This window comes from Oncorhynchus mykiss, chromosome 11 (assembly GCF_057628025.1).
Source record: "Oncorhynchus mykiss isolate SJ-2025 chromosome 11, ASM5762802v1, whole genome shotgun sequence".
NCBI classification, from domain to species: domain Eukaryota; kingdom Metazoa; phylum Chordata; class Actinopteri; order Salmoniformes; family Salmonidae; genus Oncorhynchus; species Oncorhynchus mykiss.
In genome coordinates this window covers 57,962,645-58,034,733 of record NC_143032.1, presented here as the reverse complement: position 1 = coordinate 58,034,733, position 72,089 = coordinate 57,962,645, and the positions used below count along the sequence as shown (strand labels likewise).

The following is a 72,089-nucleotide window of genomic DNA, read 5'->3' as shown; positions in this document are numbered from 1 at the left end:
CTCCAGGTCAGCATAGCGCAGGTCCAGCTGGCAGCCCACCAAGATGACTGGAGCCCGGGGGCAGAAGTGCTTGATCTCAGGGTACCACATGGTCTTCACATGGTACAGGGAGTTGGGGTTGGCGATGGAGAAACATAGAACCACCACATCCGACCTGCAAGTGATGAGTGGTGTTACGGGAGGGACAGAGAGGAAATGTCCACTAGGTTTACACTGCACCAGTTCCATGATTCGTATGAGTGAACAACGAGGTCAGCTGATCTCACCTTCCATATGCAAAGCGTCGGTCCTTGTGATGGTCCCCGAACGTGTCCCAGAGTCGCAACGACACGCTGACCTCATCCACCACATCCCTAGATCGCTCCAGAACCTGACCAGAGAGACACACCCATGACATCCATGTACATTACCACCAGCAGGGTGTGAAACTAACACCTGATCACCAGTCTAATGCGCTAAGTCCAAGGTAAACATTGTGTGTTGCAGGTTAATCAAAGTGCAACAAGGTTTTACACAACTGTAGCACTTAAAATAGAGGATTTCAGTATTATTTTCCTTCACTGTCAAGTTGGCTGGTGGATCAAACACTTAATTTCAGACTCTATGCAGCTGCACCTTTCCTCAGCAAGTTCATTATCTAAAACATAGACATGTTATAAAAAACAGACAAATAGATAAAGATTTTCATTAAATAACAATCAAAAAATATTACTCCACTACTCACTTCCTGGCAAACTCTGTACTGGTCTATGGCCCAGACAGTGGGTACATGCGTAGCAAGCAATTGGTACTGAGTCAGTGTTGCATTACAGGCCCGGGCACAGATAAGGCGGGTCTTCCCAACAGCGTTGTCCCCTACCACCACACACTTGATAGTCTCAACGTTTGGCCTCTCATAGTCCATGTCAGAATCCATCAACTGGGGCCTGTCAGGGCAGAGAAAAGCAGAGTTTGATCAAATGCCAAAGGATGAAGTTCAAGTTTGTTTATTAGTTATATACAGATGATATACGTGTAGTACACAGTGCATTGAAATGCTTACTTACAGGTTAACCTCTCGACAATGCAAAAACAATCAAACTGGATATCAAATATCAAATGTACTGAGGAGCTTGTTCAAAACACTACACTTCCTCACGACCCCTCTGACCCCATCAATGAATTCTTCCTTCTGATCAATATTGATCAATATTGCAATAAGCCCGGACTCTGCTTCATCTGCATTGCTCACACTGTATACAGTGCTATCGATGGTCTGTCAAGTGACTGCATTCAAAATGTTGCTGCCTGGCTGAGTGCCTGTGCCAATTCAGAAGGTCCCTGACATTCCTTACTCTTCTATTTTAACAGACGTCCTGGGGATTTCAGAGTTCTGGAAGTCAAGTAGGGTGTGTTCCTGAAATTAAGCACAGACTGCTAACCCAATTTGTCCTTCATTTTGGTTACACTCAGGCAGGATCTGAGTCTTGTCATTTTATACAGATTAAAATATCAAGTTTTACTGACAGGAAAGGACATTACATTTACCTGGACAAGGTGTAATAGCATCACAATCTCTCTCCAACATAAGCCATTTTCAACATAACAAAATTGTATATGATTCATATTGTTACCCCATAAGATACATCTTTGATCAAATAAAACAGACCGCAAGGAGTGCCATTATGCAAGGATCCAGCTGAAATCACAGTCCTGTATAAAACGCTTGAAACCAAAGCATGTCATTCAGTAAATTCAACCATGGACTTACCAATAGGCTTGGCAATGCACAATAATTGTTTTTTAAACAAAAATACTCACACCAACATCTGTCTTCTGATTAATGTACACCATCAGTCATATATAAGCATTCCTCCCTTGCAGTGTCTAAGAGCTTCTTAGCAAGCCTAGAAAACGATCTAACCATAGGTCAGTGTAGGATCCAATAAAATGGTGGTGTAGAACGTAAGTTGACAGACAGACATCTTCCATCTACAAATAAGGCTGCACTGACTAAATAAAATTGAGAGAATTTGTAAACATAGGAAATTGTTATTTTTCCTCACCTCACGTCTCGAAAATGGTGGTTGCTGATCTCGTTATTCAGTTTCCAAGGGAACCAGATTTGCTTCTATGTCATACCCTGCTACCACCCATGCAATGGGCAATAGATTGACAGAACATAGACCTATCGTAATGGCAACTGAATAAGCTTTACCAGGGGTCCCCAATTACATTCAGCCGTGGGCCGATTTTTCCTTGAGCGGATGTTCGGGGGCCGGAACATCGTTATAATTTGTAGGCTACTAGACTGCAAGAATCCCAAATAGGTAGCCTATAGTATTTGACAAAAACAGAATACTTTCGAACTTTGATTTACATTGGGATACGATCACATATGCCTATCTATTAATGTGTGGGAATAATTTTTAAATATATATATTTAGTAGGCTATACATTATTTTTTATGGTCAGAAAACCGAATTTGGTCCGCAGGCTACCGATTGGGGAACCCTAGTAGACTGACAGCCACGCGCAAAAATGTAAACAATGTGTCAAGACTCAGCCAGACTGCACCAAAATAGCATAGCATACCAAGCCAGCCCCTATACCGTGGGAAATTAGAATTTCACATGTGAATGAAAGCCAATTATTAAAACATACCAGTTGTCCTTTCTATCTGCCTCTTGATATTCATTTATAAAAAGGCACACCCAGTCAACCTCCGGAACGATGAGTTGCAACAATGTTACTCTTTTTCACAATGAGCACGCGAAACTGATGACATTTGAGTTTCGACCAAATTCGAGTGTATACTGCTGTGTAGGTATTTTTGGTCTCTGTGGGTTGAGTTCCAATATAGGGCTATAATTGGATCGTCTCACAGTGGCTATCTCAAAATGCACGCCAATTCATATGAAATAGCTCCAATATTAAGTTACAGAATGGGAGAAGGCGGGGATCTTGGACGTCGGCGAACACTGAAGTCAGGGGTGGATTGCCAGTTTACCGGATCACTGAAGATCATGCTACTGTTTTGGCAGAATATATTCCTTAGTCCAATGCCATTCTCTCTCGTTTGGCATGTTGGCCACGGTCTGAAGCAGACTGCGTTTAGCAAATACCGATAGTCCCGTTGTCTAATGCCGGGGCCACCAACTGTCCGTCAGTCAGGCTATGGCATACAATATGCAAGTCTAGCACTAGCCTATCTTATCTGCAGGGAAGAATGCCGTATTTATTTAGTTATACTATGCATGTAGTATATTTGAGCCTATGACCATTTAGTTAAGTAGCTTTAGATGCAAACCAGACTGTCATAACTAGTAGCCTAAGTTTGATAGATCATAGCCCCAAATCCACATTATTTCAGAGGATGCCGTTCAATGGATAACATAGCCATATAGATCATATGATAGCGTCTTTACAATAGGATATAGCCGCTCCAAGAGCGTTCAATTTAAGAAGGATTTAGCTAATAACATTCACCCAGGTTGCTACGAAAGCGTTTTCCACCAAGCCGAGTCACTGGTCATTCAGATCCACTGCATTACGTTATGTAACACCCAGAGATTCCTTATTGTGCCATTTTGTGTTATTGAGGTGCATGCCAAAGTATTCGATAATTACAGCCTATAATTATAGGTTACTAACCCATTGGCCTATCCTTACCGCAACATAAGGAAGTGGTGCATCGGATTGACCGATGTTTGAGACCGAGAAGAAGAGGGCTCCATGGGATGAAGCTTGAACCTGACCGTAGCCTCCCTGACCGTAGCCTGGTTTGAACTTCATCTTCGCAGCAATGTTAAATGTAGTGGATTAAATATAGGCGACCAGCCGCTCAAGACACCAGAAAAATCCACTTGGTAAAAATAATAAACGTATCATCACTGTGTGTCGGAAGACACTGGTGGGCTTTGAGTCTGTCTGTACCGTTAACAGCAGCTCCAGCCTCCGCCACGCAGCGTCAAATAACTGCCTCCAGTCACCTACGTAGCTTTTTATAGAGGCACGCGCACAAACAAAAAACCCATTCATTACAAAACCGTGGTCCACCCCAAATCTCCAGAAAATCCCATTCCAAACCTAGGCTAGTCGATTTAACTGCTGTAACTTTTGGCTCACATTCTACTGTAAAGACAGACTCAGCTAGGCTACTGTAGGCCTATGTGACATATAATGATTAAGGTTATGCCCAAACTTCAAAGATGATGTCTAAAATAAGCAATCAACTAGTATAACTACCTCATAAAACTGTAGACTATTTCAAACGTAATGTGACGACTGGACTTACCAGTTACACGTTGCTATGACTGCCATGGTGTGGCACTGTGAGTCCATATGGTTCTGGTCCTGGAATTTGAATTCGATTTTATGATCACTCGCTGCAACCTGGACTCAGGGATCGACCAAACACGGAGCTCACTGTATGGAATTACTTTTGTGCCTTTAATACAAACATTTTGAAATTGAGAACAACATTCTTAGTATTGCAAACAAAAAAAATGATGTTGAAAGCAAAACATGAATAACCTCAAACCATTGAGAGCTAAATAAATAATATCACAAGGAAATCATTTTGAAAGAAATTAGTCAATAGCTATTGAACCAAGCGTACCATGACTATAAAGATGGTATATTCTGAATTAGATAGAGACAAATCGGTCTAAGGCACTGCATCTCGTGCAAGAGGCGTCACTGCAGTCCCATAGGGCGGCGCACAATTGGCCCAGCATCGTCCGGGTTTGGCCGGGGTAGACCGTTCATTGTAAATACGAATTTGTTTTTAACTGACTTGCCTAGTTAAACAGGTTAAATAAACATTTATTTTTCTCCATCCACCCCTGATTCAGAACATACCATATTCATAGTTATGGCATTCTTGGTTCAATAGCTACTGGCGAAAGAATATATACAGAATATCCAATATAAAACAAAATTGACCTCGGTATGAAACATAAATGAATGCACTATTTTTTTTAATGAAACCTTTTCAAAAGTGCTTCCCTCTTAATCAATAATTTTGTTCTATCTATGGTTATGTTACTCTGACCTTTGCTTTCGCTGCTTTCAGAGAGAAAGAAAATATACAGTGCCTTGCGAAAGTATTCGGCCCCCTTGAACTTTGCGACCTTTTGCCACATTTCAGGCCTCAAACATAAAGATATAAAACTGTATTTTTTGTGAAGAATCAACAACAAGTGGGACACAATCATGAAGTGGAACGACATTTATTGGATATTTCAAACTTTTTTAACAAATCAAAAACTGAATAATTGGGCGTGCAAAATTATTCAGCCCATTTACTTTCAGTGCAGCAAACTCTCTCCAGAAGTTCAGTGAGGATCTCTGAATGATCCAATGTTGACCTAAATGACTAATGATGATAAATACAATCCACCTGTGTGTAATCAAGTCTCCGTATAAATGCACCTGCACTGTGATAGTCTCAGAGGTCCGTTAAAAGCGCAGAGAGCATCATGAAGAACAAGAAACACACCAGGCAGGTCCGAGATACTGTTGTGAAGAAGTTTAAAGCCGGATTTGGATACAAAAAGATTTCCCAAGCTTTAAACATCCCAAGGAGCACTGTGCAAGCGATAATATTGAAATGGAAGGAGTATCAGACCACTGCAAATCTACCAAGACCTGGCCGTCCCTCTAAACGTTCAGCTCATACAAGGAGAAGACTGATCAGAGATGCAGCCAAGAGGCCCATGATCACTCTTGATGAACTGCAGAGATCTACAGCTGAGGTGGGAGACTCTGTCCATAGGACAACAATCAGTCAGATATTGCACAAATCTGGCCTTTATGGAAGAGTGGCAAGAAGAAAGCCATTTCTTAAAGATATCCATAAAAAGTGTTGTTTAAAGTTTGCCACAAGCCACCTGGGAGACACACCAAACATGTGGAAGAAGGTGCTCTGGTCAGATGAAACCAAAATTGAACTTTTTGGCAACAATGCAAAACGTTATGTTTGGCGTAAAAGCAACACAGCTGAACACACTGAACACACCATCCCCACTGTCAAACATGGTGGTGGCAGCATCATGGTTTGGGCCTGCTTTTCTTCAGCAGGGACAGGGAAGATGGTTAAAATTGATGGGAAGATGGATGGAGCCAAATACAGGACCATTCTGGAAGAAAACCTGATGGAGTCTGCAAAAGACCTGAGACTGGGACAGAGATTTGTCTTCCAAGAAGACAATGATCCAAAACATAAAGCAAAATCTACAATGGAATGGTTCAAAAATAAACATATCCAGGTGTTAGAATGGCCAAGTCAAAGTCCAGACCTGAATCCAATCGAGAATCTGTGGAAAGAACTGAAAACTGCTGTTCACAAATGCTCTCCATCCAACCTCACTGAGCTCGAGCTGTTTTGCAAGGAGGAATGGGAAAAAATGTCAGTCTCTTGATGTGCAAAACTGATAGAGACATACCCCAAGCGACTTACAGCTGTAATCGCAGCAAAAGGTGGCGCTACAAAGTATTAACTTAAGGGGGCTGAATAATTTTGCACGCCCAATTTTTCAGTTTTTGATTTGTTAAAAAAGTTTGAAATATCCAATAAATGTCGTTCCACTTCATGATTGTGTCCCACTTGTTGTTGATTCTTCACAAAAAAATACAGTTTTATATCTTTATGTTTGAGGCCTGAAATGTGGCAAAAGGTCGCAAAGTTCAAGGGGGCCGAATACTTTCGCAAGGCACTGTAAATATTAGAAAAGTAATAACACGTAATAATAAATACACAATGAGTAAGGATAACTTGGCTTTATACACGGGGTACCAGTACCGAGTCATTGTGCAGGGGTACAAGGTAATTGAGGTAAATATGTACATATAACTAGTGACTAGGCAACAGGATAGATAATAAACAGTTGCAACTGCGTATTGTATGTGATGAGTCAAATAAGCTAGTGCACAAAGGGTAAATGCAGATAGTCCGGGTAGCTATTTGGTTAACTATTTAACTAACTATTTAGCAGTCTTATGGCTTGGGTTTTAGAAGCTGTTTAGCGTCTTGTTGATTCCCAACTTGGAGCATCGGTAATGCTTGCCATGCGGTAGCAGAGAGAACAGTCTATGACTTGGGTGGATGGAGTCTTTGACAATTTTTAGGGCCTTCCTCTGACACCGCCTGGTATAGAGGTCCTGGATGGCAGGGAGCTTAGCCCCAGGGATGTACTAGGCAGTACGCACTACCCTATGTAGCGCCTTGTAGTTGGGTGCCAAGCATTTGCCATACCAAGTGGTGATGCAGCCAGTCAAGATGCTCTCAATGGTGCAGCTGTAGAACGTTTTGAGGATCTGAGGGCTTGTCATGACAAATAGTGTCCCTCGGCCAAACAGTGTCCCCCTCCACGTCACAATGGAATTCGATGAACTATTAGCGTCCTTTGCTATATCAACAGTGTGATGACCTAAGGATTAGAATTTTGGAGATCATAACAGCCAAAATGACGTTTTTTTCATCATCGCTACGCAAACCTTGCTGGTTTCCGCTACAATTTCGCTGTTTTACCAAAGTTTTGTTTAGGTAATAAAATGAAAACATAAATTTGAACTACTTTTGGGTACCTTGTTAACATTACAACATGAAATCCATGTCTTGAGCATTGCTACGTTTTGGAAATGGCAAAGATCTGCTTGACACATTAAAGTTACTTACCTTACAGATCACGAAGTCAGTTAATTTCCAACTCATTCATATGCAAATAAGTTTGATTCATACACTGGCTCGTCTGGCTGTCATGTTTGTATTTTAACCTGCCTTTCCCTTGTCCTGTCCTGTTATGATTTTTTGTTTTATCTCATTAGTACACCCTTGTGGTTGAATATATATACATGTATATATTGCAGGTCCCAGGATACAACAATGAATAATAATGTGGAGCAAATAAATACCATCAAAGGATACCGTACAATAATGAACACCTTGTGAAACAGCTGTGAAAACCAACCTGCCGATATTTAAGATTTGAATACATGAACTTGGATTGTTTTTTGGTACAATTGTGTAATTCATTTATTTTCACAGATTTGTTTTGTACACTCACATGGCAATCATAGACTAAAATACTGAATTCTGGTGTTTGGAATATAGAGGAGGTGAATGTGAGGTACTGCCTGTCACTTGTTCTCAAAGTCCTCTGCAAAGTCCAGTCACAGCTGCTCTCTTTGTTCTGAGTGTTTGCAGTGCTAGTGTTTTTAGTTCTGTGGATCTCATATATTATGAGCCCGGTATGATAGAGCAAGAAAACTTTCTTAGCGGGTAATGACAACAACAGTAGTTGTAGATGGTCGCTGAGGGCAAATTCATGAAAGAATGTTTAGTTGACTATGCAGCAATACTTTGCCCTGACAAGGAAGAGCTGTTTGAAAATGTTTCCCTGTGAAGACGAACAGTGACACGGGCGTGTTGAGGACATTGCAGAGAATATGGATCAACAGTTGAAAGACAAGGTAAAGGATTTCACCTATTACTCCTTGGCCCTGGATGAGAGCAGTGATGCACGCGACACATCGCAGTTGTTGATATTCTTATGAGGTATAACCCCAGACTTTGAAATGACAGAGGAGCTTGCTTCAGTGCAGTCAATGAAGAGCACAACCACAGGGAAATATTTATTGGAGGAGGTTAATAAATGTGTGGCAAAGCTGGGACTAGGTTTTTAAAAGTTATCCAGTGTGACCACTGATGGGTGCCCAAACTTAACAGGAAAAAACATTGGCCTTTTGAAAAAGATACAAGATCAAGTAGCTGAGCTGAACCCAGATCAGAAAATTATTTCCTGCATTGCATTATTCATCAGAAGGTGCTATTTTCATTTTTGAAAAAAAAAAAACATTCCAGTAATAAACGGGATATTTTGTCAGGACAAGATGCTAGAACATGCATATAATTGACAGCTTAGGATAGAAAACACTCTAACGTTTCCAAAACTGTAAAAATATTGTCTGTGAGTATAACAGAACTGATATTGCCAGCGAAAGCCTGAGAAAAATCCAATCCGGCAGTGCCCCATGTTTTGAAAGCGCTGCGTTCCAATGAGTCCCTATTGAGCAGTCAATGGTCTATCAACCAGATTACTCTTTCTCCATATTCCCGAAGGTGTAAGCGGCTACATTGCGCAAGTGGTCACCTGATGCTGCCAGAGAGATTCTTGCGTAAAATACAGAGGTAGTCATTACACCAATCGGTCCTACTGAAAAACTAATTGTCCTGATGGATGTATTATCGAATAGATATTTGAAAAACATCTTGAGGATTGATTATAAACAATGTTTGCCATGTTTCTGTCCATATTATGGAGCTAATTTTGAATATTTTTCGCAGTTTTCGTGACTGCAATTTCCGGGGGATTTCTCAGCCAAAAGTGAAGAACAAACAGAGCTATTTCGCCTACAAAAATAATATCCGTTGCGTTATGCTAATTAGTGTCAGGCGATGATTTACGCTCCCGCATGCGGGATGGGGAGTCACTAGAGTGTGGGACCTGAAGTTGGTGATTGCTGAGTTTTTGCAAATGAATGTAAAATATGTGGATTTCCCTCAACTGCAAGATAAAGAATAGTTGGCTGATTTTGCCTTCAACGTGGACATCATGGTCCTTATGATTGAACTGGATTATATTCCCCTACAAGGGAAGGGCCTTTTTGCACGTCAGATGTACAGCCTTGTCAAAGCCTTCAAGGGTAAATTACTCCTCCTGACCCACCAAGTAGAAGCCAACAATCTCACCCACCTTCTGACACTACTAATCTGTTCCCTATCAGACGACCAGTGGGAGAAGTAGACATCGCTGGTGCGTGCTTTGAACGGTGAGTTTTCTCATCGTTTTGAGGATTTCTAAGTGTTGGAAAATGACATGTTGTTGGTTTCCTCTTCTTTCACCTTCAATGTGGATAACGCTCTCACTGACCTGCAACTTGAGCGTATCGATCTTCAGTCTGCAGTGATTGGAGAACTATTCAAAACAATGTCACTGATGAGGTTCTATGCATCTCTCGATGAACAAAACTTTCCAAAGATTAGGAGTCATGCTCAGAAGATGTTTGTACTGTTTGGGGAACAGACATTTTCAGTGATGAAATATAACAAGTCAAGGCACAGATCATCTCTTCCTGACTCTCACCTCTCAGCAATCCTGCGCATAGCGACATCAGAAACTATACTTGACTTCACTGCTGTAGTCAATGCCCATCAGACTTCAGTCCTCACATTGATTGAGTAGTTTAAATGTCATGTTGAGCTCTCTATTTTTCTTGTTTTTGTGCATACCCTTTAACAAGAGTTCTGTCCGTGGTGTTGAATGCATCTGTCCGTGGTGTTGAATGCACAGTGTACTTTTCCTTCCGTGTAGTTCTTTGAAAGTTTAATAATGAAAATACCTACCAAAAGGAGAACATGGATGTGGTTTATTTTTGTGCAAGTTAAAACAGTAAAATAAGTAGGGTGTCTGGACGTGATTTACAGCATATACAGTGGGGAGAACAAGTATTTGATACACTGCCGATTTTGCAGGTTTTCCTACTTACAAAGCATGTAGAGGTCTGCAATTGTTATCATAGGTACACTTCAACTGTGAGAGACGGAATCTAAAACAAAAATACAGAACATCACATTGTATGATTTTTAAGAAATTTATTTGCATTTTATTGCATGACATAGTATTTGATACATCAGAAAAGCAGAACTTAAAATTTGGTACAGAAACCTTTGTTTGCAGTTACAGAGATCATACGTTTCCTGTAGTTCTTGACCAGTTTTGCACACACTGCAGCAGTGATTTTGGCCCACTCCTCCATACAGACCTCCTCCAGATCCTTCAGGTTTCGGGGCTGTAGCTGGGCAATACGGACTTTCAGCTCCCTCCAAAGATTCTCTATTGGGTTCAGATTTGGAGACTGGATAGGCCACTCCAGGACCTTGAGATGCTTCTTACGGAGCCACTCCTTAGTTGCCCTGGCTGTGTGTTTCGGGTCGTTGTCATGCTGGAAGACACAGCCACGACCCATCTTCAATGTTCTTACTGAGGGAAGGAGGTTGTTGGCCAAGGTCTCGCGATACATGACCCCATCCATCCTCCCCTCAATACAGTGCAGTCGTCCTGTCCCCTTTGCAGAAAAGCATCCCCAAAGAATTATGTTTCCACCTCCATGCTTCACGTTTGGGATGGTGTTCTTGGGGTTGTACTCATCCTTCTTCTTCCTCCAAACACGGCAAGTGGAGTTTAGACCAAAAAGCTCTATTTCTGTCTCATCAGACCACATGACCTTCTCCCATTCCTCCTCTGGATCATCCAGATGGTCATTGGCAAACTTCAGACGGGCCTGGACATGCGCTGGCTTGAGCAGGGGGACCTTGCGTGCGCTGCAGGATTTTAATCCATGACGGCATAGTGTGTTACTAATGGTTTTCTTTGAAACTGTGGTCCCAGCTCTCTTCAGGTCATTGACCAGGTCCTGCCGTGTAGTTCTGGGCTGAGCCCTCACCTTCCTCATGATCATTGATGCCCCACGAGGTGAGATCTTGCATGGAGCCCCAGACCGAGGGTGATTGACCGTCATCTTGAACTTCTTCCATTTTCTAATAATTGCGCCAACTGTTGTTGCCTTCTCACCAAGCTGCTTGCCTATTGTCCTGTAGCCCATCCCAGCCTTGTGCAGTTCAACAGTTTTATCCCTGATGTCCTTACACAGCTCTCTGGTCTTGGCCATTGTGGAGAGGTTGGAGTCTGTTTGATTGAGTGTGTGGACAGGTGTCTTTTATAGAGGTAACGAGTTCAAGCAGGTGCAGTTAATACAGGTAATGAGTGGAGAACAAGAGGGCTTCTTAAAGAAAAACTAACAGGTCTGTGAGAGCCAGAACTCTTACTGGTTGGTAGGTGATCAAATACTTATGTCATGCAATAAAATGCAAATTAATTCCTTAAAAATCATACAATGTGATTTTCTGGATTTTTATTTTAGATTCCGTCTCTCACAGTTGAAGTGTACCTATGATAACAATTACATACCTCTACATGCTTTGTATGTAGGAAAACCTGCAAAACCTGCAAAATCGGCAGTGTATCAAATACTTGTTCTCCCCACTTGTATATACAGTTGAAGTCGGAAGTTTGCATACACCTTAGCGAAGTACATTTAAACTCAGTTTTTCACAATTCCTGACATTTAATTCTAGTAAAAAACCCTGTCGTAGGTCAGTTAGGATCACCACTTATTTTAAGAATGTGAAATGTCAGAATAATAGTAGAGAATTATTTATTCCAGCTTTTATTTATTTCATCACATTCCCAGTGGGTCAGAAATGTACATACACTCAATTAGTATTTGGTAGCATTGCCTATAAATTGTTTCACTTTGGTCAAACATTTCGGGTAGCCTTCCACAAGCTTCCCACAATAAGTTGTGTGAATTTTGGCCCATTCCTCCTGACAGAGCTGGTGTAACTGAGTCAGGTTTGTAGGCCTCCTTGCTCGCACACACTTTTTCAGTTCTGCCCACAAATCTTCTATAGGATTGAGGTTAGGGCTTTGTGATGGCCACTCCAATACCATGACTGTGTTGTCCTTAAGCCATTTTGCCACAACTTTGGAAGTATGCTTGGGGTCATTGTCCATTTGGAAGACCCATTTGCGACCAAGCTTTAACTTCCTGACTGATGTCTAGAAATGTTGCTTCAATATATACACATAATTTTCCTTCCTCATCGTGCCATCTATTTTGTGAAGTGCACCAGTCCCTCCTGCAGCAAAGCGCCCCCACCACATGATGCTGCCACCCCTGTGCTTCACGGTTGGGATGGTGTTCTTCGGCTTGCAAGCATCCTCCCTTTTCCTCCAAACATAACGATGGTCATTATAGCCAAACAGTTCTATTTTTCTTTCATCAGCCCAGAGGACATTTCTCCAAAAAGTATGATCTTTGTCCCCATGTGCAGTTGCAAACCGTAGTCTGTTTTTTCATGATGGTTTTGGAGCAGTCGCTTCTTCCTTGCTGAGCGGCCTTTCAGGTTATGTCGATATAGGACTCGTTCTACTGTGGATAAAGATACTTTTGTACCTGTTTCCACCAGCATCTTCACAAGGTTCATTTGCACTTTTCGCACTGAAGTACATTCATTTCTAGGAGACAGAACGCATCACCTTCCTGAGCGGTATGACAGCTGCGTGGTGTTTATACTTGCGTACTATGTTTGTACAGATGAACGTGGTACCTTCAAGCGTTTGGAAATTGCTCCCAAGGATGACCTAGACTTGTGGAGGTCTACAATTGTTTTTCTGAGGTCTTGGCTGATTTCTTTTAATTTTCAGATGATGTCAAGCAAAGTGGCACTGAGTTTGAAGGTAGGCCTTGAAATACATCCATAGGTACACCTTCAATTGACTCAAATGATGTCAATTAGGCTATCAGAAGCTTCTAAAGCCATGACATCATTTTCTGGAATTTTCCAAGGTGTTGCAGTTCGTTTTGGAATGGGTGGCCAGTAATAAACTATTTTGAACAAATACTTCCCTAAACTCTAGACCTCAGCTGAATCTGGTAATGAATTGCGTGACTGTTGAACAGGTTGAGGAGACTAAATTAATTGGTGTTACCTTAGACTGTAAACTGTCATGGTCCAAACATATAGATGCTATGGTTGTAAAGATGGGTAGATAATAATAAGAGAGGTGCTCTGCTTTTTTGACACCACACTCCAAAAAGCAAGTCCTGCAGGCTCCAGTTATGTCTTGTCTTGATTATTGTCCAGTCATGTTAGTGCTGCAAAGAAAAACCTAGTTAAAACTAACCTCTCTCATGACGGTCTAAACTCAACTCAACTCCCTATTAGAGTTCTAATATAAATACTATGCATGCCAGTCTGTCTTCACTAAGAGTTTAGGAGAGATTAACTGCATCACTAGTTTTTATAAGAAAAATTCATGTGCAGAAAATGCAATGTTTTTTGCATAGTCAATTTACACACAGCTTTGACACACACTTACCTCATCTGACTGGACACCAGAGGTCTTTTCACAGTCCTCAAATCCAGAACAAATTCAAGAAAGTGTACAGTATATATAGAGCCCTTATTGCATGGAACTCCTGTCGATCTCATATTGCTCAAATTAATGTTAAAAGCACATACTGTTTTGATGAGTTTGATGTGATTTTTGATTGCATTTGCATTGATATCAGAGTTGTTAGAGGGACTATAGAGCCCTGAGCACCAGGCCATTAGGACCTGATGGAGGGACAATAAAGCCATGATAACCAAGCCATTGGGATCTGATAGAGGGACAATAGAGCCCTGAGTACCAGGTCATTAGTGGCCTGATGAGTTAGAGAGTTGGGTACACCTAAAATATGTCCAGGGTGCATAAAATGAGATTACTGTGGTTCATTGGTCACGTAGAATTTTGACTCATGACTGCCAGTCTGGCAGTAATAATGTCACAGCAACAGCCCTAGTCACAGGATTAACACACACACAAATACAGGTCAATAACTCCACCACCACCCAAGTCTCTCATAGCTGGTACTTCTCTCACAGCTGGTATCTCAGCCCTCCACATTTCCACCACACACACACAGTTTGCACAGACTCACCAATGCCGAGGACTTAACGGGTCCAGTCGAGCTCCCAGTTCATCTGGTGTTGCGCCTGGTGAAGGGTATGTGGTCGTCAATCACATCTGCTTCTCATCTGCGTCTGACAATGCTGGCTTGCTGAGTCAGTGGCTAGATGGTTGGGGTGAAGACGGGCTACTCATTCTAGGATCTGGCTACTCATTCTACGATCTGGCTACTCATTCTAGGATCTGGATACTCATTCTAGGATCTGGCTACTCATTCTAGGATCTGACTACTCATTCTAGGATCTGGCTACTCATTCTAGGATCTGACTTGTGACGACCCTCCTTATTAGGATGCTGGTGGGCGGAGTTGGGAGGGTCGTCAGCTACATGGGAAACACCTGGGCCCGGTGTCTCCCAGGATAAATACACCACTTCCCCATTCATGGAGGAGACTCTCTCCATGCAGACACCTTTATAGACTTTGTTGTGTTTCTTGGTGTTTTTTTGTTGTTGTTTGCTTTAGCATCTTTCAACACCCTGCATTATCACATTCATGCATGCAAAACACTCACTTACACTACTGATTACTGATTACACACACCATTGTATATTATACTTAGTTACTGTACTTATTTAATAAATATATATTTTGTTACTCCTTATCTCCACGTTGTCTCCCTTTTGTTACTGGCTTTGAGCCGGTTCGTGACAGACTACTCATTCTAGGATCTGGCTACTCATTCTAGGATCTGGCTACTCATTCTAGGATCTGACTACTCATTCTAGGATCTGACTACTCATTCTAGTATCTGGCTACTCATTCTAGGATCTGACTACTCATTCTAGGATCTGGCTACTCATTCTAGGATCTGCCTACTCATTCTAGGATCTAGCTACTCATTCTAGGATCTAGCTACTCATTCTAGGATCTGGCTACTCATTCTAGGATCTGGCTACTCATTCTAGAATGCAAGAGGTGTCAGGGAGAGGCTCATGTTGGCTGTCCTCTTATAAAAGGAATGCAACCTGCCAGGCAATACAAATAATATAAAATATGTTGTGTCTTTATATATACCCAATACCCACAGGTGTTCCCACTTCTGCAATCAAAAGAGTCCAGCTCAAAACAAGCAGAAAGGAGTGTGACAGGGCAGACTTTAAGCATACAACAAAATACACTTTTCACTCATATGACCACGCAATTCAGAGTAAGAGGTACTAAAACTCATACATTGAACAAGACTTAGTCTTGTCAACAAATTACAAGTTGAGGGCTTGAAAGGCAAGTTTGCCTACATCAATGATATTTAATGAATGCAACAGATTGAAAGTGGACCTCTGCTATGGAGATAGAATGTTGCATGAAGGTTGGCTAAACACACTGTCACTGTAGAAAGTCATGCACACAAGATTCTACAACCTGGGCTTGCCTATTCTTCCGGTGAAGCTTCACATTCTAGTGACTCGTAAAAAATACAGGCAGCAGCTGGCAGGACTTCCATCCCTCATACTGGCTGTGGCTCTGCCTGGTATGTGTGTTCCAAGGATCATCAGCTGAAATTATAAAGGATGGCAGAAACAATATTTACAATACACTTCTAATTAGTTTTTCAACCAAATGCCCTATCATCACTTTTGGTATAAAGCAGTACGCTGGGGTTAGGAAACCCCTCTAAAAGGCAGACAGACTGCAAGAGAGACAGTAAAAGATTTTTTGAAAATACCTGAGAGTTTGAGCCACATCAGTGAGGTGATGTGTAATCTAGAGGTGGCCAGGGCCACATTGTGAACACATTTCTGCCCAGTGTGGAATACAATTTGAAAAAAGAAAAACCTGCACAGTGTGGATGCACTGAAAGCACATACATTAACTTAAGTTAATATGAATAGCAATAAAATACAGTGGACCCAATGTAGACAGAAGAGTCACATCCAGCTCACATGTAAGTATTATGTGTAAATGCACTTATTGGGATCCGAGAGTTTTCTCATCGGTATATTCTAAATGAAGTAAGAAATGTAGACATAATACATAGCCTAAGCATACCTGTAGACAGCTGTTGGTCAGTTGATATACCGGCATGAATGCAGACAGTCACTCACTGGCCTCCTTGTTGTAAAGTGTATTGAAAACTTTGTTTTCTGTTAGGCTGGTCCTGAGACTGCCATCTTCGCTACACTTTGTGCTGGATTGTACACACACACGCACACGCACACACACACACGTTTTGGTATATTTGAACTTTGTTCAGAGGACAGGAGGATCATTTGACCTTTAGATTTCAAAGTTTCTATGAACTTGCCCAGTGCAGTATTTTATCATGCCCTTGTGTGGAAAGACAAGTCAGAGTAGGCCTACTTGATTAGCCAAAATTGTGTAATTCTGTAAAGGCAGTTAGTAATGTATTTTCTATACATTCCTTAGTTGCATTGACACAAGGTTTGTAAATAACAATAGTGTGCCAGAGGCTGCATCACACACATCTGTGCACACTCTATAAATAATCTATAAATAAGCTTAGCTATTGTTAACAGTAAACCCCCTTGGGAAGGACTAATTAGTTATTGACTTTCATGAGCACATTGTTGTTACTGTGTGTTTTTGGCTACTGTAACCCTAAGCATAACATTGCTTAAAACAATGGTATTGCATATGTTAATTGACAATGCTTAAGTGAATAAGTACAGAGATGATGGTAATCTAAATCACCTGAAATCATGTGATTCTAACCATTGTAATGTGTTATCTATTCCACTAGATGAGGCTGCTGTGTTACTATTTTCTCCACTGCTATATAAGCTGCTATTTTGTTATCAAAATAACAATGTGTAATTTACTGTAACACGTTTCTTGCATAAACATGTTAATAGACTGATAACAGTACAAGTCAAACTAGGTCAAGTCAAACTCGACCCTATAACTACTAACTCATGATGTGATGAGACCATTGTGCAATAGTGTGGTTAAAGGTAAAAAGAAAAGTTGTGTAAGCAGATCTTTGTTGACAGGATTTTCAAGTGAACTCTGTGCTGGGGTCCAGACAGTTTGAGGTCTGGCTGGACTCACTTTGCATACTTACCAGATCATTCAAACTGCCTGACAATCATAGGGATCCTCTTTCAGCCCCCATGGCCACTACTCTCACAGACTCACAGAAGCCTTTCTCTCTGGACCCCTACCATGTCTCTGATGTGTTTGGCTTCATTCTCCCTGCACCCCTGGTAGGTACAGCCTCCATATCTTATGGGATACCCATTGCATTTGTAATCATTGTCAGTCATTAGTGGACATTTGTTGTTTCCCATTACAACTGTTGCTTATTAGTTGTTTGTTAAATCAAAGTAAGTGGAAAGTAAGTAGTATTGATATATTTGTAAATGTTGTAAGCAGGTTGTAACTTTCTCAGCCTCAGACAGTGACATTAGTTTCCCTGAGACCCCCCAAATCAAGCTGTGGTTAAGACTTAGTGTTTTTGAATTTGGAGTGCAGGGTACAAATGAGAGCATTCCAATCCAGGCAAGGTTGATACATGCTATACTTTGTTGAGACAGAATTGGGATGAGCTGTTGCCACTTCTCAAGGGTTATGTTATTGTTCTGTGCTGGACTTTGCTGTTGTGCATTTCATAGACTCCTGTTAAGGCCATTGTGTTCTGGAACTGTTGTTTCAGTAAAATAACTGTTGTGTAACAATTTGATTGTATTATCACCTCCCACTATATAAGGGACATGTAATCATTTACTTTTGGAGCGCCTTCCCTGACTGCGATCACAGACGGATCTACCTTGCCGCTGCTCGTATGCATTAAAATATGCACTATTATACCACAAAATTAGTCTCTGCTTAATCTTTGGATCTAGTTTCCACAACAACTGGCAATTGGCGTCCTTTGTGTTTGTCCTGTTTGTGAACTTTATCCTTTATCCTTGGTAAAGCAAAGCATTGATGTAATGAGGAAACAGCAAGATTGCTTTTCTAACTACTGATATGTCCAGTGCATCATTTGGAATACATAAAATAAGTGGAATAGATTTTAGAACTGTAATTTCATAAGCTTGTTTGACACTTTCCACAGTTGCTTGTGGTCTACTCTGCATAACCTGTCCTGATACGAGACAGAGCATCCAACAATAGTATTAATTGAGGGACAGTACATTGACACTTTCAATATGACTCAATACCCTAAAGACAGAGTTGCCGCCATACTACCAGCCCTGGATGGACATTGCCCAGCATGTTACAGAGCTCATCTACTCTCACACGCTGCGCTCCCACATTCTCAAGGTAAGTCTATGCTGTCAAACTCAGCGGATCAGTAAACGGTTCAAATAGGGGGGAATGGATTGGAATTTCAATTCTACCACCTGGTTGAATTCCACAAACTTGGGTTGGAACACATTATACAGTGGAAATTAAATAGGTTTATATATTCAACCGTTTTTGGTGACAGTTCCACATAAAAAATATTAAAAAATGTTGAATAACAATGCGTGACTTCACCTGTGCAGAGATGACAAAATATAAATCCAATTTGATAAAAGATATTTAATTTAATCGATTAATTACATAACCTGAAGCATTTATATACAAAAACATTTTTTGAAATGGGTAATTTGCAATGTGTCAAGCAGAGTGTATTCATAATTACTCACAATTGTACGTGATATAGTGTCAGCTCCATTCTTCCATTTACTCACTCAGATGCCCTTGCTGAACACCCGATTCCTGGAGAGCCACAGAGAGCTGCGTCTGGCCCATTTGGCCCTGAGTGTGATGACCATGGGCTACGTGTGGCAGGAGGGGGAGAATGACACAGTCAAGGTTTTTCAACAACCCTTCTTATTATGTGCAGTTGAAGTTGGAAGTTAACATACTTAGGTTGGAGTCATTAAAACTTGGTTTTCAACCACTCCACATATTTCTTGTTAAAACTATAGTTTTTGCAAGTCTGTTAGGACATCTAATTTGTGCATGATACAAGTCATTTTTCCAACAATTGTTTACAGACAGATTATTTCACTGTATCACAATTCCAGTGGGTCAGAAGTTTACATACACTAAGTTGACTGTGCCTTTAAACAAAATTCCAGAAAATTATGTCATGTTTTTAGAAGCTTCTGATAGGCTAATTGACATCATTTGAGACAATTGGAGGTGTTCCTGTGGATGTATTTAGAGGCTTAACTTCTAACTCAGTGCCTCTTTACTTGACATAGGAAAATCAAAAGACCTCAGAAAAATATTTGTAGACCTCCACAAGTCTGGTTCACCCTTGGGAGCAATTTCCAAATGCCTGAAGGTACCACGTTAATCTGTACAAACAATAGTAAGCAAGTATAAACACCATGGGACCACGCAGCTGTCATACCGCTCAGGAAGGAGACGCGTTCTGTCTCCTAGAAATTAACGTACTTTGGTGCGAAAATTGCAAATCATTCCCAGAACAACGGCAAAGGACCTTGTGAAGATGCTGGAGGAAATGGGTACAAGAGTATCTATATCCACAGTTAAACGAGTCCTATATTGACATAACCTGAAAGGCCGCTCAGAAGTCACTGCTCCAAAACCACCATGATAACCACCATGATAATCTGTCTGTAAACTATTGTTGGAAAAGTTACTTGTGTCATGCACGAAGTAGATGTCCAAACTGACTTGCCAAAACTATAGTTTGTTAACAAGAAACTTGTGGAGTGGTTGAAAAATGAGTTTTAATGACTCCAACCTAAGTGTATGTAAACTTCTAACTTCAACTGTATATAAACTCAGCCAAAAAAGAAACGTCCCTTTTTCAGGACCCTGTCTTTCAAAGATAATTTGTAAAAATCCAAATTACATCACAGATCTTCATTGTAAGGGGTTTAAGCACTGTTTTCCATGCTTGTTCAATGAACAATAAACAATTAATGAACATGCACCTGTGGAACGGCTGTTAAGACACCAACAACTTACAGACTGTAGGCAATTAAGGTCACAGTTATGAAAACTTAGGACAGTAAAAGAGGCCTTTCTACTGACTCTGAAAAACACCAAAAGAAAGATGCCCAGGGTCCCTGCTCATCTGCGTGAACGTGCCTTAGACATGCTGCAAGGAGGCATAAGTACTGCAGATGTGGCCAGGGAAATAAATTGCAATGTCCGTACTGTGAGATGCTTAAAACAGCGCTACAGGGAGACAGGACAGACAGCTGATCGTTCTCGCAGTGGCAGACCACGTGTAACACCTGCACAGGATCAGTACATCCGAACATCACACCTGCGGGACAGGTACAGAATGACAACAGCAACTGTCCGAGTTACACCAGGAAAGCACAATCCCTCCATCAGTGCTCAAACTGTCTGCATAAGGCTGAGAGAGGCTGGACTGAGGGCTTGGAGGCCTGTTGTAGTAAGGCATGTCCTCACCAGATATCACTGGCAACAACGTCGCCTATGGGCACAAACCCACCGTCACTGGACCAGACAGGACTGGGAAAAATGCTCTTCACTGATGTGTTCCGGTTTTGTCTCACCATGGGTGATGGTCTTATTTACGTTTATCGTTGAAGGAATGAGTGTTACACTGAGGCCTGTACTCTGGAGCTGGATCAATTTGGAGGTGGAGGGTCCTTTATGGTCTTGGACGGTGTGTCACAGCATCATCGGACTGAGCTTGTTGTCATTGCAGGCAATCTCAATGATGTGTGTTACAGGGAAGACATCCTCCTCCCTCATGTGGTACCCTTCCTGCAGGCTCATCCTGACATGACCCTCCAGCATGACAGTGCCACCAGCCATACTGCTCATTCTGTGTGTGATTTCCTGCAAGACAGGAATGTCAGTGTTCTGCCATGGCCAGCGAAGAGCCCAGATCTTAATCCCATTGAGCATGTCTGGGACCTGTTGGATCGGAGGCTGAGGACTAGGGCCATTCCCCCCAGAAATGTCAGAGAACTTGGTGGAAGAGTGGGGTAACATCTCACAGCAAGAACTGGCAAATCTGGTGCAGTCCATGAGGAGGAGATGCACTGCAGTACCTAATGCAGCTGGTGGCCACACCAGATACTGCTTGTTACTTTTGACCCCCCTTTGTTCAGGGACACATTATTCCATTTCAGTTAGTCACATGTCTGTGGAACTTGTTCAGTTTATGTCTCAGTTGTTGAATCTTGTCATGTTCATACAAATATTTACACGTTAAGTTTCCTGAAAATAAACACAGTTGACAGTGAGAGGATGTTTCTTTTTTTGCTGGGTTTCACATGTACTCTAGTTGTTACCATCATGGGATCCCCACATTGTAGCCTGTACATTGAATATATTCACTGATTATGTACTCTTCTTTGGCAAATAAAGGTGCAGTTCAGGTATGAATCTATGTGAGACATTCTTTTTCAGTCATATCCAATAACAGGTGTATCAAACTCCCTTCTTTGAATGATGCTGTATCTGTATGTATGTATTACAATTATACACTTCAACAGTGTTTACCACTCCTGCTCCTAGGACATCAATGATTACACATTGTAACTATGAAATAGACTAGAACCATGATTTAAGTAAAGGCTGAGTTGTAATTCATATATACAGAAAAAAACAGTAAACAATACTTCCTATGCATATCTAATTCCCTTCATTTGCATTAATCTGAGGACACAGGATAGGTGTAGTTTTCAATGAGATACTTAATTTCAACCAATGGAGAATGTGAAACTCTTTATTGAAAGTTCATTATCCAGGTGTTATAAATACATAATACATGCATTATAAATATTAAAATTGTAATATTATATTATAAATACAAGTTCAATCTGTACTTCAATGCACATATGGTGTGCATTATAAAACAGAGGAAGAAAGAGGAGGTGGGGAGAGAGGTGTAGAAGACCGAGGTAAAACAGAGGAACAGGGAAGACAGCATATGATTAATGAATTACAGTGCTACCCTAATATTCTCTCAGTCCATCACAATTACATAGTGTCTCTAGCGGTGTCTCCTAACCAGCCTTGGGCTCCCAGTCGGCCCGAAGGTTATCTTAAGAGCGGGTGAGGTGGCGATGACGGGACTGGCTTCCTCTCTCACATCAAAACATAGATGCAGATGAGAGACAGATGGATGCTCATGCTCAGAGAGCATGTTACGTTTTATTTTATTTTATTCTAACACTGTCAGTCATCATAATCATCTGGAGGTGAAATGCAAAACTGACCTTGGATCATTAACTCTGGGACTACTACATCTCTATCTGTATTTCAATGTAAAGCATCTCTTTAATAATACTTCTTGTTGACTCGACCAAGTGACCTCTCACCTATGATCATGCTGTGCCCACTGTGTCAGCCAGTTCAGATGCGAGAGGGGTTCACCAACACAGCTGATATAACCTAGAGGATTTAGGGAGAAGGGGGAGAGGGATGAAGTGAAGGAGAGAGACTGTTATTGAGAAAATAAGGTAGTTAAAGAGACTGTGTTCAACAGGAATCTGTGTGTGTAGTCTCACCTGGTGTCCACACTAAGTGGCTACAGAGTACTTTATGCTGAAAAACAGACACGAGGACAAACAATAGAAGATAATGTCATTATTAGACTTTTACATTACCAGATCACAACTGAATACATAAATACCACTTGAAGCTTGATGATGACTTGATCATTTGAATCAGTTGAGTTAAGGCAACAGCTGGTGAGGTGTCAGGTTCGCCTCTGTACTTAAAGGGGGATTATTCCAACTCTCTGTGAAATGCTGCAGACCTGCCTGCAGATGAGGTAGGAACACATATCCAACACAGTGGATAGAATTTTACAGGTCAAGGTAGCCTTCTTCCTCCAAATTGTGCAGCAAGTTGTAGTACTGACATGTCACAGCACTCCAAACATCTCTCTATAAGCGTTCCACTCTAACAGAGAGAAAGAAAAGGTTTTGTGGGAGGAAGGAACCTAATCTCCGTGTTCCTGTGTTCTTCCTCTATGAATAGGGAACACTGAGGTGGGTCCGAGGTTATAGAAATACAAGTTGTGTGTGTGCCTCTGTGAGTGGTTACTGACTGTAAGTGATGCAGGCACCTATCTGAGTGTACCTGAAACACTTAAACATAGAGGGCTATGTGTTTCACCACTTGGTTATTGCAAGGCTAACCCCCAGGTAAATCATGACTTGGCAGCAACAGGGGCTTGATAGTCAAGTGAAAATGGCTGGTTGTTCATTAGGTGGTGGGAAATATGCAATATGCATACAAAATAAATACTTACCTTCCCTGAAAATCCATCTATACCGCCAAAGATAACAATGTTATATCTTGAAAACATGCATTGGAATTAAAAGGGAAATGTTTAAACTATTAACCTGCTTCATTATTTATGTATTACCAGTTGATGAAGAACAGCTCCAATTTCATATATCATTGAACATTTGTCTACGAATAAGTAAGAATAAAAGGTTAAAATAACTTCTTAGATTTGATGGAGACATTATACATCTTAGTACCTTATCAATTTATGATTTGTATCAATGTGGACGAGAGACAAGGGAGCAGGAACAGAGAATTTGTCACGGATCCCTCTGGAACTTTCATTACACACACCTGTCCCCTATTACCACCTATTAGTACTTGTACAAGTGTACCCTTTGGTTTCCATTGGGCTGTTGATTATTGTTTCAATGGCCGTTGGTCGTGTGAGTACCTGTGCTGTGTTTTGGCTTTCGTGCCACGTATATTGCGCAGATGATTACCGGTCTCGTTCCTTGTGGTATCATTGTGCGCTTGTGTTATTTATTCAAGGTACTCCTCGCTCTTTTGTTTGGGTTTCAATCCTGTGTTTTTTTTACATGTTTGTTTGGTCTTCGTCCCCGTGCCTTTACACAGCACGCTGTAATTTGGGTAAAGAAATAAAAAAAACTATTACGCATTTCAGCGTCTGTCTCCCGATCACTTCATACCAACGTGACAGAATAATCGACCATTAAGGGAGACAGTGGGAATGGCCCGTCCGACGCAACTTTGGCAGCTGCAACTGGGCCGTCCGACGTCTCCACAATGGTCCGTCCGGCGACGCCACTTCCGGTCCGTCCAACGTCACTGCTACTGGTCCGTCCGACACCGCCGCAACTTTGGCAGTGGCAAGTGGCCCATCCGACGACGCAACTTCGGCAGCTGCATCGGGTCCTGATCAACCCGCACTGCGTTCCTGTGATCGTGCTCGAGGCCGGTGTCATTGTGCTGCTGGTGCAGCGCGTCAAGGCGGGGGGGGTGGAGGTACTGTCACGGATCCCTCCGGAACTTTCATTACGCACACCTGTCCCCTATTCTCACAGATTAGTACTTGTAGAAGTGTACTCTTTGGTTTCCATTGGGCTGTCAGTTATTGTTCCAATGGCCGTTGGTCGTGTGAGTACCTGTGCTGTGTTGTTTTGGCTTTCATGCCAAGTGAATTGCGCAGATGATTACGGGTCTTGTCCCGTGTGGTATCATTGTGTGCTTGTGTTATTTATTCGAGGTACTCCTCGCTCTTTGTTTGGGTTTCAACCCTGTGTTTTTTTGACGTGATTGTTTGGTCTTCGCCCCCGTGCTTATGAGTTGCCATGAAAGAAAGTTAGATGAATTCAACTGAAAATGGCGAGAACAGGCGTTCGTAGCTAAATGCTTTTGGTTTGCTTGAGAATAATAATTGCATGATTTATCATTCTACGGTATGTACACTACCGTAGATCTTTGTTTCTGGCCATTTGGTTTGTGACCATTTTGAGCCTGTAATCAAATCCACAAATGGACCTCCTGGCAAGAACATATCTGCCATGCTGACCTTCAACATGGGGGCCCCTCAGGGGTGCGTGCTTAGTCTTCTCCTCTACTCCCTATTCCCCCACAACCGTGTGGCCACGCACGACTCCAACACCATCATTAAGTATGCCGACTACACGACGGTGGTAGGCCTGATCATACGATGATGAGACAGCCTATAGGGAGGAGGTCTGTGACCTGTAAATGTGCTGCCAGGACAACAATCTCTGCCTCAAAGTCAGCAAGACATAGCAGATGATCATGGACAAAAGGAAATAGAGGGCCGAGCGCACCCCCATTCATATCGACGGGGCTGTAGTACAGCAGGTCGAGAGCGTCAAGTTCCTTGGTGTCCACAACACTAAGGAACTATCATGGTCCAAACACACCAACGCAGTTGTGAAGAGGACACTACAATGTCTCTTCCCCCTCAGGAGGCTGAAAAGATTTGGCATGGGCCCTCAGATCCTCAAAAAGTTCTACAGCTGCAGCATTGAGAGAATCTTGACTGGCTGCTTCCCTGCTTGGTTTGGCAACTGCTTGGCATCTGACTATAAGGTGCTACAGAGGGTAATGCGTACGGCCCAGTACATCACTGGGACCGAACTCCCTGCCATGCATTTACATACAGTGCCTTGCGAAAGTATTCGGCCCCCTTGAACTTTGCGACCTTTTGCCACATTTCAGGCTTCAAACATAAAGATATAAAACTGTATTTTTTTGTGAAGAATCAACAACAAGTGGGACACAATCATGAAGTGGAACGACATTTATTGGATATTTCAAACTTTTTTAACAAATCAAAAACTGAAAAATTGGGCGTGCAAAATTATTCAGCCCATTTACTTTCAGTGCAGCAAACTCTCTCCAGAAGTTCAGTGAGGATCTCTGAATGATCCAATGTTGACCTAAATGACGAATGATGATAAATACAATCCACCTGTGTGTAATCAAGTCTCCGTATAAATGCACCTGCACTGTGATAGTCTCAGAGGTCCGTCAAAAGCGCAGAGAGCATCATGAAGAACAAGGAACACACCAGGCAGGTCCGAGATACTGTTGTGAAGAAGTTTAAAGCCGGATTTGGATACAAAAAGATTTCCCAAGCTTTAAACATCCCGAGGAGCACTGTGCAAGCGATAATATTGAAATGGAAGGAGTATCAGACCACTGCAAATCTACCAAGACCTGGCCGTCCCTCTAAACTTTCAGCTCATACAAGGAGAAGACTGATCAGAGATGCAGCCAAGAGGCCCATGATCACTCTGGATGAACTGCAGAGATCTACAGCTGAGGTGGGAGACTCTGTCCATAGGACAACAATCAGTCGTATATTGCACAAATCTGGCCTTTATGGAAGAGTGGCAAGAAGAAAGCCATTTCTTAAAGATATCCATAAAAAGTGTTGTTTAAAGTTTGCCACAAGCCACCTGGGAGACACACCAAACATGTGGAAGAAGGTGCTCTGGTCAGATGAAACCAAAATTGAACTTTTTGGCAACAATGCAAAACGTTATGTTTGGCGTAAAAGCAACACAGCTCACACCATCCCCACTGTCAAACATGGTGGTGGCAGCATCATGGTTTGGGCCTGCTTTTCTTCAGCAGGGACAGGGAAGATGGTTAAAATTGATGGGAAGATGGATGGAGCCAAATACAGGACCATTCTGGAAGAAAACCTGATGGAGTCTGCAAAAGACCTGAGACTGGGACGGAGATTTGTCTTCCAACAAGACAATGATCCAAAACATAAAGCAAAATCTACAATGGAATGGTTCAAAAATAAACATATCCAGGTGTTAGAATGGCCAAGTCAAAGTCCAGACCTGAATCCAATCGAGAATCTGTGGAAAGAACTGAAAACTGCTGTTCACAAATGCTCTCCATCCAACCTCACTGAGCTCGAGCTGTTTTGCAAGGAGGAATGGGAAAAAATGTCAGTCTCTCGATGTGCAAAACTGATAGAGACATACCCCAAGCGACTTACAGCTGTAATCGCAGCAAAAGGTGGCGCTACAAAGTATTAACTTAAGGGGGCTGAATAATTTTGCACGCCCAATTTTTCAGTTTTTGATTTGTTAAAAAAGTTTGAAATATCCAATAAATGTCGTTCCACTTCATGATTGTGTCCCACTTGTTGTTGGTTCTTCACAAAAAAATACAGTTTTATATCTTTATGTTTGAGGCCTGAAATGTGGCAAAAGGTCGCAAAGTTCAAGGGGGCCGAATACTTTCGCAAGGCACTGTACTTATGCAAATTGCATATCTGTATTAATTTTTCAATACATCTGCAAAAATGTCTAAAAACACTCAGTATAGGGTATTGTGTGTAGATAGGTGAGACATTTTTTTATTTTTTATTCAAGCTGTAACACAACACAATGTAGAATAAGTCAAGGGGTATGAATACTTTCTGAAGGCACTGTATATAAAATCTAATTTTATTTGTCACATGCGCTGAATACAACAGGTGTAGAACTTACAGTGAAATGCTCACTTACAAGCTCTTAACCAACAATGCTGTTTTAAGAAAAATGCCTAAAAAATAAGAAATAAAAGTAACAAATAAGTAAAGAGCAGCAGTAAAATAACAATAGTGAGGCAATATACAGGGGGTACCGGTACAAGGTCAATGTGCGGGACACCGTTAGTCGAGGTAATTGAGGAATATGTACATGTAGGTAGAGTTATTAACATGACTATGCATAGATAATAACAGGGAGTAGCAGCAGCACAAGGGAGGAGGGGCAGTGCAAATAGTATGGGTAGCCATTTGATCAGATGTTCAGGAGTCTTATGGCTTGGGGGGGTAGATGCTGTTTAGAAGCCTCTTGGACTTAGACTTGGCGCTCCGGTGCCATGCGGTAGCAGAGAGAACAGTCTATGACTAGGGTGGCTGGAGTCTGTGACAATTTTTAGGGCCTTCCTCTGACACTGCCTGGTATAGAGGTCCTGGTTGGCAGGAAGATTGACCCCAGTGATGTACTGGGCCGTACGCACTACCCTCTGTAGTGCCTTGCAGTCGGAGGCCGAGAAGTTGCTATACCAGGCAGTGATGCAACCCATCAGGATGCTCTCGACGGTGCAGCTGTAGAACCTTTTGAGGATCTGAGGACCCATACCAAATCTTTTCAGTCTCCTGAGGGGGAATAGCTTTTGTTGTGCCCACTTCATGACTGTCTTGGTGTGCTTGGACCATGTTAGTTTGTTGGTGATGTGGACTCTCAACCTGCTCCACTACAGCCCCATTGATGAGAATGGGGGTGTGCTCGGTACTTATTTTCCTGTAGTCCACAATCATCTCCTTTGTCTTGATCACGTTGAGGGAGAGGCTGTTGTCCTGGCACCACACAGCCAGGTCTCTGACCTCCTCGCTAAAGGCTGTCTCGTCATTGTCGGTGATCAGGCCTGTTGTATCATCGGCAAACTTAATGATGGTGTTGGAGTCGTGCTTGTTCATGAGTGAACAGGGAGTACAGGAGGCAACTGGGCACGCACCCCTGAGGGGCCCCCGTGTTGAAGATCAGCATGGCGGATGTGTTTTCACCTACCCTTGTCATGTACATATTACCTCGACTACCTTCTACCCTTGCACATAGACTCTGTACCGGTACTCCGTGTATATATTCTCATAATTAAATTTGTATTATAACTCATTGTTGGGAAAGGGCTCGTTAGTAAATATTGCATGATCTACACCTGTAGTATTTGGCGCATGTGACAAATACAATTGTATTTGAATAAATCCTGCACACAATGTGCTTGTTTTCCATTTTCTTCTTGATCAGGAATCCTATTTGATTTAACGTGTGTCACATCTGCTCCTGCCACGCCCTCCAATGCTCATCCGGTGTCTCCTTGACCTGCCGCCACTCCCCCAGTGCTCTCTCCCTCTCTCTGTGTGTGATTGTGTGGGCAGAGACAGGTGTGCTGGAGTCAGAGCAGATTCCCACCAGCTGCAACCTGTTCCATAACCAAGACCTCTACAAATACTCAGTCCTGCCACTTCAAAACTACCAGAACGTAATCTCTGCCCAGTCAGTCCATGTCTCTAGCTGTTTGTTCCTGTTGTCCCTGTTTTCCCTTGCCTGACGCTGTTTTCCTCTCCGCTACAGTTCTGCCCGCTCTGACTCTGGTCCCTGTCTCCAGTCCGACTTCTCATCTGTCCTGCTACTCGGTCCTCGATTCCCCACTCTACGCTCCTTTGGATTCCCCTCCGGAACTGCTTACCCTGTTCCCACACCTCTGCCTCAGCCTTCGCACCTGGTTTCCAGCAACCCGCCCAAGCTTCCCCTGGGCTGCATTCAATCTTCCCCCCTTGTTTCAATAAATACCTTGGTTAACTTATCCCAGTCTCCCCATCTGAGTCTGCTCTTGGGTTCACCTGTTCCGCTCCACGTGACAATGTGTAAGAGGAGAGTCATTACCCATAATTCTGCACCTTTTGATAGTTACATTTGAAGTCAGAAGTTTACATACACCTTAGCCAAATACATTTAAACTCAGTTTGTTCACAATTCCTGACATTTAATCCTAGTAAAAATTCCCTGTTTTAGGTCAGTTAGGAATCGCCACTTTATTTTAAGAATATGAAATGTCAGAATAATAGTAGAGAGAATTATTTATTTCAGCTTTTATTTCTTTCATCACATTCCCAGTGGGTCAGAAGTTTACATACACTCAATTAGTATTTGGTAGCATTGCCTATACATTGTTTAACTTGGATCAAACATTTTGGGTAGCCTTCCACAAGCTTCCCACAATAAATTGGGTGAATTTTGGCCCGTTCCACCTGACAGAGCTGGTGCAACTGAGTCAGGTTTGTAAGCCTCCTTGCTCGCACACGCTTTTTCAGTTCTGCCCACAAATGTTCTATGGGATTGAGGTCAGGGCTTTGTGATGGACTCTCCAATACCTTGACTTTGTTGTCCTTAAGCCATTTTGTCACAACTTTGGAAGTGTGCTTGGGGTCATTGTTAATTTGGAAGACCCATTTGCAACCAAGCTTCAACTTCCTGACTGATGTCTTGAGATGCTGCTTCAATATATCCACATAATTTCCCTTCCTCGTCGTGCCATCTATTTTGTGAAGTGCACCAGTCTCTCCTGCAGAAAAGCAGCCCACAACATGATGCTGCCACCCCCCGTGCTTCAAGATTGGGATGGTGTTCTTGTCACGCTCTGGCCATAGAGAGGTTTTTATTTTCTATTTTGGTTAGGCCAGGGTGTGACTAGGGTGGGCATTCTAGTTTCTTTATTTCTATGTTTTCTATTTCTTTGTTTTTGGCCGAGGGTGGTTCCCAATCAGAGGCAGCTGTCTATCGTTGTCTCTGATTGGGAATCATACTTAGGCAGTCCTTTTTCCCTCTTTCATTTGTGGGTTCTTATTTTTGCAATGGTTGTTATTGTGCCCTGCAGAACGTCCTGTTCGTATTTTGTTATGTTGTTGTGTAACGTCTGGTGAGTGAAATGAGTGAGGAGTCAGATGCAGAGAGCAAAATGAACAGGAAAACGCTTTAATGTCCTTCAAATCTTAACAGGTCCAAAACATGGGTGAATGTCCAAAACACTGGCGCTAAACCAACCCAAAACCTAGACACAAACACTGGACAGCGAAAACCCAAAACCAAAACACGATACATCACCAAACGTAACAACCAACAAGCCCGCACAAACACCAGCGGGCAAAACAAACTTAAATAACACCCATTCCAAAACCCCAACAAGGAACAGGTGAAAACAATTATACAAAAACAAACGAAAAGGAAAAAGGGATCGGTGGCAGCTAATAGACCGGCGACGACGACCGCCAAGCGCCACCCGAGCAGGAAGGGGAGCCACATTCGGTGGTATTCGTGACATGTTGTCGGTGATGTTCAGTTAATAAATAAATAGAATGAACACGTACCACGCTGCGCTTTGGTCCAATTCTTCCCATGACTATCATGACAGAAGAACCCACCACAAAAGGATCAAGCAGCATGGCCAGGAGGAGAAGGGATCCTGGGCACGGGAGTAAAGGGAGTTTAGGACATCGTGGACATGGGAGGAGATCATGGCATGCGACAAAAGCCTGCCATGGAAACTGGCGGAGGCAGATAGAGAGGAGCGGAGAGATCAGGAGTTACTGCAGAGACAGGAGCACGAGAGGCAACCCCATTTTTTGGCGATGATCTGGGTTGGCGAGCGGGGCAAGCGGAGTTGGTCACGGTTCCAGTGCCATGTTTTCCGGTTTTATGCACCTTCAGTGCAAAGTCACAGCCCAGTGCATGCAGTACATGCTCTCCATACCTGCCGCGTAAAGAGGGGTATCCAGCCAGGAAGGGTGGTGCCGGCTCAGCACTCCTTGTTTCCAGTGCGCCTCCTCGGACCGGGATATCCAGCGCCGGCTCTCCAGTGTGTCTCTCCAGCCCGGTGAGTCCTGTGCCTGCTCCACGGACCAGGCCTGCAGTGTGTCTCCCCAGCCTGGTGAGTCCGGAGTCTCCAGCAATGGTCCCCAGTCCGGGGCTTCCAGCGACGGTCCCTCCGGCCATGATCGGTGGTCTGGTTCCTCCGGCGATGATCTGTGGCCCGGTTCCTCCAAGTGAAGTTCCATGCACCAGGGCCGCCACCAAAGCGGAGGGATCTGCGGGGGGAGGGTGGTCTACGTCCCGCACCGGAGCCGCCACGGTAAGGGGATGCCCACCCGGACCCTCCCCTTTAGAGTCAGGTTTTGCGGCTGGAGTCCACACCTTTGGGGGGGGGGTGGGGGGGGGGTGGGTACTGTCACGGTTTGCAAGCCTCCCCTTTATCCTCCAAACATAACGATGGACATTATGGCTAAACAGTTCTATTTTTGTTTCATCAGACCAGAGGACATTTGTCCAAAAGGTACCTTCTTTGTCCACATGTGCAGTTGCAAACCGTAGTCTGGCTATTTTTCATGGTGGTTTTGGAGCAGTGGCTTCTTCCTTGTTGAGCGGCCTTTCAGGTTATGTTGATATAGGACTCGTTTAACTGTGGATATCTATACCTTTACCTGTTTCCTCCAGCATCTTCACAAGGTCCTTTGCTGTTGTTCTGGGATTGATTTGCACTTTTCGAACCAAAGTGCAGAACACGTCTCGTTCCTGAGTGGTATGACGTCTGCGTAGTCCCATGGTGTTTATACTTGCAATATATTGTTTGTACAGATGAACGTGGTACCTTCAGGCATTTGGAAGTTGCTCCCAAGGCTGAACCAGACTTGTGGAGGTCTACAATTTTATTCTGAGGTCTTGGTTGATTTCTTTTTTTTCCATGATGTCAAGCATAGAGGCACTGAGTTTGAAGGTAGGCCTTGAAATACATCCACATCTACAGCCTATCAGAAGCTGCTACAGCCACAACGTAATTTTCTGGAATTTTCCAAGCTGTTTAAAGGCACAGTCAATTTAGTGTATGTAAACTTCTGACCCACTGGAATTGTGATACAGTGAAATAATCTGTCTGTAAACAATTGTTGGAAAAATGATTGCATTGATTTAATGACTGCAAAGAAAATGTATTGATCTACTGGGATTTTTTAAAGACTAACTTTCTGTTTTGTCTGCATGGATTCAAGAGAAGTATAATTTCGCAATTTTGACCGTGTATAGTTTTGAGGAATGTATTTATGTTTTTAGAATGCAACTACATTTTGAAAATGCATTCACTGTTTTATAAAAGGCCACAGTTCTGTGACTTGTCAACTCTATTTTGAAAATCGAAAACATTGTTCCAAAGAATGCTTGAACGTGATTGATAAAAACTGTAATATCGTCCTACTGTAAATCAAAGGTGAAATTATCCAGCAACTTTGGCACCTTCAGGTTTGAGACATGGAACACCAACAAATAGTTCCTGGATGCAAACACATCCAGGACTTGAATATCTGTAAACATAACCCCAGGCATCATGCAATGCACCGAGAGTATCATCATGAAAATAATTGCATGTCCCTCTGATATGAACTCTTATCTCCCATAAGATACTCCCCCGCAACCTGGCCGTTCCATACTGGAAGGTGTCTCAGCGTCTAGGCCTTCCTCCCATCCTTACCCATGCAGACGCAGTACTGGCTAACTGGAAGAAGAGGGATCCACATGGGTATGTTTGGAATAATCAAGATTCTCCGGGGCAGCAGGTAGCCTAGCGGTTAGAGAGTTGGGCAAGTAACCGAAAAGGTGCTGGTTTGAATCCCCAAGCTGAGAAGGTGAAAAATCTGTTGATGTGCCCTTGAGCAAGGCACTTAACCCTAACTGCTACAGGTTCGCTGTTAAATATTAGACCCTAGCCATGACCCCACTCTCTGTGTGTTTCTCAGTGAGAGTGGGATATGCAAAAAACACATTACCTGTGTGAAATATGACAAGGATAAGCACCCCCTAAATTATTATTATCTGCCTCTACTGTTCTCTTTTTGTCTCAGTGATATTTAAAGGAAATGTGTTTCTTTTTCATGTCACATCATCTCCCGTACCAGACCATTTGACATGGAGTAAGTATTGCCTTGAATAATTGATTCCAACCAGCTGTATTTGTAGATTCCACACATTCCAATAGTCTTTGCTCGTTGGCTCTCGCTGACATTTGAAATCATACTATTGCAATCTAACAATCTCCTGAAATGTTTGCAGGAACTTTAACTTCTTCTACCAGCTGTCATTGTGGCCATGGTGATAGTTGTTGTTTTCATCGCTCTCCCAGGAACTTGGAGCTGCTTGTCACTCTGCCTGGTGGGGACAGTGTGAGGGGGTTCTTCATGGTCACTCTACTAGTGGAGCTGGCTGCAGTGCCAGCCATCAAGGTGAAGGTCTCTTCTGAAACCCACAGAGCTGTAAAATGAGATGCCCAATTCTGAGTGACATTGTTAATGTGGGTGTGTTTCAGAGTATTCCCCTGGTTATTAATGGGGTCCAGTGTGGTGATGCTGAGACTGTTACAAGGGCACTAGAGGAAATCAGCCAGGCGATGGAGGGCATGACAGATGCACTCAAACTGATGCATGGTACTACAACTGAAACAGATGTTTTACTGTGTTGATATTCAGTCCAGTTCACCTGCATTCTCAGCGTATCTTATGTTGTTCCAGCATATGTCAAGCCAGATGTCTTCTATGGCATTATAAGGATCTATCTGTCTGGGTAAGTACTGAACACCCCTAGTAGTCCTAAACGATACAAAATGAGTCTGACAGAAGTTAATTGTCTAAGTTGTTAATGACACATAAAATATGACTGTATTCAAAATGTATGTGTGTGTATGTGTGTGGATCAGGTGGAAAGATAACTCATCCATGCCAGCTGGTTTGGTGTATGAAGGCATCCAGGCAGAGCCTATGGAGTATTCTGGTGGGAGTGCTGCCCAGAGCAGTCTGCTGCACTGCTTTGATGAGCTGCTAGGAGTCAAACATGAGGAAAATTGTGGTAAGAAAGCAAAATTAGACAGGTCCAGAGGAGTCAATAATACCACACAATAATTAATAAATGTTTTGCAGAGATACAAATGGCTGTGTTAACAAGTACAATCTTAACAGATGTTTCCTTTGGCAATAAGGAAGTGTTCACTAAAAAACATAAAGAGTTATTGAGTTGTGTTATACATACTGTATGTGGCTGAAGGCCTACAACATTTTGGCATGGCATTATATTTTACATAGGCATGTTTTTTAACACAAAGGTCTCCTGAAGATGTTATTTCCACTGAGGGTGAAAATGCTTTCTACTTGTACAGGAGCCTTTCTGACCCGTATGAGAAACTACATGCCCTCTTCCCACAAGCATCTGATCCAGGACATATCTCTGCAGCCCTCCCTGCGAGGCTTTGTCCAGCAGGAGGCCAGTGAGCTTCTGACCGCAGCTTTTCAGCTATGTGTGACCAAGCTAATGGCCCTCCGCAGCTATCACATCAACGTGGTCAGCTGCTTTATCACCGTTCCCGCTGCCCGTGCCCGCCAGCTGCGAAGACAGGGCAACAGTTCTCAGGAGGAGACTGTCAGCAGGGCGCCCACGGCTCTGGAGGAGACGGGTACTGGCGGCTCGGGCATCATGAGCTTCCTAAAGACTGTGAGGGACCGCACACGGGACGTCTCCCTGCCGCTGGACAACAGGGCCATGCAGAAGAGCACAAATGGAGCACAACCTCAAAACACACAATACACAACTCATCAAACACATCTGCAATCTAACACATTTTAGAGACACTTTTATACCTACAGTGTGTTTAATAAATTAATGAAATGACTTGTAATTATGAGAGGTTTGTGCATGACAAGGTTTGATGTCTGACTAAATGAGTCCCGGTGTTATTGACATGCTCTGTATAAATGATGCTACTCTTTCAGTTCAAACCTTAATTTAAACCATCAGTGTTCGTTTCCGTTAAATGCAACCACTAATCTCTTTATTCAATCTAAAATGGAATGTAAAATATATATTGGATGACTAGTCCAGACTGACTGTGATCATACCACAACCCCAAATCCTGTATGGAATTTGGTCATAGTCAGAAAACTCGCACTGATCCCCAGGGCAGGCTGAGGAAAGTTTTGAAAGTTAGCTTATCCTGACCTGACAGTTAATACATACAACCAGGGTGATACTTAACTGTAATCTGAGTACTGATTTCATATGTCATCACGGACAGTATAGTCAGGGTTTTTCTGTATTTTATGCAACCTATCCTACATGTCCTGTTTGGGAGTTTTTGCTAAAGAAGTAATTGAAGGTCCCTGCAGTTCATCATCATGATGACTAATATAAACACATTGCAATACAACCTCCACTGTCAGCAAAGAGCAGGTGTCCCACAAAAAGCTGCAGAGCCCAGAGACACCAGAGTAGGGCACTGACTCAAACAGCATGGCTCACAGACAGAGAGAGGGAGAGAGATAGAGCTGTGACGTGGTAAGGTTGGACTCAGCTGCAGAAAAAAGACCAGACAAAGAATCCGTGATTAAGGATAAACTTAATACTTTACTGAGAAACATTAGCTGCAGGATAACAGTACACAACAAACACTAAGTCTCGCAAACTCACTCAGGAAACAACCGCACACGGTAAACAATTCAAGCTTATTTTTTTTACTCCTTTTTCTCCCCAAATAGTAGTTACAGTCTTGTCCCATTGCTGCAAATTCCGTACGGACTCGGGAGAGGCGAAGGTCGAGAGCCGTGTGTCTTATCAAAAACAACCCAGCCAAGCCGCACTGCTTCTTGACACAATGCCTGCTTAAACCAGAAGCCAGCCACACGAATGTGTCGGAGGAGACAACGCACACCTGGCAACCATGTCAGCGTGCATGTGCCCGGGCCCGCAACAGGAATCGCTAGAGTGCGATGGGACAAGGGCATCCCTAACCCGGACGAGGCTGGGCCAATTGTGTGCGGCCCCTTGGGTCTCCTGGTCGCAGCTGTCAGCGACAGAGCCTACACTCTAACCAGGATCTCTAGTGGAACAGCTAGCACTGTGATGCAGTGCCTTAGACCACTGCACCAGCCCGAAACACACCTCTTTTAACAGGGAAATCATAATGAGTAAATTGAGTGTCGTTGATGTCTCTAGGACAGTGTCGTGTCTGTGACTATCACTAAATGACTATCACTAAGTGACTATCACTGACTGTTATTTTATCAAATCAATTCTCTGTGTAATTCAAATCGAATCAAATTTTATTTGTCACATACACATGGTTAGCAGATGTTAATGCGAGTGTAGCAAAATACTTCTAGTTCCGACTATGCAGTAATATCTAGCAAGTAATCTAACAAATTCACAACAACTACCTTATACACACAAATACACACAAATGTAAAGGGATGAATAGAATATGTACATATCAATGAATGAGCGACACCGTTTGGCATAGGCAAGATGCAGTAGACGGTATAGAATACAGTATATACATGTGAGATGAGTAATGTAGGATATGTAAACATTATTAAAACCTGTTTGGGATAGGGGGCAGCATTTTCACGTTCGGATGAAAAGCGTGCCCAGAGTAAACGTCCTGCTACTCAGGCCCAGAAGCTAATATATGCATATTATCAGTAGTATTGGATAGAAAACACTCTGAAGTTTCTAAAACTGTTTGAATGATGTCTGTGAGTATAACATATCGCAGGCAAAAACCTGAGAAAAATACAACCAGGAAGTGGGAAATCTGAGATTTGTAGTTTTTCAACTCATTGTCTATCGAATATACAGTGTCTATGGGGTCATATTGCACTTCCTAAGGCTTCCACTAGATGTCAACAGTCTGTAGAATGTGGTTTGAGGCTTCTGCTGTAAAGTGGGGGCGAATGAGAGCTGATTCAACCAGAGGTCTGCCAGAGTGGCATGAGCTGATCACGCGGGCACACGTGAGAGCGACCTGCGTTCCATTGCAATTCTAAAGACAAAGGAATTCTCCGGTTGGACCATTATTGAAGATTTATGTTAAAAACATCCTAAATATTGATTCTATACATCGTTTGACATGTTTCTACGAACTGTAATATAGCTTTTTAAACTTTTGATCTGATACAGCGGTTCATCAAGGAGAAGTATATCTATAATTCTGTGCATAATACTTGTATCTTCAATCAAAGTTTATTATGTGTATATCTGTAAATTGATGTGGCTCTCTGAAAATTCGGCGGATGTTTTCGAGGCACAACATTACTGACCATAAAGCGCCAATGTAAACAGATTTTTGGATATAAATATGAACTTTATCAAACAAAACATACAGTGGGGCAAAAAAGTATTTAGTCAGCCACCAATTGTGCAAGTTCGCCCACTTAAAAAGATGAGAGAAGCCTGTAATTTTCATCATAGATACACTTCAACTATGACAGACAAAATGAGAAAAAAAATCCAGAAAATCACATTGTAGGATTTTTAATGAATTTCTTTGCAAATTATGGTGGAAAATAAGTATTTGGTCACCTACAAACAAGCAAGATTTCTGGCTCTCACAGATGTGTAACTTCTTCTTTAAGAGGCTCCTCTGTCCTCCACTCGTTACCTGTATTAATGGCACCTGTTTGAACTTGTTATCAGTATAAAAGACACCTGTCCACAACCTCAAACAGTCACACTCCAAACTCCACTATGGCTAAGACCAAAGAGCTGTCAAAGGACACCAGAAACAAAATTGTAGACCTGTACCAGGCTGGGAAGACTGAATCTGCAATAGGTAAGCAGCTTGGTTTGAAGAAATCAACTGTGGGAGCAATTATTAGGAAATGGAAGACATACAAGACCACTGATAATCTCCCTCAATCTGGGACTCCACACAAGATCTCACCCCGTGGGGTCAAAATGATCACAAGAACGGTGAGCAAAAATCCCAGAACCACACAGGGGGACCTAGTGAATGACCTGCAGAGAGCTGGGACCAAAGTAACAAAGCCTACCATCAGTAACACTACGCCGCCAGGGACTCAAATCCTGCAGTGCCAGACGTGTCCCCCTGCTTAAGCCAGTACATGTCCAGGCCCGTCTGAAGTTTGCTAGAGAGCATTTGGATGATCCAGAAGAAGATTGGGAGAATGTCATATGGTCAGATGAAACCAAAATATAACTTTTTGGTAAAAACTTTGCATCCAAAGAACACCCTACCTACTGTGAAGCATGGGGTGGAAACATCATGCTTTGGGGCTAATTTTCTGCAAAGGGACCAGGACGACTGACCATGTAAAGGAAAGAATGAATGGGGCCATGTATCGTGAGATTTTGAGTGAAAACCTCCTTCCATCAGCAAGGGCATTGAAAATGAAATGTGGCTGGGTCTTTCAGCATGACAATGATCCCAAACACACCGCCGGGCAACAAAGGAGTGGCTTCGTAAGAAGCATTTCAAGGTCCTGGAGTGTCTCCAGATCTCAACCCCATAGAAAATCTTTGGAGGGAGTTGAAAGTCCGTGTTGCCCAGCAACAGCCCCAAAACATCACTGCTCTAGAGGAGATCTGCATGGAGGAATGGGCCAAAATACCAGCAACAGTGTGTGAAAACCTTGTGAAGATTTACAGAAAACATTTGACCTCTGTCATTGCCAACAAAGGGTATATAACAAAGTATTGAGATAAACTTTTGTTATTGACCAAATACTTATTTTCCACCACAATTTGCAAATAAATTCATTAAAAATCCTACAATGTGATTTTCTGGATTCTTTTTCTAATTTTGTCTGTCATAGTTGAAGTGTACCTATGATGAAAATTACAGGCCTCTCTCATCTTTTTAAGTGGGAGAACTTGCACAATTGGTGGCTGACTAAATACTTTACATGTATTGTGTAACATGAAGTCCTATGAGTGCCATCTGATGAAGATCATCAAAGGTTAGTGATTAATTTTATCTCTAGTTCTGCTCCTCTCTTTGGCTGGAAAATGGCTGTTTGTGTTTTTGTGACTCTTACCTAACATAATCATATGGTGTGCTTTCGCTGTAAAGCCTTTTTGAAATCGGACCCAATGGGTAGATTAACAAGAAGTCAAGCTTTAATTTGGTGTATTGCACTTGTGAATGAATGAAACTTACATATATCTAAAAAATATGTTTGAATTTGGTGCTCTACCTTAAGAAGCCATAAGAAGTTTTAAAGTGGTTTTATTTAAGGCGACTAGTGATACCTTTATGAAGTCCATTTATTTAAGTGTCCAGAGATTGAGGCTCTATGTTGGCAGCAGCCTCTGTGTGTTAGTGATGGCAGTTTAACAGTCTGATGGCCTTGAGATAGAAGCTGTTTTTCAGTCTCTCGGTCCCAGCTTTGATGCACCTGTACTGACTTCACTTTCCGGATGATAGCTGGGTGAACAGGCAGTGGCTCGGGTCATTGTTGTCCATGATCTTTTTGGCCTTCCCGTGACATCGGGTGCTGTAGGTGTCCTGGAGGGCAGGTAGTTTTCCCCCGGTGATGCGTTGGGCAGACCGCATTACCCTCTGGAGAGCCTTGCGGTTGAGGGCGGTGTAATTGCCTTACCAGGCGGTGATACAGCCCGACAGGATGCTCTCGATTGTGAGTGTTTGTAAGTATTTTAGGTGACAAGCCAAATTTCTTCAGCCTCCTGAGGTTGAAGAGGCACTGTTGCACCTTCTTCACCACGCTGTCTGTGGGTGGACCATTTCAGTTTGTCCTTGATGTGTACGCCAAGGAACTTAAAATTTTCCACCTTCTCCACTGGGGTCCCGTCGTGGATGGGGGGGTTGCTCTCTCTGCTGTTTCCTGTAGTCCACGATCATCTCCTTTGTTTTGTTAACGTTGAGTGAGAGATTAATTTCCTGACACCACACTCCGAGGGCCCTCACCTCCTCCCTGTAGGCCATCTCATCATTGTTGGTAATCAGGCCTACCACTGCAGTGTCATCTGCAAACTTGATGATTGAGTTGGAAGCGTGCATGGCCACGCAGTCATGGGTGAACAGGGAGTACAGGAGAGGGCTGAGAACGCATCCTCGTGGGGCCCCAGTGTATTATTATGTGATTAAACTAATCATATAAACTTAATTAACAAGGAAGTTGGGGCACCACAGGAAAATGTTTAGAGTCTCTATTTCCGGAATCGACTTTTCATATATTTTCACATCTTATAGAGTACAGTCTTAATGTATTATTATTATTTCCTCATCAGTTCTCTTTACTGAATGTCGCAAACTCTTGGATATCTGCAAGAAACCTAGCCTCCATAATGAATCAGCGATATACAAATTGGCTTAATTATTTATTTACTAACTAACTAAACAAAAAACAGAAACATAAACAATATAGTTATTGGTTACTAACACAATTTGTTGATAAGTCCCTAGTGGGGTTAACCTCTCTAGGGTATGTGGGACGCTAGCGTCCCATCTGGCCAACATCCAGTGAGATGGCAGAGAGCCAAAAGAAACAATTTCTAAAGACTGTTGACATCTAGTGGAAGGCATAAGAACTGCAAATTGAGTCCTAAATCAATGGATACTGTAATGGCATTGAATAGAAAACTACAACCCCCCCAAAAAACACTTCCTGAATGGATTTTTCTCAGGTTTTAGCCTGCCAAATCAGTTCTGTTATACTCACAGACACTATTTTAACAGTTTTTGAAACTATAGAGTGTTTTATATCCAAATCTACCAATTACATGCATATCATATCTTCTGGGCCCGAGTAGCAGGCCGTTTAATTTGGGCATGCTTTTCATCCAAAATTCCAAATGCTGCCCCCTACCCTACAGAGGATAAACCGGTATGACGGCTTGATAGACAATGGAAAGGGGTGGGGACAGATAAAGAGCGGGAGAGACAAAAAGGATTCACTACACACAGTTTATAATTCTATTAATTGAAATGCTAATCCTTTGCACATGAACGGCCGCTCATTTGAAAATAATTGCAATGTATATCTTTATGCTCGTATGTCGTTGTTGTCTTCTCTGTTGGAATCGCCGGCCCGTCTGCTGAAGAGTCAGTTCATCAGAGAGTCTCTGGTTAACTTCCCCAGTTGTAGTTCTTCAGCATTTCAACATGTAGCGTCAGCTCCATATTTTCTGGTCTTCTTAACCATTTGAGACATCCGGCTTACCACGGGTCTCTTTGGCATGAAATGTACATTTTATCACGGGTGGTTTTATACTCTGGAGTAGAAAAGGGCAGTTCCATGATGCCTGGAGTACTGTCTGGCTCACTTGGGTGTGGCCACTGACTAGGTAAACTTCATATGAAAATCCATAATTTTATTTAGAAGGCTAACATCACATTACATCTTTTCACAAATAATATCATATTTACTCATTCATTTTATCCAACATCTAGATGTAAATCTGATAATTGAAACGTGTACACAAACAGAGATACAGTAATGTGGGTCTCCTGTTTTTCATGAGGTCACCAAATGAAACAACTTCATCATGACTGTCCCTTAAGTGTCCACGGACCACTCCCACATTCTCAAAAATATAAATATTGTTTAATCATTCAAACTTTTGATGTCCAAGGGTCTCTCTGTGTTCCACAGTTTACATTCCAATCTCAAGAGAGAGAGAGAGAGAGAGAGAGAAAAAGAACTGGCAATTTACATTTTACATAATAGGCAACTGAGGAAATGGACAGTCCACACCTTCCTTTATCTGCCACTTGGTCCCGGTGAGGCATGTGTGCTCCTAAGACATTCACAGTTTTTCATTTTCATATTATTTTAGAGAGGTATTATAATAATGGGATGAAAAAAAGATAACATCAAATTCTATTAGAGACATGCCTAGCAAAGTTCAATTTAGCAAGGAATGGAGACAAGTGTTCAGGAACAGGCTTATTCTTAAAATGTCTGTAGTCATCATGTATACAATGTAGGTCCAAGTAGGGCACTGACCTTTTTAGCACAGTGGATATAAACTGCCATTTTCAGTCCTCTATATAAAGGTGTTCTATCTCCATCAGAGTTATTTCAGAGCACAATGCACAATGCAGTGGATTGAAGCTCCATCAGTTATCAGAGATTTCTTCACTCCTACAGACCATCGTTCCTTCTGCCCACATACACCCCCTACATGCCCTAGCTATCACTTCCTGGAGTGATAGAGCATGGAAAACACAGAGAAATAAAGAGCTTGATTGTGCCATGAATGGCCTGTGTGCTGTATCATCTTCACCTTTCCTGGCTCGCCTCCATTGGTGTTTCATTACAATAACAGACTTGCACCATCAGATAAGACTGGTGATGTGTGGCAATCTGCCATGGAAATCCAATTCCACAAACCTGACCGATCTATCTTACCCACTCTCTTCTCCCATATACTGAATAGGGAGGACATACAAAAACAAGAGATTGTCATTGTGAGGAAATTGATCTCAGCTATCTGTTTCAAAAAGCCATGGTTTTAGAGGCTGTATTCGAACCAGTTCTATTCACTAAACAAGCAAAACAGAAGGAAAGAGTTCCTGTTCTTACTCATGCATACCTCTTTTACAATCTGAGAAACTGAGTGTTAAACATGACAGGGAGGCAGACGAAGGAGGGAGGGATAGGAGAGTAGAGAATAAGAAGAGAGGGAGAGCACTGGGTGGCAAAAAGTACAAACACTGCACTCATATGTCACTGTGATTTGATTATAGAGCCCTCCTCTGCAGCCAAAGCAAATAATCCCCTTCCTTATTACCTCAGAGCAGAGGAGTCCCTGACAACCCGCCAGTAAACACTGGCAATCACTAAGGATGTGTTCATTGTGTGATTGGGCCTGTTGGGCCTGTCTGCCATGTGGGAGAGGGTTCAGAGGATCTTACAACAGTGTCTGGTTTCGGGGGACGTGAGACACAAAAACATACACACACCCTTTATTCTTTCATACGTTGTTCATTGAAGGTGAGTCCATTGTATTGACTGTGATGTTATACATGCTATAAAACATTTGTGATCACGATGATAAAAAACGTAAATGGTGAAACAACATTTTAAACTTTTTACCTGTGGCCGTGGAAGTCAACCTAGGGCTGGGGGCTTCACTTGTGTCTTTCCTCATGCTGTATTGTTGCTACAAATCCCTTTAACAGTAGTCTTTCCTCCATAAGATAATATACAATTAGTAAAAACTGCTGTTAAAGACAGTGAAAACTGTATTGCACTTCCCTTAAAACTTCTTATGGCTGGGGGGCAGTATTGAGTAGCTTGGATGAATAAGGTGCCCAGAGTAAACTGCCAGCTCCTCAGTCCCAATTGCTAATATATGCATATTCTTAGTATATTTGTATGCTAGTATGTTTGAATGATGTCTGTGAGTATAACAGAACTCATATGGCAGGCAAAAACCTGAGAAAAAATCCTACCAGGAAGTGGGAAATCTGAGGTTGGTCGATTTTCAACTCAGCCCCTTTTGAAGTTACAGTGGGATATTGGTCATCTTGCACTTCCTAATGCTTCCACTAGATGCCAACCGTCTTTAGAAACTTGTTTGTTGCTTCTACTGTGAAGTGGGGCCGAATGAGAGGGGAATGAGTCAGAGGTCTGGCAGCAGTCACGCGCTGGTCATGCACATTTCACATGAGAGGTATCTCCCGTTCCTTTGCTTTTCTTAAGACAAAGGAATTATCCGGTTGGAATATCATTGAAGATTTATGTTAAAAACATCCTAAAGATTGATTCCATACATCGTTTGACAAGTTTCTACGGTCTGTAATGGAACTTTTTTACATTTTGTCTGGAACTAGTGAACGCGTTTCGTGAGTTTTGATTTGTTTACCAAACGCGCTAACAAAAGTAACTATTTGAACATTAATGATGGACTTTATCGAACAAAACAAACATTTATTGTGGAACTGGGATTCCTGGGAGTGCATTCTGATGAAGATCATCAAAGGTAAGTGAATATTCATAATGTTATTTCTGACTTCTGTTGACTCCAACATGGTGGATATATGTATTTGTTCTCTGAGCAACGTTCTCAGATTATAGCATGGTTTGTTTTTTCCATAAAGCTTTTTTGAAATCTGACACAGCGGATGCATTAAGGAGAAGTATATCTTTAATTCCATGTATAACACTTGTATTTTCATCAACATTTATGATGAGTATTTCTGTAAATTGATGACCGGATGTTTTTGGAACTACTGAACATAACGCGCCCAATGTATACTGAGAGTTTTTTATACAAATATGAACTTTACCGAACAAAACATACATGTATTGTGTAACATGAAGTCCTATGACCGTCATCAGATGAATATCATCAAAGGTTAGTGATTAATTATATTTCTGCTTTTTGTGACTCCACTCTTTGGCTGGAAAAATGGCTGTGTGTGTTTTTGTGACTTGGCTCTAACCTAACATAATTGTTTGTGGTGCTTTCGGTATAAAGCCTATTTGAAATCGGACACTGTGGTGGGATTAAAAACAAGATTACCTTTAAAATGGCATAAAATACATGTATGTTTGAGGAATTTTAATTAGGAGATTTCTGTTGTTTTGAATTTGGCGCCCTGCACTTTCACTGGCTGTTGTCATATTGATCCCGTTAACGGGATTTCAGCCCTAAGAAGTTTAACAAACCAGAAAACTTTTGTAATCTGTTACGTAATCTGTTCATTACATACAAGACATCAAAAATGTTTTCACAATTCACCTTTGGAGTTGATGAAACGTTTCCCAATAGGTTTTTTTCCAGTCGTTATAAAATGAACCACCCTGGGAAAGGAGTTGAATACATGACATTCAAGGCGACTCCCCACACAGGGTAAATAGGAGCCTGAGCACGTCAGGGCCTTTTGTCTGAATATGCTCGTCACCAGAGTGACGAGCATAGTGGCTCACACTGACACCACTAGTGACTCACTTGCCAGGTGTGGAACAAAGACCGTGCCAATATTCTCACACACACATGTACAGTCATGAACACACACACACACACACCAGTAGCCTAGCACAGTTTCACATATCGTTTCTTTTTTGCGAAATCAGATTTATAGCTAATCTCATGCTATTTTACACATTTTGCCATGAGGATGGGATTTGTTTTTGCTGTTTTATAGTTCAGGTAATCTTGAAAGACAGGACAATCTCACCTCTTTTTTCCCACAAATATTTGTCTTAATATTAATTTAGCATTTTAGAGAAATATGATGGTGTTGATCAAATCTCCGGACACATCTTTTAGGAATCAAAGTTTTGAGATAAATATTTTTTATAATCAAAGAGGGCTATTGCAAGAAAGTACATATGAGAATTGTTCAGTTAATATCAAATATTGCCATTTTTTTGTATCAATCTGTTCCTTAAAATCAAATAATGCAACAAAATAAAAATGTTATACTATAAAAATGAAAATTCTCTGCGGGACAAGGATTATCACGACTTTCAAGAATCCCTGAGCTAATTTCCTGCTATTCCACACATTTTACCATGAGGTTGGGAGAAAATTGTGCAGTTTTAAAGCTAATTTCCTGTCATAAAAAAAACCCATGGCTAATGAAGCATGTTGACCCCCCCCCCCCCCCCCCCCCCCCGCCAGCAACACACACAGTTAAACACACACAAACACTGCTCCCCCCACACACACACAGTCACATGACGCTCTAGTCATAACACCTGTGACTACCTGCATGGTGCTCTGTCTGACCTATAGTCAGAGATTCCCATGTGCAACCCCACTGAACTTCCTCCTCTGTCCCATCACTCGTTTTACTGCTGCCTGTCCACCTCCCTCCTGCTCCACTGATTGACTTCCTCTTCCACTAAAGGTTGCACCTAATGTCACCTTCCCTGCTGGCGCCCACACAATTATGTTATCAAAAGCTTCTCATCCGGGTTTTTAACAAACTTACAGGAAGCTCCCGGGGGCTCTCCAGCATTGAGAGGGAATGTTTATCTCTCCGATATCTCTCTGTCTCTCTCGTTCTCTCTCTCTCTCACACGCCCCCACACGCCTACTAGTATTGTACACACAGAGACACTAAAAGATGCATAGCTTGATATGAAGAGCATGACTGTGAGATTGGGTAGATTACACAGTATGTAATCGAAGATAAATACCAATCATCTGTGGGGGTAATGAATTTGCAAACACTCAAGAACCAGAGATATCTATCAAGATTGGGCTGTGTTTAAACACCTGCCTGTTCCAAACCAAGTCATGTTGCGGCTGCGCTTCAGGTTGAGTGACATCTGTTTAGAGCTGTGGCCCATTTATACAAGACTTAACTATAACAAATTAAAAAATACATCCCTATGCATATAGAGCATATGCTTAGGTCACTGATCAGAAAGTACTGGACAAAAACATAAACGCAACATTTAAAGTGTTGGTCCAATTTTTCATGAGCTGAAATAAATGACCCCAGGAATGTTTCTTATCCACAAAAACTTTATTTCTCTTAAATTCTGTGCACAAATGTATTTACATCCCTGTTAGTGAGCATTTCTCCTTTGCCAAGATAATCCATCCACCTGACAGGTGTAGCAAATCAAGAAGCTGATTAAACAGCATATGATCACATGGGGACAATAAAAAGCCACTCTAAAATATTTTGTTTTGTCACACAACACAATGCCACAGATGTCTCATGTTGAGGGAGTGTGCAATTGGCATGCTGACTACAGGATTGTCCACCAAAGCTGTGCCAAAGATTTGAATGTACATTTCTCTACCATAAGCTGTCTCCAATGTCATTTTAGAGAATTTGGCAGTACTCTCAACCAGCCTCACAACCGCACAACCATGTAACCACGCCAGGCCAGGACCTCCACATCCGGCTTCTTCACCTGTGGGATCGTCTGAGACCAGCCACGAGGAAAGCTGATGAAGCTGTGGGTTTGCACAACTGAAGAATTTGTGCAAAAACTGTCAGAAACCTTCTACGGTAAGCTCCTTTGCGCGCTCGTCGTCCTAACCGACTTCAGTGGGCATATAGTCACCTTCGATGGCCACTGGCACGCTACCGGGAAGATGGTAGACAGCGTGTATGGCGTTGTGAGGGCGAGTGGTTTGCTGATGTCAACGTTGTGAAGAGAGTGCTCCGTGGTGGCAGTGGGGTTATGGTATGGGCAGACATAAGCTATGGACAATGAACACAATTGCATTTTATCGATGGCAATTTGAATGCACAGAGACATCGTGATGAGATTCGGAGGACCATTGTCGAGCCATTCATCCGCCGCCATCACCTCCTGTTTCAGCATGATAATGCACCGTCCCATGTCACTAGGATCTGTACAAAATTCCTGAAAGCTGAACATATCCATTCTTCCATGGCCTGCATACTTTGAGCATGTTTGGGATGCTCTGGATTGCCGTGCACAACTGCGTGTTCCAGTTCCTACCAACTTCGCACAGCCATTGAAGAGGAGAGGGACAACATTCCACAGGCCACAATCAACAGCCTGATGCGAAGTCTTATGCAAATGAGATGTGTTGCGCTGCATGAGGCAAATGGTGATCACACTGGATACTGACTGGTTTTCTGATCCACGCCCCTAGCTTTTTTTTGAAGGTAACTGTGACCAACAGATGCATATCTGTATTCCAGTCATGTGAAATCCATAGATTAGGGCATAATGCATTTATTTCAATTGACTGATTTCCTTATATGAACTCTAAGTAAGTAAAATGTTTGAAATTGTTATGTGTTGTGTTTATATTTTTGTTGAGTGTATATTAATATAGAAATCACTGAAATAATAGCTTAGTGTAATATATTGCATTGACGGTACATGACGAAAAGTTTGATAATAAACCCTAGGACAGGAGAGAGAGAGAGGATGTAGTGATTCTCACTCCAGACAGAGAAAGGCATCTATGGTGGTGCACACACAGTTAAGAACATTGTGCACTGTAAGGACACACTGTACAGTTAGCTTTTCTGCATGGTAATGATAAACCTCATTAATCCATAGTGATGTCTTATTTATGTCAGGGCTGGGTTCTTTAGAGTGTAACTACAGTGAGATGGTATTGTATGAACATGCTGCAGGGGTCATCCCAAACTTCCCTGGGAAAACGTTCCTCTTCCTCACAGGGTATCAGGACATCTGCCGTGACACGGCAGGATGAGGATGGGCTGCACATGTTACGCCCCTGAAAACAGGGGAGAAATAATCACGAGAGTGATATGGTATTGTTTTCTCAATGCAACTTTTAGTTTAATCCATTTCACAAAAATAACACATTACAAAACAACAGAAAAACCATTATACAAATAACACAGCAAAATATCTTATTAACAACGCACATGTTCATTCACAATCGACATAAAATCGACTCTCAATCGACTCTCTTCAAACTTAACTCTAACTTCCTCAAGATGTTACTAAGACACACCTTAAACACTCTTAACGTTAGCGAGTTATTACATTTAAATTACTATTTTTTATCATCAATAAAGTACCTGAAAACAGGGGAGAAATAATCACGAGAGTGATATGGTATTGTTTTCTCAATGCAACTTTTAGTTCAATGAGAAAAGACCGCGATTTCCCCAGGAATATGGGTGGAGACCAGAGCAATCGATCTCCAGGCTCATAGATTAAGAGCATTTCGTAGATCACAGGTTAACACTTTTAGGCACCACAAAATAAAGTAATCAATATAATGTTTACACATTACTCACAATTCGTACCCTTTGACAGATTTTAACGTTAACACAATTATATGAATGTTATCAATCTCTATCAACTAATACTGAATGCATCTTTTTAACCTTAGATGTTTTGCGATCCTCACATACTATAAACTTACTAATACTTTTTAACCTTTCTGATCTCCCCATCCCGGATCCGGGATCGTGAATACAGACTCAAGCTCATTACCATAACGCAACGTTAACTATTCATGAAAATCGCAAATGAAATGAAATAAATATGCTAGCTCTCAAGCTTGGCCTTTTGTTAACAACACTGTCATCTCAGATTTTCAAAATATGCTTCTCAACCATTGCAAAACAAGCATTTGTGTAACAGTATTGATGGCTAACGTAGCATTTAGCGTAGCATTTAGCATTAGCATTCAGCAGGCAACATTTGCACAAAAAAACAGAAAAGCATTCAAATAAAATCATTTACCTTTGAAGAACTTCAGATGTTTTCAATGAGGAGACTCTCAGATAGCAAATGTTCAGTTTTTCCTGAAAGATTATTTGTTTAGGACAAATCGCTCCGTTTTCTGCGTCACGTTTAGCTACGAAAAAACCCCTGTATCCAGGATTGTGTAAATCTATCAGCAAGCTCATTAGCATAACACAACGTTAACTATTCATGAAAATGGCTAATGAAATGAAATTAATCTATTTGCTCTCAAGCTTAGCCTTTTGTTAACAACACTGTCATCTCAGATTTTCAAAATATGCTTTTGAACCATAGCTAAACAAGCATTTGTGTAAGAGTATTGATAGCCTAGCATTGCATTAAGCCTAGCATTCAGCATGCAACATTTTCCACAAAAAACCATAAAAGCATTCAAATAAAATAATTTACCTTTGAAGAACTTCAGATGTTTTCAATGAGGAGACTCTGTTAGATAGCAAATGTTCCGTTTTTACAAAAAATATTATTTGTGTCGACTAATCACTCCGTTTTGTTCATCACGTTTGGGTAAGAATTATTTTTTTTTTTAATTAAAAAAAGTCATTAAAACGCAAACTTTTTTCCAAATTAACTCCATAATATCGACAGAAACATGGCAAACGCTGTTTAGAATCAATCCTCAAGGTGTTTTTCACATATTTATTGACAATAAAATCCATCGTGGCAGTTTACTTTCAATTCTGAAGAAATGGAACGCGCATGGACTTACTGATTATGCACACAGGACACCGGGCGGGACACCAGGTAAATGTAGTCTCTTATGGTCAATCTTCCAATGATATGCATACAAACACTTCACAATGCTGCAGACACCTCGGGGAATATACAGAAAGCGCAGGCTCATTCCTGGCGCATTCACAGCCATATAAGGAGACATTGGAACACAGCGCCTTCAGAATCCGGGGCATTTCCTGTATGAAACATCATCTTCGTTTCGCCTGTTGCATTAGTTCTGGGACACGCACAGATAATATCTTTGCAGTTTTGGAGACGTCAGAGTTGTGTCTTTCCAAGGCTGTCAATTCCATGCATAGTCGAGCATCTTTTCGTGACAAAATATTGCGCTTAAAACGGGCACGTCTTTTTATCCAATAATGACACAGCGCCCCTATAGGTTCAAGAGGTTAATGTATAACAGGCTACGAATATTTCCTTTAACCTGTCACACACACACCAGGAAAAGGGGATGTTAGAGAAGTGCACTGCAGATACACTGTAGCCCTGAAGACCCTGAGGAGGGGAGCACATACAGTTGGGAGAACAAGTATTTGATACACTGCCAATTTTGCAAGTTTTCCTACTTACAAAGTCTGTCATTTTTACCACAGGTATACTTCAACTGTGAGAGACGGAATCTAAAACAAAAATCCAGAAAATCACATTGTATGATTTTTAAGTAATTAATTAGCATTTTATTGCATGACATAAGTATTTGATACATCAGAAAAGCAGAACTTAATATTTGGTACAGAAACCTTTGTTTGCAATTACAGAGATCATACGTTTCCTGTAGTTCTTGACCAGGTTTGCACACACTGCAGCAGGGATTTTGGCCCACTCCTCCATACAAAACTTCTCCAGATCCTTCAGGTTTCGGGGCTGTCGCTGGGCAATACGGACTTTCAGCTCCCTCCAAAGATTTTCTATTGGGTTCAGGTCTGGAGACTGGCTAGGCGACTCCAGGACCTTGAGATGCTTCTTACGGAGCCACTCCTTAGTTGCCCTGGCTGTGTGTTTTGTGTCGTTGTCATGCTGGAAGACCCAGCCATGACCCATCTTCAATGCTCTTACTGAGGGAAGGAGGTTGTTGGCCAAGATCTTGCGATACATGGCTCCATCCATCCTCCCTTCAATATGGTGCAGTCGTCCTGTCCCCTTTGCAGAAAAAGCATCCCCAAAGAATGATGTTTCCACCTCTATGCTTCACGGTTGGGATGGTGTTCTTGGGGTTGTACTCATCTTTCTTCTTCCTCCAAACACGGTGAGTGGAGTTTAGACCAAAAAGCTCTATTTTTGTCTCATCAGACCACATGACCTTCTCCCATTTCTCCTCTGGATCATCCAGATGGTCATTGGCAAACTTCAGACGGGCCTGGACATGCACTGGCTTGAGCAGGGGGACCTTGCGTGCGCTGCAGGATTTTAATCCATGACGGCGTAGTGTGTTACTAGTGGTTTTCTTTGAGATTGTGGTCCCAGCTCTCTTCAGGTCATTGACCAGGTCCTGCCGTGTAGTTCTGGGCTGATCCCTCACCTTCCTCATGAACATTGATGCCCCACGAGGTGAGATCTTGCATGGAGCCCCAGACCGAGAGTGATTGACCGTCATCTTGAACTTCTTCCATTTTCTAATAATTGCGCCAACAGTTGTTGCCTTCTCGTCAAGCTGCTTGCCTATTGTCCTGTAGCCCATCCCAGCCTTGTGCAGGTCTACAATTTAACCCTGATGTCCTTACACAGCTCTCTGGTCTTGGCCATTGTGGAGAGGTTGGAGTCTGTTTGATTGAGTGTGTGGACAGATGTCTTTTATACAGGTAACGAGTTCAAACAGGTGCAGTCAATACAGCTAATGAGTGGAGAACAGGAGGTCTTCGTAAAGAAAAACTAACAGGTCTGTGAGAGCCGTAATTCTTACTGTCTGGTAGGTGATCAATTAATTACTTAAAAATCATACAATGTGATTTTCTGGATTTTTGCTTTGGATCCCGTCTCTCACAGTTGAAGTGTACCTATGTTAAAAAATTACAGACCTCTACATGCTTTGTAAGTAGGAAAACCTGCAAAATCGGCAGTGTATCAAACACTTGTTCTCCCCATTGTATTTTAGATTAACTAACTTCAAAGTAATGACTCGGGACGTCGGTTTGATATGAAAGCTTCTTTTAGTAATAATACTTGTTCTCGTTACATTTAACAACTTTAGATTCTACAGAGCAATGCAGGTAAGATGTTATCGGAAAGTCAGCTTAATCAACTTGCACCTGCACATAACTGGCGCGTTCTCTCTCATTCCTGTCGCAAGGCATTCTGGAACTTGCAGTCAAAAAGCGTAATTCAATACAAACCAATACAATTACATATGTAAATAACTGTAAAGAAATATCTTTAGATACAGCTCAATGAATTAACTTAAACATTAACTCTGTAACACATTAAAGTTACAACACTGTATGTTGATGCACTTTTCTCCAACTCTTAAAGGACACTCACATTCAAAGAACATATTAATGGGTACAGTGTGACAACAGCTTGGTACGTTGGTTAGACTAAGCCATGCTTTGTAAACCCACCTAGGTAATTACCCTCTTTGGGCTAGGCGTACCGCTAGCGCCCCACCTCGACAACATCCAGTGAAATTGCAGGACGCAAAATTCAAAATACAAAATTCGTAATATTAAACATTCATGAAAATACAAGTGTCTTACATTGTTTAAAAACTTAACTTCTTGTTAATCCATCCGCTTTATCAGATTTCAAAAAGGCTTTATGGCGAAACCATACCATGCAATTATCCGAGGACAGCGCCCCGCATACAAAAGCATTACAAACATTTTCCAAACAAGCAGAGGCGTCACGAAAGTCAGAAATAGCGATAAAATAAATCACTTACCTTTGAATATCCTCCGCTGTTTGCAATCATAAGGGTCCCAGCTCAATAACAAATGGTAGTTTTGTTCAAAAAAGTTTGATTAGTAGGCGCGCTTGACTCAGTAATCCACCGGTTTCCCTCGTTCAAAATGTATATAAAGGAATTCCAAAAGTTACTAATAAACTTCATCCAAACAAGTAAAACAATGTTTATAATCAATCCTCAGGTACCCTATTATGTAAATAAACAATTTAAGACGGAGAATAGTATGTTCATTACCGGAGATAAATAACGAAGTGCGCGCCCTCATCCATGCGAGCCACAATACCACAGCCAAAATGGGAGCCACCTAGGAAAATGACAAATTCTAGCTTATTCGTCCTGGGCTCTTTATGTACCTCCGATCCAATCTTCGGGCTACCCAAGACAAAACACTTGTGAAAAAGAAGCAAAAGAGTGGGTATCCTGTTGAGACTACGGTGAAGGGAAAACCAACCACCACTTCCCTCCATTCTATTGGCCAATTTACAGTCACTTGACAATAATATGGATGAGCTCTAATCTCGGAATTGCTATGAATTGGCCTTTTGTAATTGCAATCTTCTCTGTTCTTCTGAAACATGGCTTTTGGACAAGATACCTCCCATGCCTATCCAACTCGATGGATTCTCCATTCAGTGGACAGGACATCGGATTCAGGGAAATCCAAAAGTGGAGGGGAATGTCTATTCATATACTGTACAACAGATGGTATGCAGACTCTCCCTTCTACCTCCAAGGGAGTTTTTATCTGTTATCATGACTAAAGGTCTTCAGGGTCCAACAAGTTGGACCCGTTATGAAATTGACCTGGGGCTTTGCCACCCAGACCTGATATGCATTATATATATCTATACACAGTGCATTCGGAAAGTATTCAGGCCCCTTGACTTTTTCCTCATTTTTTACATTACAGCTTTATTCTAAAATAGATTACATTGTTTCAGGCCAAAGAGTTCAATCATGGTTTCATCAGACCAGAGAATCTTGTTTCTCATGGTCTGAGAGTTCTTTAGGTGCATTTTGGCAAACTCGAAACGGGCTGTTATTTGCCTTTTACTGAGGGGCTTTTTGTCTGGCCGCTCGCTACAATAAATGTCTGATTGGTGGAGTACTGCAGAGATGTTTGTCCTTCTGCAAGGTTCTACCATCTCCACAGAGGTACTCTGATGTTCTGTCAGAGTGAACATCAGGTTCTTGGGCACCTCCCTGACCAAAGCCCTTCCCCTCCGATTGCTCAGTTTGGCCTGGCGGTCAGCTCTAGGAGGAGACTTGGTGGTTCCAAACTTCTTCCATTTAAGAATTATGGAAGCTTCTTGGGGACCTTCAATGTTGCAGACATTTTTGGTACGCTTTGAGGGAAAGACGAACGAAGCGAAGAACAGAGAGATCCTTGATGAAAACCTGCTCCAGAGTGCTCAGGACCTCAGATTGGGGTAAAGGTTCACCTTCCAACAGGACAACGACTCTAAGCACACAGCCAAGACAACACAGGAGTGGCTTTAGGACAAGTATATGAATGTCCTTGAGTGGCCCAGCCAGAGCCTGGACTTGAACCCGATCGAACATCTCTGGAGAGACCTGAAAATCCCCATCCAACCTGACAGAGCTTGAGAGGATCTGCAGAGAAGAATGGGAGAAACTCCCCAAATACAGTTGGACCAAGCTTGTAGCGTAATACACAAGAAGACTCAAGGCTGTAATCACTGCCAAAGGTGCTTCAACAAAGTACTGAGAAAAGGTTCTGATTACTTATGTAAATGGGGTATTTCAGTTTTTTATTTTAATACATTTTCAGAAAACAGTTAAAACCTGTTGTTGCTTCTTCATTATGGGGTAGTGTGTATATGTGTCACTGGCCTACACACAATACCCCATAATTTGAAACTAGAATTATGTTTAGACATTTTTACAAATCAATGAAAAGCTGAAATGTCTTCAGTCAATAAGTATTCAACCCCTTTGTTGTGTTAAATTCAGGAGTAAATATCTGCTCAACAACTCACCTAATAAATTGCATGGACTCACTTTGTGTGCAATAATAGTGTGTAACAATTTTTTTAACTACCTCATCTCTGTACCCCACACATACAGTTGAAGTTGGAAGTTTACATACACTTAGGTTGGAGTCATTAAAACTCGTTTTTCAACCACTCCACAAATTACTTGTTAACAAACTATAGTTTGGCAAGTCGGTTAGGACATCTACTTTGTGCACGACACAAGTAATTTTCACAACAATTGTTTACAATTGTTTATTTCACTTAGAATTAACTGTATTACAATTCCAGTGGGTCAGAAGTTTACATACACTAAGTTGACTGTGTAACAGCTTGGAAAATTAGCTTGGAAAATTACAGAAAATGATATCATGGCTTTAAAAGATTCTGATTAACATCATTTGAGTCAATTGGAGGTGAACCAGTGGATGTATTTCAAGGCCTACAAACTCATTGCCTCTTTCCTTGATATCATGGGAAAATCAAAAGAAATCAGCCAAGAAATGTTCAAATGCCTGAAGGTACCACGTTAATCTATACAAACAATAGTACGCAAGTATAAACACCATGGGACCACGCAGCTGTCATACCGCTCAGGAAGGTTACGCATTCTGTCTCCTAGAAATGAACGTACTTTGATGCGAAAAGTGCAAATCAACCTTGTGAATATGCTGGAGGAAACAGGTAGAAAAGTATCTATATCCACAGTAAAACAAGGCCTATATTGACATAACCTGAAAGGCCGCTCAGCAAGGAAGAAGCTACTGCTACAGAACCGCCATAAAAAAGACAGACAACGGTTTGCAACTGCACATGCGGACAAAGATCGTACTTTTTGGAGAAGTGTCCTCTGGTCTGATGAAACAAAAATAGAACCGTTTGGCCATAATGACCATCGTTATGTTTGGAGGAAAAAGGGGGAGGCTTGCAAGCCGAAGAACACTATCCCAACCGAGGAGCACGGTGTGGCAGCATCATGTTGTGGGGGTGCTTGCTGCAGGAGGGACTGATTGCACTTCACAAAATAGATGGCACGATGAGGAAGAGAAATTATGTGGATATATTGAAGCAACATCTCAAGACGTCAGTCAGGAAGTTAAAGCTTGGTTGCAAATGGGTCTTCCAAATGGACAATGACCCCAAGCATACTTCCAAAGTTGTGTCAAAATGGCTTAAGGACAACAAAGTCAAGGTATTGGAGTGGCCATCACAAAGCCCTGACCTCAAGCCTGTAGAAAATGTGTTGGCAGAACTGAAAAAGCATGTGCGAGCAAGAAGGCCTACAAACCTGATCCAGTTACACCAGCTCTGTCAGGAGGAATGGGCTAGAATTTGTCCAATTTATTGTGGGAAGCTTGTGGAAGGCTACCCAAAATGTTTGACCCAAGTTAAACAATTTAAAAGCAATGCAACCAAATACTAATTGAGTGTATGTAAACCTCTGACCCACAGGGAATGTGATGAAAGAAATAAAAGCTGAAATAAATCATTCTCTTTACTATTCTTCTGACATTTCACATTCTTAAAATAAAAGTGGTGATCCTAACTGACCTAAGACAGGGAATTTTTACTAGGATTAAATGTCAGGAATTGTGAAAAACTGAGTTTAAATGTATTTGCTAAGGTGTATGTAAACTTCTGACTTCAACTGTATATACAGTATATATATTTGTTTTAATTTAACCTCTATTTAACTATGCAAGTCAGTTAAGAACAAATTATTATTTACACTGACGGCCTACCGTTGTTTAACTGCCTTGTTCAGGTGCAGAACGTCAGATGTTTTACCTTACCAATGCTCTAACCACTAGGCTACAATGTGGGGTTCTCATGCATGGTAATAACTACATGTATATACGACTTGCGTCCTTGGCACTTAGTTATTATATTCTACTCAATCCATAGGCTTCATTAATGTCGTTCAGACTGTTTTGAAGTTGATACAACTGGCTATGAAAGCTGAGGTTCATAGCTAGGTTCTGATCTAGTATGTATAGTAAACATTTGGGTCCATACACAGATTGGCTAGATAGCTAGCTACACATCCATAGGCATATAGGTATTTTTTGTCCTCCACTGCACAATAAGCAAGAACATAGCTAGCTAGCTACGTTATTTCATCTATCTGCCTTTACAAGGCAAGCTTACAAAATTGTTTATTCAATTTGCAGTAAATGCTTTAGCTAGCTAGATTATTTACATCCACTGTTTCACAAGACGACAGCCTGATTTGCTGGTTGTTTCAGGAGTTCCTAAAACATTAAACAACCAGAATTAGAATTACAATTTCATACTCATGTCACAACACCCATAAAGCTAGCCACCTAGCTGGCTAATGTTAGCTAGGCAGCTAGCTTGCTAAATCACAATTTTCGTAAATTAACTTTGATAAAAGAAATATACATAATTGTTTGTCTCTACGTTAAGAAACATATTCCTGTCAACTGTAATTTTTGCATGATTCGTTATGATGTTATAATCACTTACATTTGCTTCCATCCTAGTATTTTTGTCAGCCATCTTTGCCATCAAAGTCGTCATGGGAACCATTCAATATGATTGGTCAACACCCAGCGGTTGCCGCTGGTGATTTGCATAACTTTGGGAAAAGTTTATTTTTCACCGCCTCCCATGCCACCTTCGCACCGCTCAAAGGTCCCCCGCCCTCTCCCCTTCTCACCTCTTTCCTTCCATTGAAATGAATGGGAAGCAGTGTTTCACCTTGTGCTAGTCTTGTGCACCTTGTGCTAGTCTAGTGTACATGGGCCGTTACATGTAAACCATTAGCAACCTAGTGTCGTGATGTTGTATTAGTTAAAATGTGACGACTGTTGCTCATCGAATGATTAAAGGTTTCTAATGGCGTGATTAACTGAATCAAGCAATTATTAACTCATTAACCTGGGGCACCATGGGAAAATGTGTTTTATTGAGTTTCTATTTCCCAAATTAACTCAAAGAATATCAGAATATCGATTTTACAACAGCCGCTAATTAACCAGTTACCTCTACAGTCTCGTTCTGAATGTCGCATAATCCGGGAATTTGCACGGACCCGGGTCTCACCAATGAGTTCATACCACACCAATCTTAGTTGAGTATTTCTTTCCTAGAAAGCTAAAATGATGATAAAAGATATACATACACAAAAACACATTCTAGGCTATTGATTAGAACTTAGTATAACGGGCCAACACACTATGGCGCGTGTTACCCAAAATGGGGATTTAAAAGAGAGAAAAAGAGAAAGTACACGAGAGAAATATACATTTGGGTGAATTTGTCAACTATGCTTATTTTAACCCTAGCCTTGCCCCAAACTGCCACTCTTATGGGTCAGAATATAATGATGTAATGGGTCTCCGTGGGTTCTCCGCGTGGACCGTTCAGGCTGCTCAATGACGCACTTCTCCGGCGCAACTCTTTGGTTGTCCTCACGATGTCAGTGTCCTTTTGGCTTAGTAGTCTGTTCCCTTGTTCTGGAAGGGCTCTTCTGAGGACAGACAGCTCTGTAGCTCAGAGCTCACAGCGTAAGAATGAAACAGTGTAGATACCCCGATTCAATGAGGAGTGGAGGCTAGGTGGTTCGACTTGAATTGACCCGCTTAGACACAGCTACTCATCCGTAGCTTGGGTAGAAAAAGATTTCTTTGTCTTCAAACTTGTGTTGCGTTTTGTGTTCGTTGACTTTTTTAGACCTCGGCTGCAGCTTGGGTCACAGTCTTATCTGTAAATTATTCACTCACAGGTTTTATACTCTTGGGTCAGAAGTGGGCATAACTGCCTTTAGGGCAATTCTCTGGGCGTACCAAGTTATGGGCAAGGTCTAGATTAGACTCAAATCCAATTTTAGACAACTAACTTCACATTTCATCTTTACCAAAACATTCTCTTTGATTTGGACATTTTCCATACAACATACAATGTATAAACATCAAACATATACTAGGTAAACTGTTGACATTACAATGTTTTCGTAATAACGTCATCTATTAACCTTTAATAACAAAACAAAAATGACATACATTTTCATATTCCATCTATCGCCATGACCACCATTGTGGCTGACGGGAAAACCATTGTTCCAAAGTCCCTATATTTCATGTTTAATGTTCTGAGGTTGGTTCTCCATAGTAACAGGACAAAAGGAATTTGTCTGTGGCCTAAAATTTACCATGGGCATGAGGGGTCAAAAAATCCCCACATCTTCAGACCCCTAGATCTCTCCTCCTCTGTTGGGGTTGAGAGATCATCTGTAGGGTTGTGGTCTCCTGTAACCTGACCTGATCAGGACAGTCATGACACTAGTGAACCTCCATTACTTTCCAACCAGTTTTTTCACTCTGTTAAAACTCCCTTCAGTTGTCTTTAAACATCACCAAACTCATAGATTATATAGTTAACTGTGTTATCCCAATATTTTGTGAGTCATATTGCAGTTTTGCACAATAGATACCTGAATTAACAGGGTGGAATGATGAGACACAGAAAGGTTAGTAGCGTTCAGTAGTAAGCATTCTCCAAGATTAAAGAAGCAACATCCAAGACCTCACAATCCCACTAACGCTCCTCATCCGCTCCCCCTAGCGGAAGTAATCGTATACATTACTTGCGATGCAAATACCTGGGAGGCCTAGAAAATGATAGGGATGGCTCCGTAAAAGGGGTGGCTCCATAAAATAACAAACAAAATAAAACATAAAAAATATGACCATACATATGTGTGCATCACATGCTCCCTGACAAAAGGAAAATGGCTCCTGACATTTAACCCTTATTTTCATATCAAGTAAGTGCTTCACTTTAGATTCTTTCTTACTTTCCTAGTACACATAAGTGGGAATATGGGAAGGCGCTAGTCTGGGGTAGGGTAGGGTTTGGTAAGGCTGTGGAATGTGGTAAAGTCTAATTCCCCAGACTGGCATAGGTGGTACCCCATAAACCTCTACAGTGTTGATTGTGGTGTGTGGCTGGAAGGATGGCTGACTTAGTGTCTGGTAAGTAAGCGTTTGTGCAGGCCTTGTCTTACGTGTGGACCTCCTACCCTATTCAACTAGTGGGAGTTCAATATGGGTCTTTTCTCTTCTACATGTGTTTTTCGTCCATTTCCATCTCCTGTGTCTGACCGTATTGGTTCAGCAGGTACAGTAAGTATTCTTCTTGTTGTTGTTCTCCTTTCGATTCTTCTGGTCTTCTGATTCTTCTTTCAGGTGCAACAATTTGGGTAGGTACAGTGTCTTGTGTGGGTTCTACACGGGCTGGATTTCTCTGAGGATCACAGGTAAATCTCACATTGTCTGTTCTTTGCTCTTTTCTTACAGGTATTCCCAGCCAGTAATGTGCTCCTGAGATTCCGTATCATTGTTTAGGGTCATCTCTCGCCCTCTCTTGTTCAGCTCTTTTGTTTCTGCTTTTTTCCCTTTTCTCTTTAGGTGGGTTTGTCTGTGCGGCCTGCGGCGGTAAGTGTGCAGGTAAGTTGTTGACTAGGTGGAGGAGATCCGGGTTGCAGGCCCACTCCCCTCAAATGATGGTCATAGTACGTTTTGCCTCTTGCACTTGACTGTTTGCTGTTCTCGGTTGCAATTCTGTATGCTTCGGTCATTCTCTCAACCCACTTTTTTTGCCGGACCAAACAACAAGTCCACAGGTAAGAGCGGGTGGTTAACATACAGTAGGTAGAAAGGTGAGTAACCAGTCACTTCGTGTTTGTTATAATTGTATGTACAACTTGTGAAAGATGCTCTTTTCACCTGTCCATCTCCTTTTCCTCAAGCATTCTCAGCATCTGAAGTAGGGTCCTATTGAATCTTTCGGTCAGGTTACCCTGAGGGTGATAGGGAGATGTCTATGAGTGACCCACTCCTGTCATTTGCTGCAGTGTTTTGAAGAGTTTGTTCTCAAACTTGACCTTGATCGTGGTGCAACTTGGAGTGATATCCAAACCTTGGGATGAAGTCATTGAACACATTTTCAGCTGCTGTTCTTTCAGACTTACCCTTGGTTGGATACGCTTGTGCGAATCTTGTTAAATGGTCTATTATGACCCATATGTACTCGAAGCCACCTCTGCTGGCCTCCAGATGCATGTAGTTGATAGAGACTACCTCTAGGGGTGAACTTGTGGTGATGCTGTCCATCGGTGCTCTTATATGTGTGACTGGCTTATTTTGCTTGATACAATGGCATCACTTGGTTACATATTCCTCAATGTCACTCTTCATAAATGGCCAGTTGAACCTTGCCAGACTGAGCAACTCTCTCTTTTCCAACATGACCTGTGTCATCATGGTGTCTTGGAATCCTGTACCGGAAAACCAGTCAATTGTCAATGTGTAGTTTTTCCCCATTCATGCATGTTTCTTGGTAGGGGCATTTACTCCTTATCTTCCTCACTGGTAAGTATTCTGTTTTTTTCCTTTTAGTCTCATTAGTTCTCCAATGGCTTGATGATATCATTGGGCTTTTTCTAGCTTGCTGTGGTCGATAGTCGACAGGGGTCCACGAGTATACAGTTCCTTCACGTGGTCGTGACAAGTGCGAGACTGCGGCCCATGCTAAATACTTTCCCTGCGCTGCCTAACTCCTTTGCCATGTTGCACGAACAGCTTCACCTGACAATTCTGCTGTACACTGAGCTACATGCATGTCAAGGGGCAAAAGGGATAGTGTGTCTGCGTCTATATTGACTTTGCCTGGTCTGTACTTGATGTCGAACCTAAAGTCTGACAGTTCCCCAAACCATCTGTGGCCTACTGCATATAGCTTGGCTGTGCTCATGACAGAGTACCAGTCAAAAGTTTGGACACACCTACTCATTACAGGGTTTTTCTTAATTGTTTACATTGTAGAATAATAGTGAAGACATCAACACTATGAAATAACATGTGGAATCATATAGTAACCAAAAAAAAACAAACATATTTTAGATTGTAGATTATTCAAAGTTGCCACCCTTTGCCTTGATGACAGCTTTGCACACGCTTGGAATTCTCCCAACCAGCTTCACCTGGAATGCTTTTCCAACAGTCATGAAGGAGTTCCCACATATGCTGAGTACATGTTGGCTGCTTTTCCTTCACTCTGTGGTCCAACTTATCCCAAACCATCTCAATTGGGTTGAGGTCGGGTGATTGTGGAGGCCAGGTCAACTGATGCAGCAATTCATCACTTTCCTTCTTGATCAAACAGCCCTTACACAGCCTGGATGTGTGTTAGTTCATTGACCTGTTGAAAACAAATGATAGTCCCACTAAGTGCAAACCAGGTGGGATGGCGTATCACTGCAGAATGCTGTGGTATCCATACTGGTTAAATGTGCTTGGAATTCTGTGTCCAAACTTTTGACTGGTACTGTATACATGTCTGTATTTTCTATGTTAAATGGTCTTTAAAGTTGAATCGGGTGGCTTTCCTACCCGACCCACATAAAATTAAACGGAGAGCCATTTTGAATGGACCCGAGGACTGTCAGACCCCTTCCAAAAAGGACCTGCTGGTTCGAATCCGAGAGACCCTTTCAGATCTGAGAGAGAGAGAACGAAACCGCCAACTGGGCACTGCCAGCGCAGTCAAAAAACAAGAGATATTGACCTTACCTGCTGATAACAAATGGAAAAAAAATATTGTGTTTCGATGTGTAGCATATTCAAAACGTTATAGTCTATTGTTTTTTACTTTCCGAAAACAATAGTTGTCTACATCACGGTTCAGTCCGAGATTTGAGCGATAAATGCATCAGGGCATTGCATGCATATAAGTCTATAGGTCTTGGCGTCCACTGTAAGATATTCATGTTAAAAAATGTAATTTTAAAAAGAGACAAGCTTAGGGCCGAAATTGACATGCGTTTCTTTATACTTGTCAGATAGGCTACTAATGCTATAAAGATATAGGCGTACAGATGGAGGCTAATTTGTTAACTTTTGATCAGAATATATTTTATAAAGATAAGCACTATATTGTTAGATTAGAGAAGGAACTCTGGTAGGCCTATAACTTTCTTCCTCACCTCAAGTTCAACTGTCAGAGAGAGTTGGAGTGCCGGTGCACACTACCTTCATAGGCCTGCAGTAGCTAAGCATAATAACAGCCATACCACACCTTCACAAAAAATTGATTCAATTTACAGTGCCTTGCGAAAGTATTCGGCCCCCTTGAACTTTGCGACTTTTTGCCACATTTCAGGCTTCAAACATAAATATATAAAACTGTATTTTTTTGTGAAGAATCAACAACAAGTGGGACACAATCATGAAATGGAATGACATTTATTGGATATTTCAAACTTTTTTAACAAATCAAAAACTGAAAAATTGGGCGTGCAAAATTATTCAGCCCCTTTACTTTCAGTGCAGCAAACTCTCTCCAGAAGTTCAGTGAGGATCTCTGAATGATCCAATGTTGACCTAAATGACTAATGATGATAAATACAATCCACCTGTGTGTAATCAAGTCTCTGTATAAATGCACCTGCACTGTGATAGTCTCAGAGGTCCGTCAAAAGCGCAGAGAGCATCATGAAGAACAAGGAACACACCAGGCAGGTCCGAGATACTGTTGTGAAGAAGTTTAAAGCCGGATTTGGATACAAAAAGATTTCCCAAGCTTTAAACATCCCAAGGAGCACTGTGCAAGCGATAATATTGAAATGGAAGGAGTATCAGACCACTGCAAATCTACCAAGACCTGGCCGTCCCTCTAAACTTTCAGCTCATACAAGGAGAAGACTGATCAGAGATGCAGCCAAGAGGCCCATGATCACTCTGGATGAACTGCAGAGATCGACAGCTGAGGTGGGAGACTCTGTCCATAGGACAACAATCAGTCGTATATTGCACAAATCTGGCCTTTATGGAAGAGTGGCAAGAAGAAAGCCATTTCTTAAAGATATCCATAAAAAGTGTTGTTTAAAGTTTGCCACAAGCCACCTGGGAGACACACCAAACATGTGGAAGAAGGTGCTCTGGTCAGATGAAACCAAAATTGAACTTTTTGGCAACAATGCAAAACGTTATGTTTGGCGTAAAAGCAACACAGCTGAACACACCATCCCCACTGTCAAACATGGTGGTGGCAGCATCATGGTTTGGGCCTGCTTTTCTTCAGCAGGGACAGGGAAGATGGTTAAAATTGATGGGAAGATGGATGGAGCCAAATACAGGACCATTCTGGAAGAAAACCTGATGGAGTCTGCAAAAGACCTGAGACTGGGACGGAGATTTGTCTTCCAACAAGACAATGATCCAAAACATAAAGCAAAATCTACAATGGAATGGTTCAAAAATAAACATATCCAGGTGTTAGAATGGCCAAGTCAAAGTCCAGACCTGAATCCAATCGAGAATCTGTGGAAAGAACTGAAAACTGCTGTTCACAAATGCTCTCCATCCAACCTCACTGAGCTCGAGCTGTTTTGCAAGGAGGAATGGGAAAAAATGTCAGTCTCTCGATGTGCAAAACTGATAGAGACATACCCCAAGCGACTTACAGCTGTAATCGCTGCAAAAGGTGGCGCTACAAAGTATTAACTTAAGGGGGCTGAATAATTTTGCACGCCCAATTTTTCAGTTTTTGATTTGTTAAAAAAGTTTGAAATATCCACTAAATGTCGTTCCACTTCATGATTGTGTCCCACTTGTTGTTGATTCTTCACAAAAAAATACAGTTTTATATCTTTATGTTTGAAGCCTGAAATGTGGCAAAAGGTCGCAAAGTTCAAGGGGGCCGAATACTTTCGCAAGGCACTGTACCTAGGTAATTTTAGAAGCAAGTCATTATTGTTTATAGGGAAAATATGAACAGGTTATTTATTATATTGCAGGTTACTATATATTACATTAATTACCAACAAAGGTGATTGCTTACCATAGGCCTGCCCAACAATTTACAGAAATAGGTTTTATGATATTTATTTCAAAAGAGGCCTACTTGTCACATTCGTCATAACGATGAGACCAAGGCACAGTGTGAGATTAATACCTTCTCCTTTATTTAAACGAAGAACACTAAACAAACTAACAAAAACCGCCCGTGACGCTATAAACCATGAATGCTGACATGCAACTACACATAGACAATAACCCACAAAACCAAATGGAAAATGGCAACCTATATAGGATCCCCAATCAGAGACAACGATAAACAGCTGCCTCTGATTGGGAACCAATTCAGGCCACCATAGACCTACATTTACCTAGACAAACCAAAACCCCATAGATATACAAAAAACCCTAGACAAGCCCAAAACACACATTCCACCCTCATCACACCCTGACCTAACCAAAAATAATAAAGAAAACAAAGATAATTAAGGTTAGGGCGTGACACTACTTTAAAACTTAAACTAAATAGTGGGCACAAAATTAAAGATATTTAGAACTTAATTGAGCCAACAAACATGTTTAAAATTTTTTAACAAAACACTTTTTTCATAGGCTATTTAAAAAACTGATTTAGATTTTAAATAGGCGTATAATAAAAATAATAATAATGATTTACAATAATATTACAGTGCATTTGGAAAGTATTGTGACCCCTTGACTTTTTCCACATTTTGTTATGTTACAGCTTTATTCTAAAAGGGATTCAATAAATGCAAATCCTCATTCTACACACAATACCCCATAATGACAAAATGAAAACATGTTTATAGAAATGTTTGCAAATGTATTTAAAATAAATAAAAATGAAATACCTTATTTACATAAGTATTCAGACCCTTTGCTATGAGACAAAAAATTGAGCTAAAGTGCATCCTGTTTCCAATCAATTGAATTTACCACAGGTGGACATCCTTGAGATGTTTCTCCAATTTCATTGGAGTCCACCTGTGGTAAATTCAATTGATTGGACATGATTTGGAAAGGCACACACCTGTCTCTAAGGTCCCACGGATGACAATGCAAGTCAGAGCAAAAGCCAAGCCACGAGGTTGAAGGATTTGTCCGTAGAGTTCCAAGGCAGGGTGTGTCGAGGCACAGATCTGGGGAAGCACACCAAAAAAATGTCTGCAACATTGAAGGTCCCCAAGAACACAATGGTCTCCTTAATTCTTAAATGGAAGAAGTTTGGAACCACCAAGACTCTTCCTAGAGCTGACCACCTGGCCAAACTGAGCAATCGGAGGAGAAAGGCATTGGTCAGGGAGGTGTGCAAGAACCTGATGGTCACTATGACAGATTTCCAGAGTTCCTCTGTGGAGATGAGAGAACCTTCCAGAAGGACAACCAACTTTGCAGCACTCCACAAATCAGGCTTTTATGGTGTAGTGGCCAGACAGAAGCCACCCGCAGTAAAAGGCAGACGATAGTCCACTTGGAATTTGCCAAATGGCACCTAAAGAGTTCTCAGACCATGAGAAACAAGATTCTCTGGTCTGATAAAACAAAGATTGAACTCTCTGGCCTGAATGCTAAGTGTCACGTCAGGAGGAAACCTGGCACTATCCCTACAGTGAAGCATTGTTGTGGCAGCATCATGCTGTAGGGGGGTTTTTCAGCGGCAGGGAGTGGGACACTAGTCAGGATCGAGGGAAAAATGAACGAAGCAAAGTACAGAGAGATCCTTGATGAAAACCTGCTCCAGATCACTCAGGACCTCAGACTGGGGCAATGGTTCACCTTCCAACAGGACAACGACCCTATGCACACAGCCAAGACAACACAGGAGTGGCTTCAGGACAAGACTCGGAATGTCCTTGAGCCAGCCAGAGCCAGGACTTGAACCCAATCGAACATCTCTGGAGAGACCTGAAAATAGCGGTGCATCTACGCTCCCCATCCAACCTGACCGAGCTTGAGAGGATCTGCAGAGAATAATGGTAGAAACACCCCAAATACAGGTGTGCCAAGCTTGTAGCATCATAGCCAAGAAGACAAGGCTGTGATTGCTGCCAAAAGTGCTTGAACAAAGTACTGAGTAAAGGGTCTGAATAGTTCTGTTAATGTGATATTTCAGCTTTTTTATTTTTCACAAAAATGTTAAATAAACTGATTTTGCTTTGTCATTATGGGGTATTGTGTGTACAGTAGGTTGATTAGTGGAAAAAAATACAATTTAATCAATTTTAGAATAAGGCTGTAACTGTAACGGTTTTTTTCATCTGAAGGAGAGGCGGACCAAAATGCAGCGTGGTGGTTATTCATGTTCTTTAATAAAGGAACTAGACATGAAATAACTAACAAAACAATAAATGTGCGAAAACTTAAACAGTCCTATCTGGTGCAAACACAGAGACAGGAACAATCACCCACAAACACACAGTGAAACCCAGGCTACCTAAGTATGATTCTCAATCAGAGACAACTAATGACACCTGCCTCTGATTGAGAACCATACTAGGCCGAAACATAGAAATACCCAAAACCTAGAAAAACAAACATAGACTGCCCACCCAACTCACGCCCTGACCATACTAAATAAATACAAAACAAAGGAAATAAAGGTCAGAATGTGACAGTAACGTAACAAAATGTGGAAAAAGTCAAAGGGTCTGAATACTTTCTGAAAGCACTGTATAGCAGACCCAACCCAGTTCCGAGACAACAGTCAGAATTTAGGACCCGCTCAGGTCCCAGCTCAGATCTTGGAAACTTGGGTCTCTTGAGACCTCTAATTAAATCAAATTGCATTAGTCACGCGCTGATTACCTAGACCTTACAGTGAAATGCTTACTTATGGATAAGAATAATAAATAAAAGTAACAAGTAATTAAAGAGCAGCAGTAAAATAACAATAGCGAGACCAAATACAGGGGGGTACCGGTACAGAGTCAATGTGCTGGGGCACCGGTTAGTTGAGTTAATCTGTACATGCAAGTAGAGTTATTAATGTGACTATGCAAAGATGATAACAACAGAGATTAGCAGCGTTGTAAAAAAGGGAGAGGGAGGGGGGTCAATGCAAATAGTCTGGGCACCCATTTGATTAGATGTTCAGGAGTCTTATGACTTAGGGGTAGAAGCTGTTTAGAAGCCTCTTGCTTTGACTTGGTGCTCCGGTACCGCTTGCCGTGTGGTAGCAGAGAGAACAGTCTATTTTTAGGGCCTTCCTCTGACACCGCCTGGTATAGAGGTCCTGGATGGCAGGAAGCTCGACCCGTATTGGGTCGTACGCACTACCCTCTGTAGTGCCTTGCGGTCGGAGGCCGAGCATTTGCCATACCAGGCAGTGATGCAACCAGTTCTCGATGGTGCAACTTTAGAACCTTTTGAGGATCTGAGGACCCATGCCAAATATTTTCAGTCTCCTGGGGGGAATAGGTTTTGTTTTGCCCTCTTCACGACTGTCTTGTTGTGCTTAGACCATATTAGTCTGTTGGTGATGTGGACACCAAGGAACTTGAAGCTCTCAACCTGCTCCACTGCAGCCCCGTCGATGAGAATGGGGACGTGCTCGGTCCTCCTTTTCCTGCAGTCCACAATCATCTCCTTTGTCTTGATTACGTTGAGGGAAAGGTTGTTGTCCTGGCACCACACGGCCAGGTCTCTTACCTCCTCCCTAAATGCTGTCTCGTAGTTGTTGGTGATCAGACCTACAACTGTTGTGTCATCTGCAAACGTCATCTGACGCAAGAGTAGGGGACTGAGCACGCACCCCTGAGGGGCCCCTGTGTTGAGGATCAGTGTGGCGGATGTGTTGTTATCTACCCTTACCACCTTGGGGCGGGCCATCAGGAAGTCCAGGATCCAGTTGTAGAGGGAGGTGTTTAGTCCCAGGGTCCTTAGTTTATTGACGAGCTTTGAGGGCACTATTGTGTTGAACGCTGAGCTGTAGTCAACGAATAGCATTCTCACATTGGTGTTCCTTTAGTCCAGGTGGGAAAGGGCAGTGTGGAGTACAATAGAGATCGCATCATCTGTGGATCTGTTGGTGCGGTATGCAAATTGGAGTGGGTCTAGGGTTTCTGTTATATTGGTGTTGATGTGAGCCATGACCAGCCTCTCAAAGTACTTTATGGCTACAGACGTGAGTGCTATGGGTCGGTTCATCCTGGTTCACTCCCTCCACCTGCCCATTACTCTCATGGTGAAACCCTGAATTAAGGCTGATCGAGACCCCCAGACGTTCCATGAATGCCTTCCAGACCCTAGACGTGAACTGGGGACCCCGATCAGACACTATTTCCTCAGGCACCCCGTAGTGCCGGAAGACGTCTGTAAACAAGGCCTCCGCAGTCTGTAGGGCCGTAGGGAGATGGAGAAAACGACAGGACTTAGGAAAACGATCCACAACGACCAGGATCGTGGTGTTACCCTGTGAGAGTGGAAGATCAGTCAGAAAATCCACCGACAGGTGCGACCACAGCCGCTGTGGAACAGGTAAGGGGTGTAGCTTACCTCTGGGCAGGTGACTAAGAGCCTTACACTGGGCGCACACCAAGCAGGAGGAAACATAAACCTTAGCCAAGGTAGGCCACCAGTACCTCACGCTCAAACAGCGCACTGTCCGACCGATCCCAGGATGACCAGAGGAGGGTGATGTGTGGGCCCAATAGATTAACCGGTCACGAACAGCAGATGGGATGTACAGACGCCCAGCTTGACACTGGACGGGAGCGGGCTCTGCACGTAACGCCTGCTCAATGTCCTCGTCCAGCTCCCACACTACCGGAGCCACCAGGCAGGAGGCGAGGAGGCCTGGTCTGTAGGAAAGGGTAAACACAAAACGGGTGAAAAACATGGCCCACCTTGCCTGGCGAGGGTTCAGTCTCCTCGCTGCCCGAATGTACTCCAGATTGCGGTGGTCAGTCCAGATGAGAAAAGGGTGTCTAGCCCCCTCAAGCCAATGTCTCCACGCCTTCAAGGCCTTGACAACAGCTAACAGCTCCCGGTCCTCCACGTCATAGTTTCGCTCCGCCGTGCTGAGCTTCTTAGAGAAGAAGGCAACCCCGGACAAAGCTCTGGTAGTAGTTGGCAAACCCTAAGAACCACTGCACCTCCTTTACCATGGTGGGAGTTGGCCAATTACGCTTGGCTGAAATGCGCATGTGCATTGACTCAATCGCTGTGGCTATGAGCGGTAGCTCACGGTGATCTGATTCAGACCCCGATAGTCAATACACGGGCACAGACCTCCCTCCTTCTTCTTCACAAAAAATAAACTTGAGGAGGTGGGTGAAGTGGAGGACCGAATGTACCCCTGATGCAGGGATTCGGAGACATATGTTTCCTTAGCCTCCGTCTCCGCCTGTGAGAGGGGATACACGTGACTCCTGGGAAGTGCAGCGTCTACCAGGAGATTTATCGCACAATCGCCCTGTCGATGGGGTGGTAAATTAAGTCGCCTTCTTTTTGGAGAAGGCGAGCGCCAAATCGGCATATTCAGGGGGAATGCACATGGTAGAGACCTGGTCTGCACTCTCCACCATAGTAGCACCAACGGAAACCCCTAAACACCTACCTGAGCACTCTCGCGACCACCCAGTGAGAGCCCTCTGTGGCCAAGAAACAGTGGGGTAATGACACGCTAACCAGGGTAGGCCAAGAACCACAGGAAACGCAGGATAATCAATAAGGAAGAGACTAATCCTCTCCTTGTGACCCCCTTGCGTCACCATGCCCAAAGGAGCGGTGACCTCCCTAATTAACCCTGACCCTAATGGTCGACTATCTAAGGTGTGAACGAGGAAGGGCACAGCTATGGGAACAATGGGGATCCCTAAACTATGGGTTAACGCTCAATCGATAAAATTCCCAGCCGCGCCTGAATCGACGAACTCCTTATGCTGGGAATGCGGGGAAAACTCAGGGAAAGTGACATACACAAACACCTGGGGTGACGCAAGAGCGCCCTGCCTGCTGCCTCGATCCCCAGAGGAACCAACCCGGGACTGACCAGCAGTGTGACCTCTGCGGCCACAGATGGTGCACGAGCTGGAACCCCCTACGGTCTCCCTGCGCACCGCCCCTCCCAGCTCCATGGATATTGGAGAGGGGGTGCGGGAGGATGGAACCACCAGACCCCGATCTGAGCGATCAGGGCCCTGTCGTTCCATCCCGCACCGGCAGCCAGGGTCCTAAACTCCAGGCCGAACTCCTGGGCGCTCCTTGTCTCCTGCCTCAGATGGAAGAGGCGTTCACCCATCCCTCTACCCTCGGGCAGGTGGTCGAAGACTGCCCGGAAATGGCGGGTGAACTCCTCAAACTGGTCCAACGCCGCATCTCCCTCTCTCCACACGGCATTGGCCCACTCCAGGGCTTTCCCGGTGAGGCACGAGACGAGGGCAGACACCCTCTCATGGCCCGACGGAGCCGGGTGGATGGTGGCCAGGTATAGGTCCAGTTGTAAACGGAACCCCTGGCAGTTCGCAGCCTTTCCGTCGTATTCCTGGGGCAGGGGGAGATGAATCCCACTTGGACTAGGAGGAAGAGGGGCGCTCAGGGGAGACCCCAGTTGTGCTGGTGGAGGCGTTGGAAGTGGTCCATTGTCTGGACAATGGACATGGGGGGGAACAGAGGGTTAAATACACAACATGTAATTGATAGAATTGGAACCAGGTGTGATGGAAGACAACCAATGGAAAATGAAAAGTAGATCAGCGATGGCTAGAAGGTCGGTGACTTCGAACGCCGAACGCCGCCCGAACAAGGAGAGGGACCAACGTCGGCGGAAGTCGTGA

The 72,089-nt window shown here is 42.5% G+C and overlaps 2 protein-coding genes across 6 annotated transcripts in view; one reads left to right on the top strand and one right to left on the bottom strand.

The window, feature by feature from the left end:
- The window catches only part of rhobtb2a (Rho related BTB domain containing 2a), a 10,660-nt gene extending 6,543 nt beyond the window's left edge, over positions 1 to 4,117 (bottom strand). The window contains exons 1-4 of one of the 3 annotated variants that reach the window (XM_021621478.3): positions 3,652 to 4,117; positions 725 to 926; positions 267 to 370; positions 1 to 154 (exon numbers count right to left, since the gene is read on the bottom strand). The exon at positions 1 to 154 is cut by the window's left edge and continues 32 nt beyond it. In XM_021621478.3, the coding sequence (XP_021477153.1) occupies positions 1 to 154; positions 267 to 370; positions 725 to 926; positions 3,652 to 3,716 (525 nt within the window). In that variant the 5' untranslated portion in view covers positions 3,717 to 4,117. Of the gene's footprint in view, positions 155 to 266; positions 371 to 724; positions 927 to 2,045; positions 2,251 to 2,643; positions 2,920 to 3,651 lie in introns of those variants that run through there. The other 2 variants (XM_090190598.1, XM_021621479.3) reach the window with 2 other exon arrangements.
- Positions 4,118 to 17,591: 13,474 nt separating this feature from the next.
- ido1 (indoleamine 2,3-dioxygenase 1) lies at positions 17,592 to 35,603 on the top strand. 3 transcript variants are annotated; one of them, XM_021621473.3, is made up of 10 exons: positions 17,595 to 17,780; positions 18,748 to 18,843; positions 19,261 to 19,380; positions 33,305 to 33,423; positions 33,800 to 33,814; positions 34,024 to 34,123; positions 34,207 to 34,324; positions 34,409 to 34,460; positions 34,594 to 34,742; positions 35,050 to 35,603. In XM_021621473.3, exons 1-10 carry the CDS (start codon positions 17,688 to 17,690, stop codon positions 35,511 to 35,513), a joined length of 1,326 nt encoding a protein of 441 aa, XP_021477148.2. In that variant the 5' UTR covers positions 17,595 to 17,687; the 3' UTR covers positions 35,514 to 35,603. The 3 variants fall into 3 exon arrangements, with proteins under 3 accessions (XP_021477152.2, XP_021477148.2, XP_021477151.2); XM_021621476.3 differs by having other exon boundaries at positions 17,599 to 17,780; positions 18,752 to 18,843; XM_021621477.3 differs by lacking the exons at positions 18,748 to 18,843; positions 19,261 to 19,380 and having other exon boundaries at positions 17,592 to 17,780.
- The last annotated feature ends 36,486 nt before the right edge of the window (positions 35,604 to 72,089 follow it).

Coding starts and splice junctions, on each gene's coding strand:
- ido1 (XM_021621473.3), top strand. CDS start 17,688: ATGGCCACTACTCTCACAGACTCACAGAAGCCTTTCTCTCTGGACCCC. Junction 17,781..18,747: donor TCATTCTCCCTGCACCCCTG/GTAGGTACAGCC, acceptor AATACCCTAAAG/ACAGAGTTGCCGCCATACTA. Junction 34,124..34,206: donor CTGCAGTGCCAGCCATCAAG/GTGAAGGTCTCT, acceptor GGTGTGTTTCAG/AGTATTCCCCTGGTTATTAA.